Source organism: Bubalus bubalis, chromosome 15 (genome assembly GCF_019923935.1).
Source record: "Bubalus bubalis isolate 160015118507 breed Murrah chromosome 15, NDDB_SH_1, whole genome shotgun sequence".
Lineage (NCBI taxonomy): Eukaryota > Metazoa > Chordata > Mammalia > Artiodactyla > Bovidae > Bubalus > Bubalus bubalis.
This window is the reverse complement of record NC_059171.1, coordinates 44,444,260-44,511,341: the sequence shown is the minus strand read 5'-3', so window position 1 is coordinate 44,511,341 and position 67,082 is coordinate 44,444,260. Positions and strand designations below refer to the sequence as shown.

Here is a 67,082-nt window from a genome sequence, read left to right as displayed (position 1 = left end):
AACATAGATACAACTAGAGATTATCATACTAAGTCAGAGAAAGCCAGATACCATATGATATCATGTATATGTGGAATCTAAAATATGTCTACCAAACAGAAACAGACTCATAGAGAATAGACTTATGGCTGTCAAGGGAAAGATGATGTAGGGGAGAGGATGGTTTGGGAATTTGGGATTGGTAGGAGCAAACTCAACAACAAGGTCCTAATGTATAGCATAGGGAAATATATTCAATATCCTGAGATAAACCATAATGGAAAAGAACATGAAAAAATAATGTATAGGTTTGTGTAACTGACTCATTTTGTAGTTTAGAAGAGATTGGCACAACACTGTAAATCAACTATACTTCAATAAAAATAAAAATAAAAAAGTCTGCTTTAGAACTTAACAAAATTGAAAATCAGATTTTTATGGGTTCTTAAAAAAGAATCAAAAAGCTCTCTGTGTATTTATATGGAAAAACCCCCAAGATCTATTAAGTGGGTAAAAGCAATATACAGAATAATGTATGTAACCTGTTGAATTTTTCTGCACTTGTATCTATGTAAAAAGCTGTAGGGGAGGATGGGCAGGGGGAGAACCCTCTAAAGATACAAATCAAACTAAAGGGGATGGGAATGGCCATGCTCATTAAAGAATATTTTCATTTGTTTTTATCTTGCACCTTGAAATTGTGCTACCTGTTAATAACTACATTGAAATGTCAATCAACATTTTTGCATGTTACTGTTTTAAAAAATCAATCCTTCATATGTTATTGAACATAACTTCCCATTGGCATATGAAATAGTAACCTATATACAGCAGTGAGTGGACCTGATAAACCTAGAAAGAAGAAAGAAAGATAGTGCTAAGTTGTGTCTGACTCTTGGGATCCCATGAGCTGAAGCCTGCCAGGCTCCTCTACCCATGGGATTCTCCAGGCAAGAATACTGGAGTGGGTTGCCATTTCCTTCTCCAGGGGAACTTCCTGACCCAGGAATTGAACTCAGGTCTCCCACATTGCAGGCAGATTCTTTACCAGCTGAGTTACATGGGGACCTGATAAACTTATGGACTCTCTAAAACTTAGTCTCCCAGATGGTAAAAGACTGCGTGATCCAGATGGCTGGAGCAATTTCTGACTCGCCAACTGATGGAATGATTCATAGCTTCTCTGTGTGAGTGTGACAGAGTGGACATTTAGAGACTTCCAACTGTATACTGTATTTCAACTGTATACTGAAAACTAAGATCATGGCATCCAGTCCCATCACTTCATGGCAAATAGATGGGGAAACAATGGAAACTGTGAGAGATTTTATTCTGGGGGTGCTTCAGAATCACTGTGGATGGTGACTGCAGCCATGAAATTAAAAGACGCTTGCTCCTTAGAAGAAAAGCTATGACCGCCCTAGAAAGCATATTAAAAAGCAGAGACATTACTTTGCCAACAAACATCCGTCTAGTCAAAGCTATGGTTTTTCCAGTAGTCATGTATGGATGTGAGAGTTGGACTATAAAGAAAGCTGAGCACCAAAGAATTGATGCTTTTGAACTGTGGTGTTGGAGAAGACCCTTGAGAGTCCTTTGGACAGCATGGAGATCCAACTAGTCCATCCTAAAGGAAATCAGTCCTGAATATTCATTGGAAGGACTGATGGTGAAGCTGAAGCTCTGAAACTTTGGCCACCTGATGTGAAGAACTGACTCATTTGAAAAGACCCTGATGCTGGGAAAGATTGAAGGCAGGAGGAGAACGGGACGACAGAGGATGAGATGGTTGGATGGCATCACCGACTCGATGGACATGAGTTTGAATAAGCTCTGGGAGTTGGTGATGGACAGGGAAACCTGGCGTGCTGCAGTCCATGGGGTTGCAAAGAGTTGGACAGGACTGAGCGACTGAACTGAACTGGATGCTGTTGCATTAGTCCCGGCATGGTTGCTGAGCTGAACGGGTTGCTGCTTCTGTAAAGAAGTATGCACCACCATTTCCTTCCTGAATGTTACAGTCCACGCTAAATTATGCCTCATTTCCACCTCTGATCCATACTAAATATTCCTTCAGTACAGATACTTCATTAAAGTGCAGGTAAGAGTCCCTTGGCAAGCATTTTCATTGCTTGTCCAGACTCCACTTTTCCCTGGCAAAATCTCCTGAAGAGGCTTAGTCACATACATTCTGAGAGCATCCCCTGCATCCTAATGTATTTCTGATGAAGAATCATGTCTATAGGACAATTTTCCAAACTCCCTTGATGTCAATCATCAGGGGGTACTTGTTAAATAAACATGCCCAGGTCTCTCCCTTGGTGAATTCTGCTTCAGTGGGTTTGAGCTCAAATCTGTGATTTTAGTAAATACTCTGAGTCTTCAGGGAAACATTACTGTAGGGTCATGTAGCCTCATGTAGGCTACCTTAGATTCCATAGACTGATTAAGTGAATTCAAAGTTTCCTGATACTAGTGATCCTAATATTAGTTTCTCATATGAATTCTTCCTCAAAGTGCTTTGATAATTGTAAACAATATCCTCTACATTGTTTAAAAGGCAAAATTTAAAAGTCCTATGTAAGTGAGTGGTTGCTAAGAGTAAGTGTACAATAGACAGTGAATAATTATCAGTAAAAGAAGTCATTAATGAGGTGACTTTGAAACCCAGAACTTAACAAAAATCTGATAATTCTAAACCAAATCAGTTGATGGACTTGTGAAGTCTCCATTCCTTTCCCAGTGACTTTAGAGTATAATCCCTTATTGGTCATATCATTTGTAATTATTTTCTTCTATTCAGTAGGTTGTCCTTTTGTTTTAGCAATGATTTTCTTTGCTGTGCAGAAGCTTTTTAGTTTTATTAGCCCCCATTTGTTTATTTTTGCTTTTATTTACTTTAGGAGACAGGTCCAAAGAATTACTGCTGTGATTTATATCAAAGAATGTTCTGCCTGTGTTTTCTTTAAGGAATTTTATAGTGTCTACTCTTATATTTAAGTCTTTAATCTTTTTTGAGTTTATTTTTGTATGTGGTATTAATGTTCTCGTTTCATTCTTTTATATGTATCTGTTCCAGTTATCCCAACATCATTTGCTGAAGAGATTTTCTTTTCTTCATTGTATATTCCTTTCTCTTTTGCCATAGAATAATGGACCATACGTGTGTGGGTTTATTTCTGGGCTGTCTGTTCTGTTGCATTGATCTATGTTTCTGGTTTTTTGCCAGTTCCATGCTGTTTTGATTACTGAATCTTTGTAGTATCGTCTGAAGTCAGGGAACATGATGCCTCCAGCTCTGTTCTTTTTTCTCAAGATTACTTTGGCAATTTGACATTTTTGTGGTTCCATGTACATTTTAGGATTATTTACAGTAAAGTGACATGTTAGCTAGGCTCTGAAGGATGAGGAGGAGATGGCCTGGAAAGTAAGCAGGAGATCAGCTGGAGAAGAGGAAACAACTCTGAGGTAGAAAGAGCTTGGCACACTGAAGTAACTGAAGACAGGACAGTATGTTTGGACTCACTGAGCAAGGGAGAAAGAAGATCTTGGTAAGAGATGTTGGTGGAGAGGGAAGCAGCCACCAGGGCCTTGTTGTGATCAAAGAGCTTTTAAGAAAGGATGACTGTCTAGCCATTTCCCCCATAGCTCGGGGTAGGGCAGAGAAAGGAAACGAGAAAGAAGGGTAGTATTGGAAAGAAAATATGAAAAAGGTATTAAAACCAGCCCCTCCTTACTGATTCCGTGAAGCAAAATGTGACACCCCCCCACCCCCTGCTACAGAACAGTGTTTTTCAAACTTAAGAAATGCATCAACAGTTTTTGAAGAAAAGCAAAAATTTATCCAGACCTCTTGCCCATGGTGGTTTCAATAATTTTGTACGTATTTATATATTCATTATATACATGTACTTAAATACATAAACCATCAGGTAAGGTATACCTCTGTCTGCTTAGAATTTATTTAAAACATAAAACTAACATAAATTAAGAACAAGTAATTTTGAAATTAGCAACCTGAATTTAATGTGACAGATGATGTTTTGATGAAATAAGATTACTGCTTGCATTAAAAAAATTTTTTTATAGCCTTTCCCAAGGAGTCACAGTTTCTCCTGATTCAGTAAAGGCATCCTGCCAGATGCTGTTGAGGACTCATCTATAGGATTTCTTAGGAAGTCTTTCTTTGTACAGAGTACTGGCACACCATTTGGCTATTAGTTGATGGATATACGTCATTTACATATTAGGTGTGCCTCTCTACTCACTGCTGCTGCTAAGTCGCTTCAGTCGTGTCTGACTCTGCGACCCCATAGACAGCAGCCCACCAGGCTCCGCCATCCCTGGGATTCTTCAGGCAAGAACACTGGAGTGGGTTGCCATTTCCTTCTCCAATGCATGAAAGTGAAAAGTGAAAGTGAAGTCGCTCAGTCATGTCCGACTCTTTGTGACCCCATGGACTGCAGCCTACCAGGCTCCTCTGTGCATGGGATTTTCCAGGCAAGAGTACTGGAGTGGGGTGCCATTGCCTTCTCCGCTCTACTCACTAGTCAGAAACAATTAAAGTAGAAAGACTCAATGGCAATGTCTGCCTGAACATAAACACAAGCTTAACCACCAAAACCAAGTGATAGTCCAAAGAGATGAAAAATCTAGAGAAAATTACCAGACCCCTTAGAATACATGGGTGAACTCCCATAGGTGTGTGGACTTTTGTTTGGAAAACAGTTTCAAATATGAGAGCCAATTATCCTCAGAGACTTCCTAGAGGAGGGGAAAATAAAAGGACACTATTCGTCCCCACATAGAGCCATGGAGACAGAATAAATTGTTCCTTCCAACTTTCTAAAAAGGGATCAGTGGAATCCAAGGTTTGGTAGGGTCAAGAGGGATCATTAAGATTTGAGTGTAAGGAGAGACCAACCTGGGTGTGGTCACAAGTCCCTGTGGTTCCTACTATGGTACTCAGGACAGACAAGATTAAAAAGAGGCGTCGGAGACGCCTCTGCCTCCTGGCCAGTTGGCTGAAAAAGGCTTACAGAATTAGCCTCCCAAGTCAGGTGCACAAACCTATCCAATGGGGTGTGGGAAGAAATTATTAAGAGCTCTGGGAGACCTAAGTCCCAATCTCTGAGCCTCTCTTTACCAAAATCTGTGTAAAATAAATCAGGTTTTTCTGTTGGAACTAGAGAAAGCAGTCCAGCCTCCGGGAAATGAAAATATCCCAATGTTTAGGAAGGCAGACTTGGCTGAGATGCATCATTCTAGTTCTCATGGTCCATCACTGGGTTTCTGGATCTCGTGTGCAAACATTAATTACACCAAGTAGAAGAAAGGTTTCCTTGCCAAGCTGGTTCTTAGAACTTGAAACAACAGCTTCCAGTTGGCAACGCTGTTGTAGCACTACAGCCCTTTGTGTAGAAGACAGTGGGAGGCGCAGCGTGTCAAAGGAAACACCGATGTGTTACTATCGCATTGCAATCTGGGGATAGTTAAGACTGGGGTTTTTTTTGTTTATTTTATAGAAGTGTGTAAAAATATTCAAAGTTGAAAAATTGCATTTGAAGTTATGATCGTTTCATGTATTCATATTACCAAAACGATTGTACTGAAAGTGGTTTCTTTCTGTGTTATAAAGTTTTAATTTTACATAAGTCAGTTACTCAAAGTAAATTTTAACCCTTAGAAAAAAAGGTGGGGTGCTCAGTTGCTTTAGTTGTGCTTGACTGTTTGCAACCCTATAAACTGTAGCCTGCCAGGCTCCTCTGTCCATGGGATTCTCCAGGTAAGAATACTGGAGTGGTTGCCATGCCCTCCTCCAGGGGATCTTCCCAACCCAGGGATCCAACCCATGTCTGCTGCATTGCAGGCAGATTTTTTACCCACTGAGCCACCTGGGAAGCCCCCCAAAGGTGGAAATGTATACAGTTATTAACAATGCCATGGAAGTATTTCCCTTCTCTTAAGGAAAAGTAAATTTCTTATCAGAATATCTAGTTGGCCCTGTAATTAGATAAAATTTTGGAGAAACGGACAAAAAAAAAAAGAGTAGCTCTAAAAGAAATTTGAGTAGGGGCTCTGTAAAGCTGAGAGCTCTCAACAATTTGTGTAATTTACCAAATGCAAAGAGTAACCAGTAAAAGAAATGTGTATTTTCTGATAAGGTAGAAAATCATGTAGTGTATCACTGTAAGTTGATTAGGTTAATATATATGAAACTTCAACCAAGGTTTTACTGTTCCAGGGTGTTAAATTCTTTCACCTATCAATAATATCCATTACTTCAGAGAGAGGGGTGGGCATGGTACAAAGAACTAAACTTGAAACTCAGCTTGAAATCAAATTTTAACTTTAAGAAAAAGATGCCAAGTCTAATATGTGTACTATTCAGGCTTTGCTGAGAAAAAGAAGTCATTTGTGGGATTCCCCAAAGTTATCCATTGGAGACTTGAACACAAGGTGTTTTCTGTTTTTTTTTTTTTAATCTAAAATGAGATTTATTGCATTTCATGCAGTTTGAAGTCCATGCAGCAAAGGAGACTAGCACAATTTTTAATGCATTTAAAAATAAAATAAAGTTGAAAACGGGGGGAAGGGGAGTTATGCACAAAGTTTTAGTCTCCTTGGGTCCCTGGAAGAGAAGGGTTTGGGAATGAAACCATCCATGGTAAACTTATCTCCATGGCAAATGAGTCTTGTAAACGCAGGGAATATTCCCACGGCCTCTGGAGGAAAATCCACAGAGCTCTGGGGCAGGAGCAGGGCCCAGGGAGAAGAGCACTAGTGGAAAGGAAGCTACACATGTCGCCTAATTTCACCTGAGGGCAGAAGAAGGTGGCGAATCCTGGGGCAGCGGCTGTTCTGAGAGTTGGGAGACTACACACACCCCTGGGGAGATCTGCTCCTAAAAGAAATGGTGGTAAGAACCCAAAAAAGTAAAACAAAAGAAATATTTCTTAAGCGCAGTCTTTGAGAAAATGCCATAAATATGTTATTTAATATTTTCATTTCATAGCATTGGACACACAGCTCAACATATTGAAATATTGATTCCTTGGAGAAAAAAAAATGAGAAAAAAGGAAATAAAAAATATTGCATCTTTCTGTTGGAGAGAGGATGTAGGCTATATCACCCTCCCTGGTGGCTCAGATGGTAAGGAATCTGCCTGCAGTTTAGGAGATCCAGGTTTGATCCCTGGGGTGGGAAGATCTCCTGCAGAAGGAAATGGCAACCCACTCCAGTATTCTTGCCTGGAGAATTCCATGGATAGAGGAGTTTGGCAGGCTACAGTTCATGGAGTCGCAAAGAGTTGGACATGACTAACACTTACACTTTCAGGCCATGATATCAGAGCAGTTTGGAGAAGTCTGGGAGAGGATGAATGGGAATGAAAATTCCAAGACATATTCCCAGATATACAGAGACTCTGAGGTGGAAGGGTTGCATATTCTACTTCTTTCCTGGATGTCTGGGGAGAAGGGTGGCAGCACCTCATCAGAGAGTTGGAAGAAACGCTGGACAGTAATTTAGGACAGAAGCATGTTAGACATGATTGGACACTGATGTGGGTCAGGTACTTGTTCCCCAGCTGCTGTGAATCCTGGCAGCTGAAGCCTCACATCTGAGTCCTTCTCCAAGCATTGTTGTTGTTTAGTTGCTAAACTGTGTCTGCTCTTTTGTGACCCCATGAACTATAGCCCGCCAGTCTCCTCTGTCCCTGGGATTTCCAAGGCAAGAATACTGAAGTGGGTTGCCATTTCCTTCTCCAGGAGATCTTCCCGACCCAGGGTTCAAACCCACATCTCCTGCATTGGCAGGCATATTTACTACTACTGAGCCACCAGGGAAGCCTTCTTCACGCACTGCCCTTAGCCAAAGAAGGCCCCTTAGCCCAAGGTCAGGTGAACTCACTGAGCAGCACATATCCAATGATTAGTCCACTGTGGGGGATGTAAAGCCCTAGACCCCATGTCTCAATTGGAACAACTATTAGATTCCCTCCCAGCTCAGAGATGCCAGCAAAATCAGTTTCTTTGCAAGTCCCTGGCAATCCTCACTTCTCTCTCTGCTCAAGCCAGCTTCCCACACTCTCTTACAAGTGTTGTTTTGGAGAACATTTGCCAATAAACCTTCTCTGGGCAAATCTCAAAGTCTGTTTCCTGGAGAACCTTAACTACAACAGGTCTCTTAGGTCTCTAGCTCTGCTGCTTGGGGGTTGAAATATGGAGGAAGCCACAGATGAGTTCCCCTGCCTCAATGCTGGTAAGAATTATGAGCAAGTGGACTGCTCGTGGGTTTCCTTGGTATGGTGAGAGGTAAGGTTTTAGGTGGATGTCACAAAGGCAGGGACTGGATGGAAGATATGGTTGAATTTGAGAGGATCAGTTAGAGGCAAGACAGAGTCAGCATTGTGAGGGAGGGCTGGGGTGGCCACACACTGCCCAGACCTGACCATGCTGGAAGAACTGGCCAGTTATGAACCCTTCAGCACATGCAGCAAGGCCAGAGGTCAAGTCTCAAAGATCCAGCTGCACAAGACACCTTGTGAGAGACCAGTGAGGACCAGGGGATTGTTTTCAAACCAAATGTCTGTCTCTTGAGGTCAGGTGAAGTGTACACCAGCTGAAAATTAGAGCCATTCCCCACTCTCCCTACCACTACCAGAGGGAGAGGGAAGAGTGACTGAATATTTCTCCAGAGAGATCTGTATTCTATGAGAGGGACTGAGTTACACCAAAAGGAACAAAATTAAGAGTATTTTCCACTATTGGTGGTAATGAGTCTTCAGAGCTGTTAAATGGTCCTAGAGAAATAAAACAGTTCCATTTTTACATATCTGAGGTGTGATGGTCCAGAAATATGCAACTAGAAGGAAGGAAGAAAGACCAAAATCATATTAGGGCAAAAAAGCCATAATTGTGATATGTGTATGTATATAAGTGAAAGTGAAAGTGTTAGTTGCTCAGTTGTCTGACTCTTTGCGATCCCGTAGACTAGTAGCCCGCCAAGCTCCTCTGTCCATGGAATTCTCCATATATATATACATGTGTGTCTGTATGTGTGTGTTAGTCGCTTAGATCTGTGTCTGACTCTTTGTGACCCCATGGACTGTAGCCAGCCAAGCTCCTCTGTCCATGGAGTTTTCCAAAAAAGAATACTGGAGTGGGTGGCCATTTCCTTCTCCAGGGGATCTTCCTGACCCAGTGATGGAACCCAGGTCTCCAGCTTTGCATGCAGATTCTTTACCATCTGAGCTACAAGGAATGTACGTGTCACTTTCTTAAGAAGAAGAACCAGGCCTTGTAAGGGCTTTTACTGAACTACTCCTATAATTTATGGACATTTCAGGTGAAAATTAGCTGAGCTGCCAGCTGATAGTGCACTTTAGATTCTACCCTGGATGTTGGAGAGGCATTTCACAGGGAGACAGCCAGAAACCTCCCAGTCTGGAGCACAATTGCATACTGTGATTTTGAGAGTGAACAGACAGTTTGAAGACCAGCTACAGTTGAGCCAAAGGAAACGTGCTAGAGAGAGGTTAAATTTCCCTGCCAGTAAATGACAGCACAGCTCCTGTCCTCGGGCTTTTAGTTTTTCTAACTGTTTTTACATATGTATTTTTCTCCTATTTAATTCTCACCACAGCTCTAGGAGGCGATTACTGCTATCATCCTAATTTTACAGAGGAAGTGGAGGCTTAACGAGGTCCCACAGCAGCCAGCCAGGGCTCAAACCCAGGCAGCTGGCTCCAGGGCCCACGCACCTACCTCTGCAACCCACTACCTCCCCTAGAATGTTCTGCTGCCTTGTATGTGACAGAGTGGAATTGCAGCAGGGCACATGAATCCGAAGAGTCATTTTAGCAAAGCCAGAGATAGAACTGTTGCCAAGGGCAGACGATGGATCAGCCAGGTGAGCCCAAACACAGAGTGATCACGAGTTACAGTGGAAGATTTGACCCATCGGTAATGAATAGGGGTCAGTGGTAAAGACAGACTCCCTCTCATTTGGTGCATCGTGCAACACATGCGGTAATTAGTTATTTATGTACCTAAGTTCTTCATTTAGAAAGTCTGTATATAGTTACTTTCTAGGAGCCCTGTCACCTGTGCCCTGCACCATTGTATCCTTAATAGGAGTTTCTGTGGCTTGTCAATTAGTCCCTTTCACGTCACAAAAGAGGAGTGGCTTAGTAAGCAAGAGTCTGAGGCAAGCAGAAAGCTTCAAGTGTTCTGGTAACATGTGGACACTCCCAAGACTCAACAGTGGAAAATTCAACATTTGCCAAATCTCCAAGCCATGTTTATCAGCCAGATCATCTCCCCACCACCTTTATTCATGTTTTCTTTCCTTAGCAAAGTTACCATCAGTAGCAGCTTATGGTAACAATGGGATGCTAATAGTACCCGTTTAAAATACAGAACGGCAGAACTTATAACTTTTCATGCCGTAAAGCAAATAGGTTCAGGAATACTTCAGAACTTCTCGTTTTAACTTTCCTCCTGATAGAATCTATTTGTATCCCTGCTTTTAGCCTCGCAGACTTGGAGGGAGTGGTGAAAGATGAACGGGCTCAGCCACAAGGGGAGAAGAACGTCACCCAGCCCCTAGAATAGCAACAGCAATAAATATGGTCATGTCGCTCTTCTGCTGAGGCCAAAACGACAGACGGGATCACATTTGCGGCACCCAGCGCCTGCTGGCTCTGTGGAGCTGGCTCAGGGCTTTGGAGGAAACATGCACAGAAGTTGATGCTGACCAAGCGGCTTGATTTTGGAGCTGTGACTTAGCGTACAAAGAAGACGGGTGGGTGGCGGGGTGTACAGAGCCCACCGCAGAGCTAGGGGGACTCAGCACCCTTCTGGTCACAGGGAGGTTCGTTCTAAATCGGCTTTCCGGACAGCTGGCTCAGGGCTCTGGAGAACTGAGCCCAGAACTTCCCCGCATGTCTGCTTGAGAACTCGCTGTTATCTGCAGCTGCCGTGGCCGTCAAGGCACATGCGTAACGAGGAAGGTGAATAAGAGGGCTCTCGTTGGTCATCAGTTATTTAAAGCGCGCCCATCGGATTTCAGCCACTTCATTGTACAGAATCAGCACCTTTGCCCCTGCAGGTCTTGGAGGAAGCAGCATATCCTTGCCTTCAAACCTCCCTGGTCTCCCTTTGCAGACTGAGCACTGGTTTTTCACCATTTTTGCAACTCCAAGTGCTACATCTTCCCATGTCCCTTTTCATGTGTACTTCAGTTTCATATAATATATGGCCACGTCTCTGGGTGATTGTGGTTTTTCCATCTTTACATTCTTTGGCCACGTAGATTTGGTCAAATTGGGCTTTTCCATTTTTTTTTAACTTGTGTAGGGCAATAGTTTTTTTTTAGGCTGAAGACAGTTTAAGCTAATATATGGTCCTGACTTTTTTCCATGTGTTTTAAAAACTAAACCATCACCTGAATTTGATGAGTTTTCCTTTTTCCCTTAAACTTTCTTGCTCTAAAAGGATTTCATTTCTTATATAAAGCCCAGCTCCTTCTCTCTGGTTTTTCATTTGGTCTCTCCAACCAGTCCCGAATGTCATGCAATAAGTCATTGGAAACAGGTTCACAGTGGTCATGTGTCTCCTGTCTCCCTTGTGTAGCTTTTTCTTTTAATGTTTAATTTTAATTTATTTATTTGGCTGTTCAGGTCTTAGCTGTGGCATGCAGGATCTTCAGTTGTGGCCTGCGAACTCTTAGTTGCAGTGTGTGGGATCTAGTTCCGTGCATGCTCAGCCACTCAGTTATGTCTCGTTCTTTTCAAGTCCACGGACTGTAGCCCGCCAGGCTCCTCTGTCCATGGGATTTTTCCAGGCCAAAATACTGGAGTGGCTTGCCATCTCCTCCTCCAGGGGATCTTCCCAACCCAAGGACTGAACCTGAGTCTCATGCATTTCCTGCACGGGCGGGTGGATTCTTTACCACTGAGCCATCAAACCTGGGCCCCCAGCATTGGGAGCACAGAGACTTAGCCACTGGACCACCAGGGAAGTCCCTCTTCATGTCACTTTATAAACACAGATTTGGTTCCATGCTTTCATCTGTTTCAGTTACTGTACATGCTTAGGATTTAAATGAATCTTTCTCCATGGATCACAATATTGCTTTTATTCAGAAAATGCAGTATGTAAAAAATGAAATATTGCTTTAGACTTTGGTATTGGAATGTAAGCTTCAGCACTGTTTTATTGTCACTATTATCTCATGCTTCTTTAGGATCTTACTAAGACTAAAGAGATAAGTGAAGTAGCTTTTATAGCACTAGCAGTCATGTTTGTTCTCTCAACGTCCCTGGTGACGTTGGGTGGTTAAGAAAAAAGAACCACGCTAGTGTGTTGAAGTCGGTGCCAAAGGAACAGAGATGACGATTTGGTGCCTGGGATCTGCTGCTGCCCAGAACCTTATCTGGTCCTATTTATACATTCACAAAGCAAAATCTGACTTAGAGCAATCCTTGTAACATTAGCTTTTCTTTCTTCAAAGCTCATGTCTCTGAGCTTTAATGCCATTTTCCTCATGTGGCCAGGGACCATGCGGGCATAAATTAACTTCTCTGCTTATTATTTAGTGACTAAAGGAACACAAAAGCAAGGACACTGGAAAAATAAATTCCAATGTATTATTAAATATTCTAATTTGAATTACCAGGATAAATGCCAAATGATCATAAATGCCTGGAAAGAGTCCTGTAAATGTACAAAGAAAGTGACAGAAGAAGGTGTCCTGGAAGATGACTTGAATTATTTATTGAGAAACAGGAAGAAAAGTATCTTCCACTGTGTGTGTGCTTAGTCGCTTAGTCATGTCTGATTCTTTGTGACCCCATGGACTGTAGCCTGACAGTCTCCTCTGTCCATGGGATTCTCCAGGCAAGAATACTGGAGTGGGTTGCCATGCCCTCCTCCACGGGATCTTCCCAACCCAGGGATCAAACCCAGATCTCCTGCATTGCAGGCAGATTCTTTACCATCTGATCCACCAGGGATGCCTGTCTTCCATTGAGAGGAAGGCAATTGGTTAGGATGAAAGGATGATCAATACCTAAGCACACTGTCAATTAGTAAGAAAACATTAACTTCAGGAAACATAGCTAATCAAAATGCAATTTCATACATAAGCAGTAAGTATCCTCTATGGAATATGCTTGTTTTTTCACATCTAAATATCCTTGAGGCTTTCATCACTGCAAACATTTATGAATAGATCTCTCTATTATTGTAACATTAATGAAAGAAATGTTGGTGATACTATTCAAATACCAGTAGAGCAAGCTGCTAAGTGACTCCTTTTTTTTTCTCTTTGATTTCTTTACCCTCATACGTGATAGTCACTAATACTAACATAATCACCAAAGTACTTTTTTAGTGACGTACTCCAGTGAGCACAATGTGAAGTCCAGAAATGAACATGGCAGGGTGGGGAGGCTAAGTTGCAATTTTGGCACTTACTTATTTGTGTGAGTTTGAAAAGTTTCTTGACTTCTCTGTGCCTCAATATCCTCATTTAAAATACAGGGAGGATATCTCCCCTGCTCTAAGGGAGTTTGCAAGTGTTACAATAGAGTCCACATACAAAGTCTTTGACATAGGTCCTGATGTTGCTGCTGCTAAGTTGCATCAGTCGTGTCGGACTCTGTGTGACCCCATAGACGGCAGCCGACCAGGCTCCCCTGTCCCTGGGATTCTCCAGGCAAGAACACTGGAGTGGGTTGCCATTTCCTTCTCCAGTGCATGAAAGTGAAAAGTGAAAGGCAAGTCGCTCAGTGGTGGGTCCTGGTGCACAATAAACATGTCAAAAATTACTAGCAACCATATAGTGCAAATGCATCTTTGTTTTAACTGTATGTGTGCGTGCTCAGTTGCTTCATTCGAGTCCAACTCCTTGGGACCCTATGGACTGTAGCCCACCAGGCTCCTCTGTCTGTGGGGATTCTCTAGGCAAGAATATTGGAGTGGGTTACTGTGCCCTCCTCCAGGGGATCTTCCTGATGCAGGGATCGAACCATCGTCTCTTGTGTCTCCTGCATTGGCAGACAGGTTCTTTACCATCTGGGAAGCCCTTTAACTGTATGCTGGTCCATGTTCATGTACATTTATTCTGAAATGTACAGCATTCATCACAATAGAGATGGGTGAGATAGGGTGGACAGATCTGTCCAATACTTTCCATGAGAATTATGGCTCAAAACAAATTTTCTACTAAAAAATAAAGAATTTAATGCATTGTTAACATTAGTAGTGTTTCTTTGAGAAACTAGGAAACTAATGAAATATAAATTTACAGTAGCCTCATGGTGAGATCCTCCTGAATTAGTAAGTTGCACTTGGTATTAATTATGACTCTTTGCTCTGGGATGCAAAGAGAGCCAGAGGAAGCATTTTGGAGTTTCAGAAGATGGTCTGGTCTATTCTAAGTTCATTGAGGCGTTCGTCTAGAAGCCCACAGTGGGTAATCTACATTTCTGGAGGGGAAAGCAAGGGAGTCTTGACATCTTGGCCTTGTAAACTCTAACTGGTGGCTTGGCTTCCTGGGATTTTACCAGGCTGTTTTGTAGGAGTGGTTCCAAATTATTTTTTTCTTCTAGATACCATAAGACAGCCTTTGACATACAGGCACTATTCGGCTCTACAAATTTTACCAATGGGGCAAATTGGAGGTTGAGAACTAAGATGGCTCATCAGTTAAACATTAAACTGGTAGTTCTCAGACTTAACATGCATCAGAAGAGCCTGGAGGGCCTTTAAAAACATTCTGGGTTCCACCTTCAGAGTAGAAAGTGCAGTTCTAACAAGTTTCCAGTTGATACTGATCTGCTTGTCAAGGGACCACACTTTAAGAAGCACAATAAGTATAGGAGCTGATTAGAGCTTCGTCGGTAAACTAGTTGGAACCATTGCAATTATATGATAAAATCAGTGTATTTTTGAGGAGCCAATCTTTTATCTCATTCAATTAGATAATTAGTTTTGTAGATGCTTGAGAATATCAGTTAACAGGAATTGTTCACATTTGAGATAAAAATTCTTGAAAATAATTTCTAAATAAGGACCTCTACTCCTTTTTCTTATTGTAATTGTAATATATCAATTACAAATCCTATGCTATTCACATGGGTCAGAAAACTGGCAGGGGTCAGACAGGGCAGGCATAATAGATTGTGGGTGCTTAGTAGCTATTATCAGGAGAAAGTGGAGATATTCTATTTTTTACATATGTATAAAAGATTTTTTCCCCTAATTTTGGAAAATTTCATTTTGAATTAGATAGCTTAATTAGTCATATATATTCTCTGAAGAATATCGCCATTTCAGTTTTCTTATTTGTCAAGAAAAAAAAAAAAACAATGGCAAGGGATTGATTATTCTTAAAAAGATAGAGACCTCTTGTGGTCATTCATAGAAGTACTTTAAAAAACAAACCTGGAGTATTTCAGTTTGTCAGAAGGTTTCAAGATCTCTGGCTTAGTTGACATACATTAAAAAATGTTTACAAATATGTATGAATTACCTAATACCTGTCAAAATAGGTAATGTCAGTAATAGAACTTTACATAATGACAACTGCATAAATATATATACATCATTCAGCTATAATAGTTCTATATGATAATTTTAAAATTGACTGAAGCATAAGACATAAAGGAAAGTGCACAAATCATTAATTGTTTAGCTCAAGGAATTTTTCCAAACTGAATATATCTGTGTATGCAGCATATCTGGTAGATTTTCATCATAATTATAGGTAAGGTGACTCAGGTTCAGAGAGAGCATGTGATCTGTTATTTCATAGTACCAATCAAATCCATTTTAACTTCAATCACTCAGAAATATTTAAATGAATAACAAATTTCAATAAATATTAACATAGGACTTCCCTGGTATTCCAGTGGTTAAGAATCTGCCAGCCAATGCAGGGTATGTGGTTCGATACCTGGTCTGGGAAGATTCCACACGCTGAGGGGGAACTAAGCCTGTGCGCCACAACAACTGAGCCCATGCACTGCGATTCCTGAAGCCCCTGCACCTAGAGCCTATGCCTCATAGCGAGAGAAGCCACCACCATGAGAAGCCCTCACACTGCAACGAAGAGTAGCTCCTGCTTGTTGCAAATAGAGAAGCCTCTCATGCAGCAATGAAGACCCTGTGTAGCCAAGAATAAATCAGTAAAATTTTAAAAGTTGACATAAAAAAGAGTCAATTTACTGAGCCATGATCCACAGTCCAGATTTGTAAGTACTGAATTTTGTCGAATGAAATTACCTTTACACAGAATTTTTAGAGCAGTAGATAGGCTATACTTTACTATTGTTGTTGTTTGTCATTGTTTACTGCTGCTATCGGTGATGGTGGTTAGCTACTCTCTTGCTCAATTAATAAGCAGTTTGGGAGCATCTTTTATGTACAAAGCACTATTTTGGATTCTTGGGGATACTAAAATGAATAATACTGAGTCTTTGACCTTCTGAGGCTCAAAGTCTAATGCACAAGAAAGACATGTGAGCAGTAGTTTGATATGGTAGTTTGTGTTCTAATAGACTTGAATATCTATATATCTATGTAGACTACTTTTCAAGAAAGTGGCTATATTTTCCCTAATGTCTACTCCAGCTGTGTAAAGCTTGAAAGTCTACAACTTTCTTTCTTTGGTGTAAAGCTAGCCTGGTGGTGTAGAAAGCAGTACTTGACTAGTAGTCAAAAAGTCATGTTTGAATTGTAGCTCTTTCACTTACTAGTGAAAACATTTTGAGGCCTAAAGCGAGAAAAGCAAGTGTGATGTCTTCTTAACATCATGAAGGGGCTTCTCCACAAATTCTTTTTGCAGCAACTGCTGTTTTGCAGGCAACATGCTAAGTGCTTTTGAAATGGAGCAGGATTCTATGGTCCTTGCCCCCCATGTCCTCTGCCTGCCTTTTGTCTGTGAAATAATTTGAGCCAAAGAATAACTTTAATCTGAGAAGTGAGAACATGTAGAAACAAAGGAAAACAGTCAAAGGAAACCAAATAATAGTTTAGCCATTAAGCATAGTCAAGGACCTTTAGTTCTTGCTCAAGGGCTATAGATAATATTCTGAGCCATATCCTGGGAGCTGTCTTATACATACTGAAATTCCTACCGGGTGGAAGGAGTTAACTACATGATGACCAGACTATAACCATGACATAAGCTGCCACAACTCTGAGAACTGGTCAAGGAAATGGGAACAAACTGACCCTGAAACTGAAGATTAACTGTACTTAAAACCATCAAGATGATGTTGGTCAGACCACTGCATGACCAATTTCAAGATGACTATCAGAGATGACTGTGCATGTAGCCACCCCTCCCCACCCCTGCCCTTCTGTCTATAAAAGCTCTTGCCCCCTAAAAGGTCTTGCCCCTTGATAGTCCGGGGTGGGAGGTGGGGAGGAAGTTGGCCTTTGGACAGGTGGGCCCCTGTTTCCCACTCCCCCAACTGTTGCAAGCATCCAAAATAAAACTAACTTTCCTTCCCACCAACCTGGCCTCTTTATTGGCTTTTGAGTGGCTGGACCCCACTTTTGGTTACTCTTTATACACAGTCTCTCAGTGAATGCCATGGCACTCACATATTTTTAGATGCTCATATTTTGCACATGATGAAGTGAAGGCTCAGGAGAGCTCAGGGTAAGAGTGGAGCTGGAGTTTAAACCCCACTCTGAATGATGTCACAATTTTGCTTTTTATTCTGCTCTGAAGTGTGAATGGATAAAGAACAAATTTGGTAAGGATCACTTTTGCTGTAGCAGTTGAATTCACTTAAGAGTATAAAGGGGCTTCCCTGGTGGCTCAGATGGTAAAGAATCTGCCTGCAGTGTGGGAGACCTGGGTTCAATCCCTGGGTTGGGAAGATCCCCTGGAGAAGAGAACAGCTATCCACTACAGTATTCTGGCCTGGAGAATTCCATGGACAGAGGAGCCTGGCAGGCTACAGAGTGACTTTCACTATAAAAAGGGGCTTCCTAGGTGGTGCTAGTGGTAAAGAACCTGCCTGCCAACAAGAGATATAAGAGACTTGAGTTGGATCCTGGGTTGGGGATCCCCCTGGAGGAGGAAATGACAACCCATTCCAGTATTCTTGCCTGGAGAATCCCCATGGATAGAGGAGCCTGGCAGACTACAGTCCATAGGGTCCCAAAGAGCTGGACATGACTGAAGCAACTTAGCATGCATGCAAGGGTATAAAGAGATACTATAACAATCTTTAAACAATAATTACAAAGAACAACAAATAAAGTGTTATAAAGGAGAGGAAGGACCTCGTGAGATTTCTGTCTCTTCTAGGGGCCTTTTTTAGACCTTTCATTTCTCTTAGTACTTGTGTTTCCTCTTAAACTGATAGTTCTCATCTCCACTGTGGTCATCTGTTCTGTTGTCCCTGCCACCAGACTTCTATCTTGGGTGCCATTTCCAGTGCCCAGTACAATGCTTGGAACACAGTAGATACTCAATAAATATTTGCTGGATGAATTATAACAAGCATTCATTTCACGGTCATATTAATACATATTCACTAAAAGAGAAATTCTGCTGATTTACTATTGTGCTGAATTTTGAGAAGTGTATAATAATGACTAGATTATCATAAAATCATGATTTTGACCATGGTTATAAAGAGAATGTTTATAAGGCAACTGAAATTGTACATAATATTTAGTGTCTACAACATGCTAGCCTGTTCTGGGTGTTTAACATTGTATTTAATTCTCACAAAAACTTTGGGGAAAATAAAATTATCTGTACTTCAAAAATTGGGAAAATTGAAAAACTAGGAAACAAACCCAAGTAATTCTGCTCTAAAAATTCTGTGTTAATTAGCAGGTGCAAACTATTGTATATAGAAGGGGTAGACAGCAAGATCCTATTGCATCGCACAGGGAACTATATTTGATCCTGTAATAAACCATAATGGAAAGAAATATGAACAAGAATACACACACACACACACACACACACACGACTGAATCACTTTGCTGTGCAGCAGAAACACACACAACATTGTAAACCAACAATACTTAAATAAAATGAATTTAATTTTTAAATGAACAAAAAATTTCTGTATTTAACAACTAGACTTTTCATTCGCATTGTTAAGGAGATTTATTGTTGTTGTTACATGACCTCATAGTAGCATCTTCGAATGAAAACTCATAAATCTTTTGTCTATCAACCTTCCACCAAAGGCACAGCCTCTCCATGAGGAATCCTAAGTATCTTGGGAAACTGATGCTTTTGTACCTGAGCCATCTCTACTCCATCTACAAAACCCATGAGTAATTTGCAATTAATACGTTTCATTACTCATCTTAAATAATCAGGAACTCATATTTTAGATCATTTCCTTTACAAAACGTCCAATTGCACCTCCCAAGCTACTTCCGTGCGCAGAGACCCCGCCCCGAGTCTTTGCGGACTCGCCCCGCAGCTTTCTCGCCGGCGAAACTACACTTCCCAGTGATCTGTTCGTCCATCCGCGCGAACGCAACTTTCCCGGCTCCGGGTGGCACCCGGAAAAGCTAAACGGCTCTTTGCAGGGCAGTGTGGCTGGAGGAAGTAAAGGACGGACCGGCGAGGCCCTCCCGCGCTCGCGCACCCCGAAATGGCTCGGAGGCAGGACGAGCAGAGAGGGGGAGCGCCCTTGATGGGGGAAGGCAAGTCGGACGCAGAGGTTAAGCTCATTCTGTATCACTGGACGCATTCCTTCAGCTCTCAAAAGGTAAAGGCCTCGGCCGGGCGGGCGGCGCGGATCGGGTTTCAGCACCTGGACAGCTCCCTCTGGGTGCCGCCCGGGAAAGCCCGCCCACCGAGACCTCCAACTCAACCCCTGCGGGCGGGCGCGCCCTGTGGGGCAGGGGTGCGCCTTATTATGGAGGAGGAGGGAAAATCAGTCTGAGATGGAAAGGCCATGACTCAGGCACCGCCACTCATGAAATGCGACAGAAAACATCACTTTCGGCGTTGGGGCGGGAGGCCTCGTCTCCGGGGCCTTTGGAGAGTGAGGCAGAGGGAAGCGCCTTCCGGCAACCGTCGCATCCAGGGTTCCTTCTTTTACTCTTGGTTGATTCACTCTTTTCAACAGGTCTAGTGTATCTGTTTCAGGTTCTTACTATGGGGAGACGCATCATAAGGTTTAGGACACAAAGAAAAGTAGTAGTGATGAAGAGGGTGACCGTGGACTGAATATTGCCAGAATCATTCTCATTACGTATCTTTTCTAACTTACAAGATTGAGGTGCGAGAATATGTCTCACTTGTTAATTCCAGGAATAGAGTTGAAAGGGGTGTTGAAAATATTAATAACTCAGGGAAGCACAAAAAGGCTGCTGGCTGGTATCCAGGGATGTCATTTAATTAAAAGCCTACCTGCGTTGTGGTAACCAATGTGAACTCTTCCAGGTGCGCTTGGTAATTGCTGAAAAGGCATTGAAGTGCGAGGAACATGATGTAAGTCTGCCCCTGAGTGAGCACAATGAGCCTTGGTTTATGCGTTTGAACTCAACTGGAGAAGTGCCCGTCCTTATCCACGGGGAAAACATTATTTGTGAGGCCACTCAGATCATTGATTATCTTGAACAGACTTTCCTGGATGGTAATGTTAAGGCTATTTGTGATTTCTTGGATTTACTTTCAACACAAATATCTGTCTTCCCTCCTTCCTCCCTTCCGTCCCTCCTCCCCTCCTTCTCTTCTTCCCTGCTTCCTATTTCCTCCCTTCCTCCCCTCCTTCTCCCTTCCTTTTGGTTTCATGATGGTGGTTTAGTGCTAACAACCTTTTCCATTTCCATAAGCACACAAATAAAAATGGGTCAATAGCATAATTTGTATAAGCCATTGTGACTCCATTGAAACGATTTCATATAAACTACCAATTTTAATGTTGGAATTTCCCTTTTAAATTCATTGCAAGAAACCCTGCAGGTGTATGATTTGTGGTGGTAATTTATTAGCCTTAAAGTCAGATTCATATTATTGACAGCCTATTCTATGTCCGACATTTTGTAATTTCTGTTCTAGTCAGTCTTCAAAAAAAAAAAAAAAAAAACACAAAACACCTGAGATAAGCATGGTAGATTAATTATTCCTATTTTGTACACGAGGAAAGAGAAACAGGTTGCCTAAGGTAACATAGCTGTTTTATAGCAGAATGGGCTGGAATGTAAGCCTTTCAAATCCAAAGCTTCCTATCACATGGACTGTCGCTCATAGTCATTGGCACTTACACATTGTCCTTGCTTATTCCCTAATAACAAGCCTTTCAGGTAAACTGTAGCTTTAATATTTGCCCAAGATTATGCAGCTGATCAACGACAGAACTGAGAACAGAACAGAGGGCTCTTAGCTTTCAGGCTAACAACTCGTCTGAAAAAGGAACTGCATGATAAGATCCAATTACTCTTCATCTGCTACCAGTTATGTGAATGTTAATTAGGCAGGATAAAACCAGACTATAACCTCAAATTACTGGAAGCTGAGAAAGGAAATTTTAAGGCAAAAAAAAAAAAAAAAAGTCTGAGGTACTTAGAAGAAAGATAGGTATAGGACCTAAATAGGGGTGGGGTTTGCCACAGGGAATTAGATTAGCAATGGCCTACCCTTATTCTTAATCTAAGTGTTTAGTTCCCTAGGATTTTGATAGGAGTTGGCCATCTATCTAAACCAAGGAGTTTAACTTGGTGTAATGAACTTTTCCATCCATCATTATTTGCTAGCCCTTATAAGTCTAAATTCTGGGGACTGTACAGAAAATGGGGGCTAATTGATTTAAGACAAATTTTCTCAATCTTGAGCTTTTTGGAAATGGAGAAGTCTGTTAAATAATAATTTGTATTTCTTGGGAGAAGTGATTATAGTAATGTGAATAAGACAAAATAATTGCATAAGAATTCTACTATAAGTCATCAAAACTTTAAAAAGATACAGCAAACGAAAATCATATTTAAATATTTTGTTTAGCATCCCTTGAACTACTATCAGTAGCCTTTTCCCGCCTCCTCTTCCTTACATTGTTTCTACTCTCAGATGTTCAGTAATGTACAATGGTACTTCACAGTATAGTCATGTTAATGATGATTAGGCTTTATTAAATTTTTCTTTAGGCTTTTCTTTTTCTTTGACTATTTCATAGCAAAACTGGAATGCATTCTGAGTCCTGCTCAAGGTGAATACTAAGTTCTTACTACAATTTGTTGAATCAGAGGAGAAAGCATTGTGGGCTAAACATTAAGATGAAAATATGGAAACTAAGAACTTACTTCTGGTTGTACTGATAGAGTAAACAGACAATGAAGAATCCTAGCTCTTAGTCTGGAACTTGATTTTTCTTTTTGTTCTCTTGGGAACTAGGTGTCATAGTTTTATCAGTTGCAGAGATAAAGTAATCCAAACAACTCTTATTTCACTCTTTGCTGTTTCCCAAGGAGAAGAGTCATTCAGTTGGGAAGGGTTAAATAAAGGTTAAGATTAAGGGAACTAAAACCTATAGTAGATATGAAGGCAGTAAGAAAACAATTACTTTATATAAATGAAGGCTACTGTAGTTTCTAGATGAAGTTTATCTAAAATAAACATGTAAGCATTATCACAATGATCATTAACATAATTTATATTTATTATTAAGAATTCATGGAGGTTAGGAAAAGTGCCAGACAAGAGAGAGAAAATGTTATTCATTGATAACATGTTATTTAACATGTATTCCATTGACCAGCTTCCTTGATGGCTCAGAGGGTAAAGCGTCTGCCTGCAATGCAAGAGACCCAGGTTCCATCCCTGGGTAGAGAAAATCCCCTGGAGAAGGAAATGGCAACCCACTCCAGTATCCTTGCCTGGAGAATCCCATGGACAGAGGAGCCTGGTGGGCTACAGTCCACGGGGTCTCAAAGAGTCGGACACAACTGAGCAACTTCACTTTCACTTTCTTTCTTTCCATTGACCAGCAGCATTGGTATCACCTCGGAGAAGGCAATGGCACCCCACTCCAGTACTCTTGCCTGGAAAATCCCATGGATGGAGGAGCCTGGTAGGCTGCAGTCCATGGGGTCACTGAGTCGGGCACGACTAAACGACTTCACTTTCACTTTTCACTTTCATGCATTGGAGAAGGAAATGGCAACCCACTCCAGTATTCTTGCCTGGAGAATCCCAAGGACGGAGGTGCCTGGTGGGCTGCCGTCTATGGGGTCGCACAGAGTCGGACACGACTGAAGCGACTTGGCAGCAGCAGCAGCAGGAGTCTATTAGAAAGGCAGAATTCTAGACCCTACTGCAAGTCTATTGAATCGGAATCTATATTTTAATAAGATTCCAAAGTGACTCATACATACATAGAAGTTTGAGAAGCAGAACTACAAATTATTTTGCATTAAGTAATTGCTTAAGCTTTAAGCAGTGCTGTAAAACACTTCTTTACGTATGGCAGAGTTCTAGAATGTGTTGTCAAAAATTAAAAATAATATTTTTGAGTATCTTGATTAAAAGGATCCAGCATAAGTTTTACAGTACTGGAGAATGTCTCTAACACTTTAAAAAGTGGATCTGTTGTGTGCTGGGCATAGTTCTTGGTATAGTGTTTCTTGATTTAAGTAGAGCATTTGAGATTGTGTCATATGATAGCCCTGTGGAATGAAGGAGCATGTATGGCTAGATAAGAATAATGCATATATTCTGATGAATAAACCACCATTCTGAAAAATATTCATTTATAAATTTCTTATACCATGTTGCTTATTTAGCTATATTCTCTTATTTCACTTATCCTATGATAATTCTATCACACCTTAATTATTTCATTTACTGGCAGACCCAGAATGCACTGTGAAGTCAGAGACAGTGTCTGTTTCACTAACAACTAAATTTCCAGTGCCTCGTATGGTTAATGTTCTCTAATGGGAGCTTAATAAATATTTTTGAATGATTAAAATGAATGAAATATTGAAAATAGATATCAACTTGGATAGGGATCTCTGCTGGTGTTCTTTTAGGCTTCTGTTCTCTGATTTGAGTCTAACAGTTCCATAAATGATTTGAATAAAGGCATGGAAGAAATACTGCTACACTTGTGGATGTGTAAACTGCAGTAGTTAAAATGATGAGTAGCTTATGAAATGCTTTGCATGGAACAATAACTAAGATAAAGTTTAACAAGGCTAAAAGTAGTATATGAATTTTGTTTGGAAAAATCAGCTTTGTTAATGAAGGATGGGAGCCCTGGCTTGCTAATAAGTTACCAACAACAGCCAACAATGAAATAAAAGACAAGTGTGATCTTGAGTTGTTTCAGAAGTGTAGGTTCTATCCAGAGCATGGCTAATTGTGAGCTGCTACATTTGAACTTGATGGAACATGCAGCATTTTGGTCAATTATGGATGGAACTTTGAGGAAAGCTGACAAATTAGAATGAATAACACTTGAATGAATTTCATGAGGTGTGTAGTTGCCCCTGGTTCAAATGAGAGGCTTTAAGTGCATCCATTCATCTCCAGAACAGAGTGTAGTCGTCAACAGGCATCACTTTTGCTGTTATTTGTTGGTATCTTTCATTAGTCTACCAAATGAGACTGTACTAAAAATGATGGCTTGCTGGCCTGTACACTTTTCTCAACCTTTCTGTGTAATCAGTATTGACATATTTACATCCTTATGCTTTTGGTGTATCGTAATCTCTTTTAGTGAACTTTAACATGGCCACTAGATAATAAAAAAAAGAAAAGGTGAGCATTAAATAACTACAAAATACTAGAATATATACTATTTATTATTGTCAAATAACTCATTGGTAACCTGGAATCAAGGGCGTCGTATGGTAAATATTGAATTTTGGTAACTTAATATGTTATATAACAGTTCTCTGAAGATTATGTCCCATATCTTACGTCCATATATGTCATTTTGAATATTCTTAGGAAAAGAATTTGGTTTGGAAAGAATCCAAGTATCCTGGTAGATTAAAGGATCACATATTAAGTCCAATTAGGAAATGTAAATTTATTTTATAAATACAGTTTTATCAATAGAAAATTAATTCAGATTTAAAAAATAATATTAATTCTGAAATTACTGTTACTTTAAATAATATAGTTATTTATGTAAAGGAATTTCCAATTATTGTTAAGGTCATAGAATAAATAATTTTATGTCTGTTAGTAAAAGGCTCTCATATATAATTGAGTAACACATCTACTGAAATTGCAAATTAGCTCAAAGTGTGTAACTGAATGCAGAGAAAATATGGTATATGGTAAGGAAAAGAAAAGGAGTCTTTAAAACTCCTGATTATGCCAATAAACGTGGTTTTAAAAAGTAATTAAAAAAACTTTCTGTGATTTGTTCAATTTTAGTGGATGCTAGGCCCCTCTGTCCATGGGATTCTCCAGGCAAGAATACTGGAGTAGGTTCCGTGCTCTCCTACAGGGAACCTTCCCCACCCAGGGATCAAACTTGCATCGCCTATGTATGTCTCCTGCGTTGGCAGGCAGGTTCTTTACCACTAGTGCCACCTGGGAAGCTAAACTCTTTTTATTGTTTGCTCTTGGGGAAACAATGTAATTTTTTAAAAAAATTGCTCAGGGCCATTCTTAGTCTACTTAGCAACACAGGAACTTGAGGATATATGGAGCTGATGTCCTCATTAAATGGATTGCAATATGATTTTATCCTTTCTTTCTGATTTCAAATTTTGTGCTTTTGTTTTCTCTCCTTGTTTATCCTATCTTTCTGCTTTGTGTCTATCCGCTTGTTTCTGATTTGCTGCCTAAATTTAGTCTTGCCTTTGTCCCTACTCAGTGCTTCTACAAAGTCAGGTCTTATGCCAATGTATTTGTTTGTTCTTCCAGCTTAGTCACTAATCCTGGCTTCCACTATGGTAATGCTCCTCCCCAGTGCTGGAAACTTCTTTTATTGCTTTTTCTTTAAAATCCTCTGACTGTCTCTCCTGCCCCTGTAACCCTTCTGTTGTTTTCTCACTCCTGACCAAGATAGACCCAGAAATGATTTTCTAAGTATCATAACAAAAGTGCTTTATGAAAGGACTGGAAAGTAAAAGAAGATGAGAATGAGAGGGAAGATTTTCTGTATCACTCAAAGGAAATTCCCAATTGTGTTTTGAAAAAAACTCTTTTTCCAGAGGCAGCTGTCTGTTGCTAATTTGTTGCTGGTGTCAGGAAGATGCTGGTGGTACATCCTCATGTGGACAGGGTGTCCTTGAAGAGAGAAAGTGAGCTTGGAAAAGAACATGGGTTCAGCGTGTATCTGAGCCTCTGTCTGACAAAGTTCTCTTAGGAGATAGTTTTATAGTTCATGGCGCACTGAGTAGATTATTTTCAGGAGTTCAAACATTTGGATGCAGGCTTGGCCAGATGGACCTTTCCCAGAAAGCAATTAGACATTATTTTTCCTGCTCTCATTCTCTTTCCAGGAAGGAAGTGGTATGCTCTTCTGAAGTCAAGACCCCAGCCTGGCCCCACAAAGCAGCCAGAGCCAGTAGCCGTAAATTTAACAACCTGGGAAGCATTTTAAAATGCTGCATCATTTATGGTTATTAACCTGTGGTTCTTGAACCCCCCAGAGCAGTGGTTCTTAAACTTTTAGGTTTCAAGGCCCCTTTGTTTTAGAAGTTAATGAGGACATTTGAGAGAGCTTTTGTTTATATGGGCTATCTATCAATACTTATCAAATTAGAAATTAAAATTGAGAAAAGTTTAAAATACAAGAACATACAAGGCTCATATCCCGTTAACTATCAGAACGATGGAGTTTTTACACATTGTATAACCTCTGGAAAATACGATTGTAAACTCAAGAGAGGTTAAGAATGAAAAAGCAATGAACATCTTAATATTACTATAAAAACAGCTTTGATTTGTAGACCCTCTGAGGGTGTCTTCAGGAAGCCCAGGGATTTTCCGACCATACTTTGTGAACTGTTACCCCTAGTGGTCTGTGAACAAAATCCAGGAGATTTACTATCTTAGAGGGGAAAAAAATTACATCTTTGTTTTTCACTAATTTCCAAAAGAAATGGATCATTTCCTTCATTTCCAGTGTAGGCAGAATTCAAAGCAGTATCAGAAGTGCCTATGACTTTGTTCGTATGTTCACATGATGGTGATGTGTTAATGGCATTATTGTTATTGCAGATGTCTTAAATATCACTTATGCCCCTCACTACATTGAAATTATTGTAGTTATTAGATCTGCTGTTAGATCTTGTTAATGTGTTAATAAAAGACACCCATATTACTATTTTATCATTTAAATTTACTCTGATAACATACTTTAATCAATTTTCTTTGCAATGCTATGTATTTTATGCATTTAAGAACATTATTTTGGAGGTCAGTGGCAAACAAAAAGTTAAGAACTCTTCAGAATTTCAAGCACCTTAGAAAGCTGCCAGTCTGTTATTCTCATGGGAATGTCTACTGTGCATTATTGGGGGTACTGGTGACATTCTGAGATCCTGAAAGGTCCATAAGGAAGTGTGATCTAGTTGGGCAAACCCACAGTTGATGAGCAGTTTGCAGCTGACATGTGAGCCTTGGTCATTCTAATGTAGACTTCAGAATTGGAGTCACTAGCAGGGAATTAGACACTTGCCCACTGAGGAGTAATCCATCTTCTGTTTTTCTTAGAGTCAGAAATAGCCTATTCACTTAAAAGCTTGTTCTTCTTAGTCTGGCATGATGAGATCTTGCCTGAAATGCTTTGCAACCAATTGTGAATTGTCAGTGCTTATGAATGAGTGTAGGATGCTCAAAAGGATTCTAAATTAAATAAATAACCCAAACTAAATAAGTGAATAAGCAAAAAGAAATGTATAGAGTAGAGGCTGTTCTTTTTAACCATTGGATTAATAAGCTTTTTGGCACTTTTTTAGAGGCAGTTTGAGAGTTAAAAGTGGGAACTGGTTCTGCAGGAACTTATTCCTGGCCTCTGGATCACGTGGTTTATCTTTATTTTTCTTGGATAGTCTCTGAAAAGTATACCCTTCGAAGATGTTATGATGATGTAATGCAGCAGAGCACTGCATTAGGAGTTCATGACTTTGGTTCTTGTTTTGCCTCTACTTAGCTGTGGGCTCTTAGGAGAATGTCTCAGCCTCTATATGTCAGCGTCGTCATTAACTGCTCCAGAGCTTCTCCAGCTCAAATATTCCTATAGCTAGCGATTTGGGGACATATTCATTGATTAATTGAAATTTATTGAACACCTGCTATCAGCCAAACATTATATTAGGCAACTGGGGATTCAACAAAGAATAGTACATGATCCCTACCTTTAGGAGTCTATAGTCTAGAGTTTAACCAACAAAAGAAGATTTATGTGAAACCCAGTTTCCAGAGATAAAATACCAAAATTTCTTGGTGAATTCCATGAAGACTAGCCATTCACATTCACATAGCATCAACAGGATCACTCTTTTTTTTTTTTTTTTTTTAATATTTTTAATTGGAGGATAATTGCTTTACACTATTGTGTTGGTTTCTGCCATATACATCAACAGGATCACTCTTGGTATGTACTGGAACCTTGGAAGGTGTGGTCCCTGATCATCTTTCCATAATGAGCCTTGATTCACTTAACCAACATTTACCAATGGCCTAAAATGAGACCTCAGTTCAAATCCTGGGTTGGGAAGTTCCTCTGGAGAAGGGATATCCTACCCACTGCAGTATTCTTGGGCTTCCCTGGTGGCTCAGACAGTAAAGAATCTACCTGCAATGCAGAAAACCTGGGTTTGATCCCTGGGTTGGGAAGATTCCCTGGAGAAGGAAATGGCTACCCACTCCAGTATTCTAGCCTGGAAAATCCTCATGGACAGAGTAGCCTGGCGGATTACAGTCCATGGGGTCGCAAAGAGTTGGACAGGACTGAGCGACTAAGCACACATGAAGTGAATGAGACATGATGCTGGGCTCGGGATCGTATGTTCTCTGACCTGAAGGAGTTCATAGGGCAAAGAGATACAATAACTAATTAAGGTGATAAGGGTTATAAAGGAGTTTGTACCAAGTATTTTTTGTGTACAGAGGAAGGCACACTTGATCTAGTCAGATGTTGGTAGTTGTGGGAGGTTGGAGAAGATTTCACAGAGGAGTTGGCATGAAAATCTGGACCTTGAGAATAGTGATTTGTGAGTTGGAGAAGTCTGATCATGGTTTGGAATCTAGTCTAGGACATGAGTTCAATTCAAGTTTTGACTGTTGAGGCTGGGAAAATGTCATCCTTTACCTCCCTTCATATAATATTGAAAATATTAATGATGAGGGGGCTGGTATTTTTCTTTTTTGCTTTTGGTTGTAACATCTCATTTGTAACTTTTTCTTCAATGTTTGTGTATGTGTTTGTATGTATATTTTAGAAAAAACACCCAGATTAATGCCCGATAAAGGAAGCATGTATTACCCACGGGTGCAGCATTATCGAGAACTACTTGACTCCTTGCCCATGGATGCTTATACACACGGCTGCATTTTACATCCTGAGCTAACTGTGGACTCCATGATCCCAGCTTATGCAACAACAAGGATTCGCAGTATGTAGAGGTCTTAAAGGCCTGCAATTCTGCCTCACATTTCTCTTCATTCATTTTTGACACCCAGCACATCTCAGGAAGACCTGGGGGTGGGATTGTTGAGTTTGCTTCAGGGACATACACCTTACACATCGATCCATGTACCAGGCAGATGAATCTGTGTTTCATCTGTTTTGCTGGACATTTATTGTCTTTAGGATCTGATTTTCCAACTCTTGGCCTTGAGGACCAAGCATAGATAAAACTCAGAATAGTGGCCTGTGGAAGAGTAAAGAATGTAACATGTTTACAGGGACAGACAGACTAGAATCAGAACAGCTGGGGTCTGCAGGCACTTATGGGTGATGGAGTTCACATTTCTGGTCCTTTAGGTTTGTTTCATTATGTGAAGGCTGTGTCATCATTACTCTGCCTCTAGGTTCAGTGACTGGCGATCCACTGAGGTTGAGCTGTGACCGCTAGCTCTCTCCTTCCTCCTGTCCTGAGCATAGGGATGGGTCAGTGTATGGGATGAGGAGCAGGAGGTGTGCTTCATGGCCCAGCAGTGGGAAGGGAAGGGGCCATGGTCAGACTGAGGAGTGGCCAGGAACACTCACACTCAGATCTCCAATTCCGCCAAGCACGTTCTTCCCATGACATCATGCCTCGTTTTTAGGGTTCTCTTACTTGCGTTGTTTTCATTTCTTTCTGATGCCCTCCTGCTCACTCCTCTCCCGTTCCCCGCTCTCCCTCTCTCCATCTTCCTCGTCTCTCTCCTGGCCTCTCACCTTCCTCGTGTTCCTCCTCCTCCTCATAAATACCCATCTTATGGTTTGAAGCAAATATTCTGACCATAGTTCTATCATCCAGAATAAATATTTCTCTAAATAATGCTTTTTCCTTCCCTTCACAAAAAAAGTTTATTACAGAAGACTTGAAAGGTACTGAAAGGTAGGACAACTATTCTGCACTTAGCACTCACGGTGTGCTGGACTTTGCTCTAAGCACTTTCCAAGGTGCCTCTTATTTCATCCTCAACCTGCGTGGCAGATAGTCTCATAGCTGCAATTTAAAGGTGAGGAAGCCGAGGCACAGAGAGGGGGGAGTCTGGGGCAGAGAGGGCATGACCCCCCAGCGCGTATGCTCTTACCATCAGGTTTCCCTACTTCTCCTTGCTTCTTATATGGAAGGAAGGAAATAATTTTCTGTTTCAAAACTGATTTCATCATCAGGCCAAATTGGTAACACGGAGTCTGAACTGAAAAAACTTGCTGAAGAAAACCCAGATTTACAAGAGGCATACATTGCAAAACAGAAGCGGCTTAAAGTAAGTAAACCAGGCTGTCCTCAAGTGACATCTGCTATTTGTGTTAAATGGTCCACTTTTTGTAAAGTATTGCTATTTCTTAGAATATCTTCTATTAAATATCACAAATCATCAGTGCACATGTTACCTTTGGCTCATGTTCTGCTTTTAGAAAGAATTTTTCTTTATTAGATTTGATATTCAGACCTAACGACAATTGCTTGAAGAGCAGATATTGCTCATCCTGGTTGCCAAGGCAAGTTATAAAATGTAAAAGCAGGTTAATAAAATATCATAGGAATCTGTCATTTCAGGTGTTTTGCACTTTGAGTCAGCTGGACCTCTGTTTATGACTTTTTTATACCAATAAAGCAGTCAGCGGATTTTTTTTTTTTAATACTGTATATCTTCCCCTCACACCTTTCATTTTTTGCCTTTTTACGTTTTGATCACCTTTACCCATTTCTCCTACCTCTTACCTCCTGCCTCTGGCAATCACTAGTCTATTCTCTGCATCTATGAGCTTAGTTCCCTAGTGGCTCAGAGGTTAAAGCATCTGCCTGGAATGTAGGAGACCTGGGTTTGATCCCTGGGTCGGGAAGATCCCCTGGAGAAGGAAATGGCAACCCACTCCAGTACTCTTGCCTGGAGAATCCCATGGAGGGAGGAGCCTAGTAGGTTACAGTCCATGGGGTCACAAAGAGTTGGACACGACTGAGCGACTTCACTTTCACGAGCTTAGTTATTTGTTTGTTTTTAGATTCCACAAATAAGAGAGATCATATGGTTTTTGACTTTCTCTGTCTGATTTATTTAACTTAGCAAAATTCTCTCAAGGTTTAACTACATTGTTGTAAATGGCAAAGTTTTTATTCTTTTTTTGTAGCTGGAAAATATTCCATTCTATATATACACATCACAATTTTTTAAAATCCATTAATCTGTTGATGAACACTTAAGTTGTTTTGCCTATTGTAAATAATACTGCAAGGAACATAGGACTGCAGGTATCTTTCAGATTAATTTAAAAAATTATTTTTAATTGGAGGATAAGCTTTACAATGTTGTGTTGGTTTCTGCCGTACAACAACGTGAGTCAACCATAAGTGTACACATATCCCCTCCATCCTGAACCTTCCTCCCACCCCCTACCCCATTCCATCATCTAGGTTGTTACGGAGCACTGGGTTGAGCTCCCTGTGTTATGCAGCAGCTTCCCATTAACTGTCTATTTTACATATGATAATGTATATGTTTCAATGCTACTCTCTCAATTCATCCACCCTCTCCTCACCTGCTGTGTCCACAAACCTGTTCTCTGTGTCTGTATCTTGATTCCTGCCCTGGAAATAGGTTCATCAGTACCATTTTCTAGAATCCAGATATATGCATTATTAAGAATTTATGTTTTTGTTTTTCTTTGGCTAAATACCCAGAAGTAGAATTGCTGGATTGTATATTAGTTCTATTTTTAATTTTTTGAGGAACCTCTACACTATTTTCTATCATGGCTGTACCAGTTTACATTCCCACCAATAGAACACAAAGATTCCCTTTTTTCCACATCCTTGTCAACACTTACAGTTTTTGTCTTTTTGATAATAGCCATCCTAACAGATGAGGTAGTATCTTACTGTGGCTTTGAAGTGTTTTCCCTGATGATCATAAATGTTGAGCATCTTTTCATGTACCTATTGGCCTTTGCATATCTTTGGGAAAATGTCTATCTAGATCTTAGGCCCATTTTTAAATTGAATTGTTTACTTGCTATTTAGTTATGTGTGTGTGTGCGTGCGCTCAGTCATGGCCAGCTCTTTGCAACCCCATGGATTGTAACCCACCAGGCTTCTCTGTCTGTGGGATTTCCCAGGGAAGGATAAGGGAGTGGGTTGCCATTTCCTACTCCAGGGGATCTTCCCATCCCAGGGATCAAACCTGGGTCTCCTGCATTGTAGGCAGATTCTTTACCAACTGAGCCACCAGGGAAGTCACACATCTCTGACCCCTCAGTTATTCATTCATTGAAGACTGCTGAATTTCCATTCTTAAACTTCCTTTGTGGTCCAGTGGTTGACTCTGTGCTCCCAATGTACGGGACATGGGTTCAATCCCTGGTTGGGGAAGATCCCATGTGCCACATGACATGGCCAACGAAGCAAAACAAAATCAACACAACCATCTTCAGGACTTCTCTGGCTCTTCAGTGACTGAGACTCTGCATTGCCAATGTAGAGGTTGGGAGCTCCATCCCTGGTTGGGGAACTAAGATCCCACATGTTACTAGGTGTGGTCAAAAGATTAAAAAAAAAAAACAAACAACTTAAAAAATTCCATTCTTGAATTGGGCATGAAAGGAATCTCTCTTTTTTTAAACTTTTTATTTTGTATTGGGGTAAAGCTGATTAACAAACAGTGTCGTGATAGTTTCGGGTGAACAGCAGAGGGACTCAGCCATACATATGCATGCATCAGTTCTCCCCTAAACTCCCTTCCCAGTGACAGGAGTCTCTTTGTGCCCCTCATATTCTTTGTCCTCTCTAATCCTTCGGTCCCACAGGAGTTGCCAGTGGACAGTGAGTCTGGCCCCTGGGATAATTTCACAGCCAGGGCCTTTCCCCTCAGGTTTGCTTTTGCTTTGGTTATTCTGTTTCTTCTCATTGTCTAGAATAAACAGACTCCCACTGTATAAAAATTTATATCTTCTCTGCTCTACACTGATTATTTTTACAGGCATAAATAACCTACTTAGTTATTTTTGTTAATTAGTCAAAGCTCCTTGACCATGACAATGTCAAATATTTGAAGAAAATTCTTGATGAATTGGAGAAAGTCTTGGATCAGGTTGAAACTGAGTTGCAAAGAAGAAATGAAGAAACCCCAGGTAGGTTCTCATTTGTGTTCTTTTTGTCTTTTTCTGTATACCAGGGGTATTTATGGGAACATTCTTAGATTTCACCCAAAACATTCTGTAAACTATTTTTAACTGTTAGTACTCACGGACAGTTTGACTTTATGATAGCAACAATAATACTGAATTCAACAAAACCCAGGTGTCTAGTGTAACTCTGCATTTATATGAAATACAGCCAGTGAAGAATTTTTTTTTGCACAACTTAAGTTATGGTTGGTAGATTCCTACCTGGCCTGTTTCACAAGTTTTAATTACAGTGGTTAGTTTGGGAGTGTTCTACTTGCTAGAACATTCCCTCTAGTTTTTTCCTTAGGTGGGAGAAAAATTGCAAATTGAAGTAAAGTATAACATGGGTGGGCTTCCCAGGTGGCGCTAGTGGTAAAGAACCCACCTGCCAATACTGAACACATGAGACATGGGTTCAATCCCTGGGTCAGGAAGATCCCTTGGGGGAGGAAATGGCAACCCACTCCAGTATTGTTGCATGGAGAATCCCATGGACAGAGGAGCCTGGGGCAGGGAGAGGTGGGGGCTACACTCCATAGCGTTGCGAAGAGTCGGACACAACTGAAGTAACTTAGCATAACATGGGAGTCAGCCTGTGTGTATGTGCAGGCTGGCTGGTGAGCACCCGTCTTCTGTACCTGTGAAAATGAATGAATGATGAAGCCCAAGTGCAGACACGTGGACTGTTTGCACTATTCTGACTGACCACAAAGTTGAAGACCATGTTACCTGCAACTTGCTTCACAATAGGGATTATCTTCTGTTTTAAATAAGTAACAGTTAACAAAAGCAGCAACTACTGAGTGAGGTTTAAATCCTCAAGTACATGTGTCATTTTTTTAACCCATGAGGAAATATCTGTTAACTCTGTTGGCTTGGAGGCATGATAGACGGGCTTCGAGCTTAAGTAGCCCTAGTGACACCTAGGGACCCAGGTGCCTGTCAGGTGTCAACCAAGTGTCCCTTAGCTTTGGGATGGATTATTTTGATGTGGACCATTTTTAAAGTCTTTATTGAATTTGTTACAATATCGCTTCTGATTTATGTTATGATTTTTTTTTTTTTTTTGGCTGAGAGGCATGTAGGATCACATATTCCCCACCAGGGATTGAACCTGCACTCCCTGCATTGGAAGGTGAAGTCCCGTAGCTTGGGATACATTTGCATGCCGCCCTCCTTTTTTTTAAGCATAGAATTACTCACTGAGTGTGATTGTCAACAAAATGTACCATAGCCTTCATCTTTTGCTATACTCACCGTTGCCCTCAACACTAAGAGCAGAGATGCCAACCAGAGTCTGTCTGTACAATGCGTGCACGTGTGCTCAGTAACTCAGTCATGTCTGACTCTCTGTGACCCCATGGACTGTAGCTCACCAGGCTCCTTGTCCATGGGATTCTCCAGGCAAGAATACTGGACTGGGTTGCCGTGCCCTCCTCCAGGGCATCTTCCCAATCCAGGGACTGAACTCGTGTCTCTTATGTCTCCTGCATGGGGAGGCGGGTTCTTTCCCACTAGCGCCACCTGGAAAGCCCTGTCTGTCGGTACAGTGCTTGCCCTTAACCCACCGTGTCCCTTTCTCCAATTAGAAGAAGGCCGCCAGCCGTGGCTCTGCGGGGAATCCTTCACCCTGGCAGACGTATCGCTTGCTGTTACACTGCATCGACTGAAGTTCCTGGGGTTTGCGAGGAGAAACTGGGGAAATGGAAAGCGACCCAACTTGGAAACCTATTACGAGCGTGTCTTGAAGAGGAAAACATTTAACAAGGTTTTGGGACATGTCAACAATATATTAATCTCTGCAGTGCTGCCAACTGCATTCCGAGTGGCCAAGAAAAGGGCCCCAAAGGTTCTTGGCACCACCCTTGTGGTTGGTTTGCTTGCCGGAATGGGATATTTTGCTTTTATGCTTTTCAGAAAGAGACTTGGCAGCATGATATTAGCGCTTAGACCCAGACCAAATTACTTCTAGGTGGGTGGGATCTAGTGGTGGCCATTCATCCAGCCATTCAGCTAGACCCCTCTCCACTCTTCCAGGTCCGGGGAAGAATGACCCTGGGCAACTAGTAAAAAGCATAATTGACTTTACTCTTTGGCTAGCTTATGTGAGAAAAGGAGGTAATAAATGTGTTTTTGTGCGCTGGTAACTCTGACAGGACTTATTTGCAAACCTCTTCTAATTCATCCTTAAAACATGCACAAAGTCAAGATAGGTGAATACCGACAGGTAGAGGAGAGACCTTTAACTCAAAATTCCAGTTCAAGTTCTGGGTTATTTGGGGGAGAACATTATTATTATGAGCAGACAGTAATGATAACCTATGATTGCCCATAACTCTTCATCTGAGACTATCTGGGTGTATTGAGTGGTAAATAGTTCACAGTATTTTCTCCTAGAATTCAGAAATCATCTTTGTTACTCAGCCCAGGTGTTCAGACAGCAGAAGGGCACAGCAGTGCTTCATACTCTCACTGTTAGCTTTAGGCTGAAATAAGGGAGGCAAAGGGACAAAGGAGGGGGAAAGGGAGGATGAAGCTATATAATGAAGGCAATGGAAAGCAACCTCCATGTGCCTTCAATGCCATTCACGGCTGCCTGTCCCCTTAGTAAACATTACATTTGACTGCTTGTGGCTACAGCCCATGCATCCTCATGTAACTGAGGACCTTGGAAAAAGAGGACTGGAGAGTCACTGGGGGGAGTTGGCTGGAGAAAACTCTGGGCTTTAAACTTGCAGCACCTCACTTTAGTGTTAATTTTAAATGCACATAAATCACAGTCATTACTGTAATAAAATTAACTGCTTGTCTATTTGGGCAAGAGATACCTACTGGAACATGTCTTGATTAACATTTACATGAAAATCTTAAATGACACTAAAATTTCTTCTTGGTTCTGCAATTTGAAGGTACCTATGAGATGTCACTCCCATGGACTGTTGCAAACAGTCACTGGAAGCCTTGGCCTCTCCAGCCCTTTTGTCCACACAAGTGGCATTTAGGTGAATGTCCCAGGTAGTCACTGACATGGCATGTGGCTGGGGAGGGGATAGTTTGATGATCTGGGAGTGATAAGTAGGCTTATTCTTCATTTGGAGAGGCTGGTGGTATGTTAACACAAAAACTGTTGTCTAAGCCTTGCATCTATTTATTGTCTTCAACAGAGCCTTAAAAGGTTACAGGGAGGGAGAAAGTCTAGTTTTGGTCCTTGGCAATGAAATACAGGGAGATGAAATAAGTCAATGGATAGTGATTCCACCTACATTCATTCATGTATGTCTTGGCACTGTGGGGGGCACCTCAGTCCATCTAGAAGGGATAATTCCAGTATATCCCGTCAACAACAATGGGGTTTGTGCTCAGGAAAAATCTTCCCTGGTGATGGGAAGGTGCAGTTTCTCTGGAGTTGGCCAGAAAGACATGGGGAGCAGTGTTGGGTCTGATGGGAAGTATGCATAGTGAACAGAGCTAAGGTTCCAGCAAACAGCAAAAGCTTGCTTGGACCGCCTCAGATCGACTGTGCAAATGGTTAAAGAATGTACTGATTTTTTTTTTACTAATAGGAAACAGTCCTACTTACTAAACAATGACTTTGATGGTAAAGTGATTCTATAATTCATGAATCATTTGTTTTAGAAAATCTTGATGAACTTGATATTCCCTGTTGACAAGAAATTAATAAAATGTCCAGTGTAAACTCCATCCAACAAGAATTAACAGACTGGCAGCTTTTATAATGTCTTGATTTTGAGCCTTAGTTCACTGTTGTATAGAGTGTTTAATTTTGTTGCTGGGACATTCCAATCCATGTATTCATAAAAGAGCCACAAAGCCGATCATTCAGTAGTTCAGAGTGTTTCAGAGTTCTTTGTGTCATCCTACAATAAGCAAGAACTCAGACATGAAGAAATAAAAACTGGATTTTTATAAAAAATCTACAAAGGCAAAGGGTTGTTGATTAAACATTTTAAGGTCAATTCTGGCTTTTCCTTACAATTTATATTATTACTGATCAATAGAAAAGATAATGAAAGTATTTGTGATTTTCAGATTCAGTTTCATTGGAAATAGGCTTCTGTCAAATTTAAGGGGGATGCATTTGTGGCGATTTCTTCATGGATACCCTTGTTTATACTTTTAAGATATTTGTTTAGGAGTATAATGACCACTAGGTGTCGCTGTTCCTCCAGTAGTTTGAGATTGGGCTTTCTCTAGGTTCAGCAAGCCTTCTGAATGTTTCAAGGGAAGGTAAACATTAATGACCTTAGTTTCTGAGATGAGGGCATCTTCATCAGATCATTCATCTGTAAAAGAGCTTGAGGCACATGTAGTATTGATCTGTAATGCTTGGAAGGGATAACTGTACCACACAATGTCAAGCTAAAGAGCTGAACATATCCTATTAGCAAAATAGGCACTTTTACATATTTTGTCTTTCATGATCATTAGTAGACTGGCCCGTGTGCTCAATTTAATTTCCAAAATTTGTGTAAATACCACAGTTAGAAAAATGCCTGAGGTACTACATTTACGTTGGCTATTTATGTCTTAACACAAATACTATTTTATTGTTATTGCTGTTATATGCCTTTTGGATCTGCTTTCCTTAATCGCAGATAGTTGTAAATTGCTTGCTCAATTTTTAGTAATTATTGATATTGACACCAGAGCTGTAGATTTTTTGGTGTTGTTGAATGTAATAGAGATCAAGATACTACTCTGCCTGTAAGATCAATAAAATTAATTGGAAAATAAACATGTATACTGAAAGTACTAATTTTGTAATCTTTTTAAGAAATCAGATTGTGTTTTTCATTTAATGTCAAAGCATAATCTCATAATTAAAGTAAGAAAAGTAAGCAAAAGTCAGTTATTCAAAATATTTAGCTATAGGATGTTATATTTTATTTGTAACATAAAAATTACTGACTTGATTTACTTAAATATAGATAATTTTCTGGTTAAAATGAATGGTGGCTTAAAGAATAACATATTTGATACTGATTATTAAAGGAATTTTTGCAGACAGCCACCTGACATGGTATGAAGCATGAAAATGAAAAACGCAATATTTTTTTTTTTCAAAACAGTTTTGTTACATGTTTGTGTGCCTGTTCAGTCGCTTAGTCATGTCCTATTCTTCCCTACCCTGTGGACTGCAGCCCACCAGGCTCCTCTGTCCATGGAATTTTCCAGGCAAGAATACTGGAATGGTTTGCCATTGCCTTTTCTAGGGAGTCTTCCTGACCCATGGATCAAACCCGCATCTCTTGTGTCTCCTGTATTGGCAGGTGAAGTCTTTATACCTGGGAAGTCACGTGTTTACTGTCTTTCAAATATAACTCTTTTCATGATATTTATGTATTCCTTTTATTGAATCATGGATTATGAATAATTCAAATTACTATCCATATTTCTAATCTTGTTGAGCTTAGCCATTATTCTAATCATTAAATAGAAGTTGAGTGCTACTTTTGTTTTACATTGAACAAAACCAACTGAATAAGAATCAAATTGACCTCATTTTCCCCAAGTTTGCAAACAAAAGGCAACAATCTTGAATGTCATGGAATGTCAGATGCATATACCACTCTATAGTCTGCTCAGAAAAGAAAAAAACACTATAAGGGCAGAAAAATCAAATTAATACAATGAATAAATTAGTATTTAGACATAATCTTCATCTTGTTTGTGCTAAATATTTGGCCTGTTTATACTGTTGTTTTCTACTTAGTCCTACCAGAATGTCTTGATTTTCTAATTTTCCAGAATACTAGCGATTTGCTCAGTAGGGTGCGTGCATGCATATCTGCATGCTAAGTCATTTCAGTCATGTCCAACTCTTTGTGACCCTGTGGAGTATAACCCTCCAGGCTCCTCTGTCAATACGATTCTTCAGGCAAGAATACTGTAGTGGGTTGCTAGGTAGGATCAGTTCAGTTCAGTCGATCAGTCGTGTCCGACTCTTTGCGACCCCATGAATCGCAGCACACCAGGCCTCCCTGTCCATCACCAACTCCCGGAGTTCACTCAGACTCACGTCCATCGAGTCAGTGATGCCATCCAGCCATCTCATCCTCTGTCGTCCCCTTCTCCTCCTGCCCCCAATCCCTCCCAGCATCAGAGTCTTTTCCAATGAGTCAACTCTTCGCATGAGGTGGCCAAAGTACTGGAGTTTCAGCTTTAACATCATTCCTTCCAAAGAAATCCCAGGGCTGATCTCCTTCAGAATGGACTGGTTGGATCTCCTTGCAGTGCAAGGGACTCTCAAGAGTCTTCTCCAACACCACAGTTCAAAAGCATCAATTCTTTGGCCCTCAGCCTTCTTCACAGTCCAACTCTTGCATCCATACATGACCACAGGAAAAACCATAGCCTTGACTAGATGGACCTTTGTTGGCAAAGTAATGTCTCTGCTTTTGAATATGCTATCTAGGTTGGTCATAACTTTCCTTCCAAGGAGTAAGCGTCTTTTAATTTCATGGCTGCAGTCACCATCTGCAGTGATTTTGCAGATTCCAAATCAAGTGATGAAGTATAATTTCTAAGAGGGGATAATAGTTTTGTTTTAAATCATGTATTACATTATGAAAATGAAGAGAGGGAGAGAGGAGAACTCATGTTATGGGTTAGGAAGGCAGTACACTGGTGAAAACAGTATACTGTATTACTTGTGCCTGAGTTGAGCCCTCAATTTTGTTTTGGAAGATTGGCATATGTGTCAGGAGGCCATGGGGTACAGCAGGCTATGAGGTACAAGACAACCCTACCATGTAGAGTTTGAGACATCTCATGCCCACCATGGACCTTAATATACTCTGATTCAAGTAAGATGGCATATCTCATCCATGGTACCTTGTCATAAAACTCCTTTGGGAAGGATTGACATTTTTTTGTCTTAAGCCTTTACTTTGAAAAGTGAAAGTGAAAGTACCTCAGTCGTGTCTGACTCTTTGCAACCCAGTGGACTATGCAGTCCATGGACTTCTCCAGGCCAGAATGCTGGAGTGGGTAGCCTTTTCCTTCTCCAGGGGATCTTCCCAATGCAGGGATCAAACCCAGGTCTCCTGCATTGCAGGTGGATTCTTCACCAGCTGAGCCACAAGGGAAGCCCAAGAATACTGGAGTGGGTAACCTATCCTTTCTCCAGCAAATCGTCCCAACCCAGGACTCAAACCAGGGTCTCCTGCATTGCAGGCAGATTCTTTACCAACTGAGCTATCAGGGAAGCCCAAAGCCTTTACTTTATTCATTATTTATATATTGGCTATTTAATTACAAAGTACTGTCTTTGAACTCCCTTACTAAGAGAAACCAATAATATGGGTAAAAATATAGAGATGTTAATGCAATGTAGTTCAAAGGGTCAGATAATTTTTCAAGCATATGGGCAGCACGTATAAGTCTTTGTATTATGAGATTAAGCTGTCCTTTGAATATAAGTTTCTGATATTCAATAAAGTCACACAAACACATCATCAAATATGCATCCTATTAAAAATATAATGAAGATATAATTTCAGAAAATCTGTATTTATTAAGTTCAATGCTCAAAAGAAAGTAAAGGTTTGCATTTAGAAAATTAAATGAACTAAAATTTATTAGCACTAAGAGCAGAGGTAGCTATGCTGTAGAAATAGTCACAAATTCTTCTCATTTCTCCACTCATTTCCTTTCAGTCTTCCCTTCAAAAATAGCATCTGCAGAGCATGACTATTAACATAGCTTACCAGAGAGTAACCTACCAGAAATGTTAGATGTCAAGTAGTGAATAGTCACTGGAGGTCCATTCCAGGCAGAGTGGAAGGTCTCCTGAACACCTCGTTACCAGGCAGACCATGCCCTAGTGAAAGCCCTGAGGCTTTTCAGTCTTGGCACTATTGATGTTGCAGGATGGGTCATTCTTGTGTAGACCTGTTTCACGTGTTGTAGGCTGTTTAGCACTATCCCTGAGCTCTATCCCCTAAATGCCGGTAACTCCCCTTTGCTCCCTTGCTGTGTCAACCAAAACTGTCTTCAGATATTTCTGTGTTTCATCTGGGGGGAAAGTCACCTCCGGACAAAGGCCACTGCTCTATACCCACCCTGTGTGCGTGTGTGCTAAATCACTTCAGTCATGTCTCTGTGGTCCGTAGCCCCCTAGGTTCCTCTGGAGTCCATGGGATTCTCCAAGCAAGACTACTGGAGTGGGATTCCCTGCCCTCCTCCAGGGGATCTTTTTGACACAGGGATCAAACCCACGTCTCCTGCAGCTCCTGCATTGCAGGCAGATTCTTTTCCGCTGAGCCACTGGGGAAGCCCCACACCCACCCTGACAAAGTCCAAAACCAAGCCTTGACAAGACCTGCAGGGAAGACAGATTTTGGAGGTTGAGTCCTGTCAAGTTAGAGGTGCTTGGGGAACATCATGGGTTTCCACTTATCCACTATAACAGGTTCCCAACCCCCTGGGCCGTGGGTGGACTGGTACTGGTCCGTGACCTGTTATCAACTGGCCCGCAATGCGGGAGATGAGTGGCTGGTGAGCAAGCCAAGTGAAGCTTCCTCTCTATAAAGCTGCTCCCTCTCGCTTGCATTACTGCCTGAGCCCCGCCTCTTGGCAGATCAGCAGCGGGATTAGATTCTCATAGGAGCACAAACCCTACTGTGAACTGCACATGCGAGGGATCCAGGTTATGTGCTCCTTATGAGAATCATCCTAAAACCATACACACCCTCCTACCAGCGCCCTGTCCATGGAAGAGTTGTCTTCCATGAAACTGGATCCTGGTGCCTTAAAAGGCTGGGGACTGCTGCCCTATAACAAAGCATAAAAACTGAGCCTATACAACATAAAGGTTATTAGCCAGTAAATGAACTGCCTACTAGAACAAGTCAAAGTCCTTTAAAGGAAATATAACAGAAAAGATCCAGAGTCTATACTGTATCACTAACAATGTCCAGTGCACAGAAAAAAAAAAAACAAAAAAACAAACAAAAAAAAACAGACATGCAAAAATCAGGAAAATAAGGCCTATATAGTCAACCAAAAAAAAGTAATTGTAAATAGAAACAGAATGTGATGTGACTCAAATGTTAGATTTAGCAAATATTTTAAAGCAGCTAAAGACCAATAAATGTTTAATTATTTTAATGGAATTAAAGGAGAATGATGGCTCAGTGGTAAAGAATCTGCCTGTAATGCAGGAGATGCAAGTTTGATCCCTGGATTGGGAAAATCCCCTGGAGGATGGCATGGCAACCCATTCCAGGATTCTTGCCTGGAGAATCCCATGGAATGAGGATTTTGGTGGGCTATAGTCCATAGGGTCTCAAAGAATTGGACATGACTGAAGTGACTGAGCAGACATGTACATAGTCTGTTTGAGTCAATAGATAAGGAATCATAGTAGAGAAATAAAAAACATAAAAAGTACCAAATGGAAATTCTAAAATAGAAAAGTGCTGTAACTTAAGTGAAAAAATTCACTGGATAAGCTTCACAAGCAAATAGGCGATTGTAAAGGAAAGACAAAGGAACAGAATTTCAGGGACAGATGGATAATATCAGCTGGTCTAATATGTGTGTTATTCAAGTACTAGAAAGAGAGGAAGGTAAGGATGAGGCAGGAAAAATATATAATTAAAATGATGCTAAATTTCCCCAAATTTAATGGAAAACATCAAATGACAAATCTAAGTAAACAGAATGCTATGAAAGATAAATACCAAGAAACCTGCACCTGGACACATCATAGTGGACTGCTGAAAACTAAACATAAAAATAAAATCTTGAAAGCAGTCAGAGGGGAAAAAGGACATATAATATACAAATGAACAACAATAAGAATGTCTGCCTAGTTTTTATCAGAAACTCTGGAAGTCAGAAGAGAGTAGAAATGTCCTTAACGTGCAAAATAGGGAGAAAAACTTCAGAATTCTATACCCAGAGAAAACATCCTTAAAAAATTGAGCGAAATAAAGACACTTTCAGATAAATGGAAGCTGAGGGAATTGGATCTAGTAGGCATGCAAAACAAAGATTTTAAAGGAATTCTTGAGACTGATGAGGAAATGACATCAGAATGAAAATCTAAATCTACACAAAGGAGGAAAAATATGTGCCAGAAACAGCGATATATGGGTGATATAAAAGATCATTTTTATTACTTCCTAATTTCCTTAAGAGGTAACATCCAAAAATGACAACATCCTAAGATGGATTTTACAGTATCAGTTCAGTTCAGTTCAGTGGCTCAGTTGTGTACAACTCTTTGCAACCCCATGAATCGCAGCACGCCAGGCCTTCCTGTCTATCACCAACTCCCAGAGTTCAGCCAAACTCATGTCCATTCAGTTGGTGATGCTATCCAGCCATCTCATTCTCTGTCGTCCCCTTCTCCTCCTGCCCCCAATCCCTCCCAGCATCAGAGTCTTTTCCAATGAGTCAACTCTTCGCATGAGGTAGCCAAAGTACTGGAGTTTCAGCTTTAGCATCAGTCCTTACAAAGAACACCCAGGACTGATCTCCTTTAGGATGGACTGATTGGATCTCCTTGCAGTCCAAGGGACTCACAAGAGTCTTCTCCAACACCACAGTTCAAAAGCATCAATTCTTTGGCGCTCAGCTTTCTTCACAGTCCATCTCTCACATCCATACATGACCACTGGAAAAACCATAGCCTTGACTAGATGGATGTTTTTTGGCCAAGTGCTTTTGAATATGCTATCTAGATTGGTCATAACTTTCCTTCCAAGGAGTAAGCGCCTTTGAATTTCATGGCTGCAATCACCATCTGCAGTGATTTTGAAAGTCTGACACTGTTTCCACTGTTTCCCCATCTATTTCCCATGAAGTGATGGGACCAGATGCCATGATCTTAGTTTTCTGAATGTTGAGCTTTAAGCCAACTTTTTCACTCTCCACTTTCACTTTCATCAAGAGGCTTTTTAGTTCCTCTTCACTTTCTGCCATAAGGGTGGTGTCATCTGCATATCTGAGGTTATTGATATTTGTCCTGGCAATCTTGATTCCAGCTTGTGTTTCTTCCAGTCCAGCGTTTCTCATGATGTACTCTGCATATAAGTTAAAGAAACAGGGTGACGATATACAGCCTTGACGCATTCCTTTTCCTATTTGGAAACAGAATGTTGTTCCATGTCCAATTCTAACTGTTGCTTCCTGACCTGCATATAGGTTTCTCAAGAGGTAGGTCAGGTGGCCTGGTATTCCCATCTCTTTCAGAATTTTCCAGTTTATTGTGATCCACACAGTCAAAGGCTTTGGCATAGTCAATAAAGCAGAAATAGATGTTTTTCTGGAACTCTCTTGCTTTTTCCACGATCCAGCAGATGTTGGCAATTTGATCTCTGGTTCCTCTGCCTTTTCTAAAATCAGCTTCATCTGGAGGTTCATGGTTCATGTATTGCTGAAGCCTGGCTTGGAGAATTTTGAGCATTACTTTACTAGCATGTGAGATGAGTGCAATTGTGTGGTAGTTTGAGCATTCTTTGGCATTGCCTTTCTTTGGGATTGGAATGAAAACTGACCTTTTCCAGTGTTGTGGCCACTGCTGAGTTTTCCAAATTTGCTGGCATATTGAGTGCAGCATTTTCACAGCATCATCTTCCAGGATTTGAAATAGCTCAACCGGAGTTCCATCACCTCCACCAGCTTTGTTCATAGTGACGCTTTCTAAGGCCCACTTGACTTCACATTCCAGAATGTCTGGCTCTAGGTGAGTGATTACACCATCATGATTATCTGGGTCGTGATTAACTGTATTTTGTACAGTTCTTCTGTGTATTCTTGCCACCTCTTCTTAATATCTTCTGCTTCTGTTAGGTCCATACCATTTCTGTCCTTTATTGAGCCCATCTTTGCATGAAATGTTCCCTTGGTATCTCTAATTTTCTTGAAGAGATCTCTAGTCTTTCCCATTCTATTGTTTTCCTCTATTTCTTTGCATTGATCACTGAGGAAGGCTTTCTTATCTCTCCTTGCTATCCTTTGGAACTCTGCATTCAGATGGGTATATCTTTCCTTTTCTCCTTTGCTTTTCATTTCTCTTCTTTTCACAGCTATTTGTAAAGCCTCCCCAGAGAGCCATTTTGCTTTTTTGCATTTCTTTTCTATGGGGATGGTCTTGATCCCTGTCTCCTGTACAATGTCATGAACTTCCGCCCATAGTTCATCAGGCGCTCTATCAGATCGAGTCCCTTAAATCTATTTCTCACTTCCACTGTACAATCATAAGGGATTTGATTTATATCATACCAGAATGGTCTAGTGGTTTCCCCCACTTTCTTCAATTTAAGTCTGAATTTGGCAATAAGGATTTCATGATCTGAGCCACAGTCAGCTCCCGGTCTTGTTTTTGCTGATTGTATAGAGCTTCTCCATCTTTGGCTGCAAAGAATATAATCAATATGATTTCGGTGTTGACCATCTGGTGATGTCCATATGTAGAGTCTTCTTTTGTGTTGTTGGAAGAGGGTGTTTGCTATGACCAGTGTGTTCTCTTGGCAAAACTCTATTAGCCTTTGCCCTCCTTCATTCCGTACCCCAGGGCCAAATTTGCCTGTTACTCCAGGTGTTTCTTGACTTCCTACTTTTGCATTCCAGTCCCCTATAATGAAAAGGACATCTTTTTTGGGTGTTAGTCCTGAAAGGTCTTGTAGTTCTTCATAGAATCATTCAGCTTCTTCAGTGTTACTGGTTGGGGCATAGGCTTGGATTACTGTGATATTGAATGGTTTGCCTTGGAAACAAAGAGATGATTCTGTCGTTTTCCATGATGGAAAGGTCTGACAGAATGTGGTCCACTGGAGAGGGGAATGGCAAACCACTTCAGTATTCTTGCCTTGAGAACCCCATGAACAGTATGAAAAGGCAAAATGATAGGATACTGAAAGAGGAACTCCCCAGGTCAGTAGGTGCCCAATATGCTACTGGAGATCAGTGTAGAAATAACTCCCAAAAGAATGAAGGGATGGAGCCAAAGCAAAAACCCATACACAGTTGTGGATGTGACTGGTGATAGAAACAAGATCCGATGCTGTAAAGAGCAATATTTCATAGGAACCTGGAATGTTAGGTCCATGAATCAAGGCAAATTGGAAGTGGTCAAACAGGAGATGGCAAGAGTGAACGTTGACATTCTAGGAATCAGCGAACTAAAATGGACTGGACTCTCTGATATACATCACAGCAGGATCCTCTATGACCCACCTCCCAGAATATTGGAAATAAAAGAAAAAATAAACAAATGGGACCTAATTAAACTTAAAGCTTCTGCACAAGAAAGGAAACTATAAGCAAGGTGAAAAGACAGCCTTCAGAATAGGAGAAAATAATAGCAAATGAAGCAACTGACAAACAACTAATCTCAAAAATATACAAGCAACTCCTACAGCTCAACTCCAGAAAAATAAATGACCCAATCAAAAAATGGGCCAAAGAACTAAATAGACATTTCTCCAAAGAAGACATACAGATGGCTAACAAACACATGAAAAGATGCTCAACATCACTCATTATCAGAGAAATGCAAATCAAAACCACTATGAGGTACCATTTCACGCCAGTCAGAATGGCTGCGATCCAAAAGTCTACAAGCAATAAATGCTGGAGAGGGTGTGGAGAAAAGGGAACCCTCTTACACTGTTGGTGGGAATGCAAACTAGTACAGCCACTATGGAGAACAGTGTGGAGATTCCTTAAAAAACTGGAAATAGAACTGCCTTATGATCCAGCAATCCCACTGCTGGGCATACACACTGAGGAAACCAGAAGGGAAAGAGACACATGTACCCCAATGTTCATCGCAGCACTGTTTATAACATCCAGGACATGGAAGCAACCTAGATGTCCATCAGCAGATGAATGGATAAGAAAGCAGTGGTACATATACACAATGGAGTATTACTCAGCCATTAAAAAGAATACATTTGAATCAGTTCTAATGAGGTGGATGAAACTGGAGCCTATTATACAGAGTGAAGTAAGCCAGAAAGAAAAACACCAATACAGTATACTAACGCATATATACGGAATTTAGATGGTAACAATAACCCTGTATACGAGACAGCAAAAGAGACACTGATGTATAGAACAGTCTTTTGGACTCTGTGGGAGAGGGAGAGGGTGGGATGATTTGGGAGAATGGCATTGAAATATGTATAATATCATGCATGAAACGAGTTGCCAGTCCAGGTTCGATGCATGATACTGGATGCTTGGGGCTGGTGCACTGGGATGACCCAGAGGGATGGTAGGGGGAGGGAGGAGGGAGGGGGGTTCAGGATGGGGAACATGTGTATGCCTGTGGCGGATTCATTTCGATATATGGCAGAACCAATACAATATTGTAAAGTTTAAAAATAAAATAAAATTAAAAAAAAATAAATAAAATGGACTGGAATGGGTGAATTTAACTCAGATGACCATTATATCTACTACTGCAGGCAGGAATCCCTCAGAAGAAATGGAGTAGCCATCATGGTCAACAAAAGAGTCTGAAATGCAGTACTTTACAGTATAGGTAGAAGAAAATATATGACAAAAAAGCAAAAAATGTTGGAGTGATGGATAAATGGAATTATATCATTGTAAGGCTATTAGATCTGTGGAGTGTGAAGTATGAATTGTGAAAAGGGATGTGTAAAGTGTCAAGGAACAAGTGAGAAGTGTGAAGAAGGAAGTGCTGTCAAGTGTAATGGGTGAAATTATACAATTTTGACTTTAACCAGACTCTATTAGAATGCATTGTTAGCCGTGAAAGAATACTAAAAATTCGTAAGAAGGGCTAAGAAACCAATAGCAGGAATAGAAACAAAATATCAATGAAATGAGAAACAAAATGAAAAAACAAAAGAGAGAAATAGAAAATAAATAGCAAGGTGTAGACTTAAACACTGGAGCAGGAAATGGCATCTCACTCCTTTATTCTTGCCTGGGAAATCCTATGGATAGAGGATCCTGGTGGGCTACAGTCCGTAGGGTCACAATAGAATCAGACATAACTGAGTGACTGAGCACAGCACAGCACAAACTTAAATGCACTGTAGCAATAATTATATTAAATGTAAATATAGTGTTGCTGCTGCTGCTGCTAAGTCGCTTCAGTCGTGTCCAACTCTGTGCAACCCCATAGATGGCAGCTCACCAGGCTCCACCGTCCCTGGGATTCTCCAGGCAGGAACGTGGAGTGGGTTGCCATTTCCTTCTCCAATGCATGAAAGTGAAAAGTGGAAGTGGAGTCGCTCAGTTGTGTCCAACAAATGTAATTTCCACTGAAGGTCAAAGACTGTCAGATTAGATAAGAATGAAAGACACAAGTATATGCATCTATTAAATATACATTTTGCATTTAAAGATATATATAACTTGAACATAAAAACACAAAAAGCAATATGCCAACCAAATGGCATAAGAAAGGTGGTACAGCTATGTTAATTTTAGAAAGAGTAGACTTTAAGACAAAGTCTTTTACAAGAGATAAAAGAGACATTCACAAATCAAAAGAGGACCAATTCATTCGGAAGACATAATCATAAATGTATACATCTATTTAAAAAGCTTCAAAATTCATGAAGCAAAAATTTGACAGAACAAATGGAAAATCATGGGAGTGTGGAACACCACTTTCTCAGTGATTAGTAAACAAGTAGACAAAAATTAGTTAGATATAGAAGATTTGAGCACAGTATCTTGAGCAAATTGACATTTACAAAACATTTTACTGAACTGTGGAATAAACATTCAAGTGCATGTGGAACGTTCATCAAAGTAGACATATACTAGATCATAAAAGAAATCTCAATACATTTCCAAAGATTTGTGTATTACAGATTGTATTCTGTGATCATAATAGAATTGTATCAGAAATCAATAATTAAAATATTTAGAAAATGTCCAAACATATGGTCATTAAATAGTACATGTCTAAATAACCGATGTCTCAAAGATGAAATCACATGAGAGTAATAAAATATTTTGAGTTGAATGATAGTCAAAATAAAATATCAAAATTTGTGGGATACAGGGTATGTAGTGCTTTAGAGGGAAATAGCTTTATAGTTTTTATATTTATAAAATTTATATTTTTATAAATTTTAAAATTTTATAAATTTATATAAAATTTTATATTTATAAAATTTATATTTATAAAATATGTATATTTATAAAATTCCCTTTATATTTAGAGGGAAATATCTTTATAGCTTTAAAAATTTATAATGGAAGAGAGGAAAAAATTTTAAAAATTGACATAAGTTTCCATTTTAAAGGGTAAAGAAAAAATAAATTAAACCTAAAATAAGTAGAAGGAAAAAATAATCGAGTCAGCACAGAACTCTATGATTTAGAAACAGAAAAATTTATATAGCTCAAATTTCATTTTTTGAAAGATTAATAAAATCAGTAAGCCCCAACAGGACAAACCAAGAATTACCAATATTACAAATAAAAGAAGAAATACTATTACAAACCTTAATGATTTTGATAGGAAAATAAAAGATTAGGAACAAATGGAGCCAACAGATTTGGCAAGTAGATGAAATAAATAAGTTTTTTGAAAAGCAAATCTTTTCAAAAGTGACTCAAAAAGAAGTGGACAACTGGAATAGCCATATAACTATTCAATACATTGAATTTATAATAGTAATAAAAGAACTTTTCACAAAACTCAAGGCCAGATAGTTTCACTGTTAAATTACATAATGCACAAAGTAAGAAATAATAATTATGTATAAACTCTCCTTCAGAATGTAGAGAGAGGAATGCTTCCCAAGTCATTTTACATGATCAGTATAATCCTGATACCACGATCGGACAAAGGTTTATAAGAGAAGAAACCAGAGACTGTAATGGATAGACTGTCCTTCTCCATTCCCTGTTCAGATTCATATGTTGAAGCATTATACCCCTGATGTGACGGTACTAGAAGGTGGCCTTTGGGAGGTAATTAGGAGGAAAGGGGTCAGAGTTTGCATAATGTCTGCTTTCCACCACATGAGGATACAATGAGAAGTTGGCACTCTGCAAATGTAAGAGGGCTCTTGCCAGAATGCAGCCATCTGACATCTTGACCTTGACCTTTCAGCCTCCAGAACTGTGAGAAGTAAATTTCTGTTGTATACAAGCCACTAGTCTATGGTCTGTTACAGCACCCTGAATTGAATAAGAGACAAGTATCCTTCATGGAAAAAGATTAAAAAATCCTCAACCAAGTATTAGCAAATAAACCCAGTTCAGTTCAGTTGCTCAGTTGTGTCTGATTCTTTGCAATGCCATGAACCGCAGAATGCCAGGCCTCTCTGTCCATCACCAACTCCCGGAGTCCACCCAAATCCATGTCCATTGTGTCCGTGATGCCATCCCACCATCTAATCCTCTGTCATCCCCTTCTCCTCCTGCCCTCAATCTTTCCCAGCATCAGGGTCTTTTCAAATAAGTCAGCTCTCTGCATCAGGTGGCCAAAGTATTTGAGTTTCAGCTTCAGCATCAGTCCTTCCAATGAACACCCAGGACTGATCTCCTTTAGGATGGATTGGTTGGATCTCCTTGCAGTCCAAGGGAGTCTCAAGAGTCTTCTCCAACACCACAGTTCAAAAGCATAAATAAACCCATTATATACACAAAGGATGCATCTACATTATAGCCAAGTAGGGTTTCAGGAATGCAAGCTTGTTTTAATGTTTGAAAATCACCCAACATAGCTAATTGCATTAACTGAATAAAGATGAAACATTATATGGTCATCTCAGCAAATATGGAAAAAGATTTTGGTAAAATTCAATACATATTCAAGATAAAAACATTCAGCCTAGTAGAAAGAGAAGGAAACTTTCTCAACCTGAAAAAGGCATCTACTAAGAATCCAAGTTAATACCATTTGGTGGTGAAAAATTGATATTTTCTCTCTTAGATCAGAAATAGAAATAAAGTAAAGATGTCACTGCCATCATTTCTATTCATTATCCTACTGGAATAATAGCCAGTGCAATAAGGCAACTTCTAAATGAAATAAAAGGGATAAAATTGGAAGGGAAGGAAAAAAATACTTGCTTCTGTTTGTAATGGATATGATTGTCTATATAGAAATTCCTAAGGAATTTTCTAAAAAAATTAAAAATATTAAGTGACGTTATCAAGGTCACAGATTAATATGAAAGATTAATATGAAAAACTCAGTTTTATTCATATGTACTATACATTTGAAAATGGAATAAAAATTCCTGTTATAATATGTCTAAAAGATAAAATACTTAGGTTTAACAGAAGATGTGCAAACAGCTACACTGAAAGCCTCAAATATTTGATAAGAGAAGTTATGAAGCTCTCATTCAATACTGTTAAGAAGTCCATTCTTCCTAGATTTGTCTATAGGTTCAATGGAGTACCAGCTGACATCCCAGTAACCTTTCTCCCCTGTTAAAAAGGAATTGATAATCTTACTCTAAAATTTGTACAAAAATGTAAAGGACCCAGAAGAAACAAAACAATTTTGAGACAGAACAAAGTTGGAGGGAGAACTTACATGATCTTTTTCACAAATAATGAGAAAAGTACAGCTTCAGCTTAGTGTGGTGTTGGCATAAAGGTAGAAATACAGATCAGTGACACAGTGTAGAGAATCCAGAAGATACTTTCATGTATGGCCAACTTTTTTTTTTTTTTTTTAAAGCATAGGAGCCAACACTTTTAAATGGAAAAACAGTCTCTTCAAAAATGATGCTGGACTATCTAGATAAATATATAAAATATATACCTCAACACTAATCTCAAGCAGTACACAAAAATTACTTTGCAATATATCACAGACCTAAATATAGAAGCTACAAACTATGAATCTTCTAGAGAAGGATACAAGAGAAAACTTTTGCTACTTTGGGATGGGCAAAGACTCATGAGAGAGAGAGGACACAGAACACTCATCATAAGAAGTGACACATTAGACTTCATCAAAGCTAAAACTGCCTGCTTCCAAAAGATACCGTTAACAAAAAAAAAGGCAAACTACAAAATGGAAGAAAATATTCACAATATTTGTATCTAAGAAAAGACTTAAAGCAAGAATATATGAAGAATTCTTACAATGCAATAGCAGCAAATAGTTCAATTTGAAAATAATTGAAAAAATGCTTCATAAAAAATACATGAATGGTCAATAAGCACATGAAAAGATGCTCAACATAACTTCATCAAATCCAATGAGAGAGTTGGATTCAATTGGAAATAAAATAAGCCAATTATTATACCAATTATGCCATTATACTAATATATAGAAACTATTAACATTTTACAATCTAAGCCAAATCTAAATTAAAATTACAAGGAGGTACTACTTCATATCCTAGAAGGACCAAAATTAAGAAGACTGATGATACTGATTCTTGGCAAGGATATGGAACAACTTTTATAAATTATAATTTGGAGGTAAATTTTACATCCACTTTGGAAAACAGTTTCATAGTATCTTATATATTAAACGTGCACTTTACATACCTAACAATTTCTTTCTTAGGTATTTATCCCAATGAAATGACAACCAATATCCACATTTATGTAGGGGATCCCAGGTGGCTCAGTGGTAAAGAATCTACCTGCCAATGCAGGAGATGCAAGTTTGATCCCTGAGTTGGGAAGATCTCTTGGAGGAGGAAATAGCAACCCACTTCAGTATTCTTGCCTGAGAATCCCATGGACAGAGGAGCCTGGTGGGCCACAGTCCATAGGGTCACAAAGAGTCAGACATGACTGAAGCCACTAAGCATGCACACATGCACACATCCAGATTTATGGACAAGGCCTACACACAAATGTTTATAGCAGCTTTGATAATCCTAGCCAATTATGGGAAACCATTGAAATAGATGTCATAGATGGATAAACTGTGCTATATTCACACACTAGAATATAATTCATTAATAAAAAGAATGAACTGATACATACACTAACATAGATGATCTCAAAATCACATTATGTGAAAGAAGGCATGGGCTCACACTTGTGACTTAACCAAAGAGTAACCATCACCGGCCAAGAGCCCTGAACTTGTCCTGCGTCTGACGTGAGCGAGAGTCACCTCCAGTCAGTATGTCAATACTATTCTGGTGACCCGACCTCAAGTGATCCTGTGGAAGAAGAACTGTACTGGTCAGTGGGGATCACTGGCCTTGTAGCCCCTCTCCTAGAACTGGGATCAGACCTGGAAAGTCTCATAGATCTGGACTATGGGGCTTCTCAGGGCATCTAGTTGTCCTACATGTAGAGTAGGTGGTTGGAGAGTGTCCTGAAACAGGAGAAAGAGGGATATAAGTCCAGCTCCAAGCAGGAGGTTCTGCACCTGTATGAAACTACTGGCCATGGCCAGTTACAGGCACTTGAGGAGAACTCAAGAAAATCTGAAGAAACTGCTCTAAAGTGCAGGTTGTCCCAGGGCTGTACCCTGGAGGTACCCAGACTGCTTGCTTGTGTTTAAGGGCAATGCTGATAAGACGTTTGAGAATTTCAGGAGTGGCTATCCTTGACTGATCAGGCTTTACAGTATTTTGAAGATACTGCCATCAAACTATCACAGTGTCCTCAAATTAGTATCAATTCCAAAGGATTCTGAACTAACAGAGGCTCAGTTCAGTTCAGTTCAGTCGCTCAGTCATGTCCGACTCTTCGCGACCCCATGAATCGCAGCACACCAGGCCTCCCTGTCCATCACCAACTCCCAGAGTTCACTCAAACTCACGTCCATCCAGTCGGTGGTGCCATCCAGCCATCTCATCCTCTATCGTCCCCTTTTCCTCCTGCCCCCAATCCCTCTCAGCATGAGTCTTTTCCAATGAGTCAACTCTTTTTATGAGGTGGCCAAAGTACTGGAGTTTCAGCTTTAGCATCATTCCTTCCAAAGAACACCCAGGGCTGATCTCCTTCAGAATGGACTGGCTGGATCTCCTTGCAGTCCAAGGGACTCTCAAGAGTCTTTTCCAACACCACAGTTCAAAAGCATCAATTCTTCGGCGCTCAGCTTTCTTCACAGTCCAACCCTCACATCCATACACGACCACTGGAAAAACCATAGCCTTGACTAGACGGACCTTTGTTGGTAGCATTTAACCAATGGAGGAAAAGGCATACATAATTACCAAAATGGGGAGCAATTTGGAATCACAGCTGTTGACCCACAAGGATCTGTTGTGTAGCGAATAGACCATGTGTTCCCAGAGGATGCTCTAAGGGAAGCCCACTAGGGGGTCACTTTGCTTGTATAACTAGAAAAAATTGAGAGCTGGTGAAAGTCTAACAGTTATTGTAGTGGAAAATCATGGCCTTTCACTTAGATTCCATAGCTAAAGAAATTCTCAGAATCAGAGTTTGTATCTGAAGGAGATGCTATGGTCCTTTAAGAAAGAAATTTGCAGTTCACCGTAAGAGTACATGATAAATATTTTGGGACCTGCGGCCAGGCCTACTTCTTTCCTTACAAAAATGGTACAGAAATATAGGTGGTGCTAGTGGTAAAGAGGCGATGGCACCCCACTCCAGTACTCTTGCCTGGAAAATCCCATGGATGGAGGAGCCTGGTAGGCTGCAGTCCACGGGGTCGCTAAGAGTTGGACACGACTGAGCAACTTCACTTTCACTTTTCACTTTCATGCATTGGAGAAGGAAATGGCAACCCACTCCAGTATTCTTGCCTGGAGAATCCCAAGGACGGAGGTGCCTGGTGGGCTGCTGTCTATGGGGTCGCACAGAGTCGGACACGACTGAAGCAACTTAGCAGCAGCAGCAGCAGTGGTAAAGAATTCGCCTAGCAATGAAGAAGACATGTGAGGGTGGGTTCAATTTCTGGTTTGGGAAGATCCCCTGCAGGAGAGCATGGCAACCCACTTCAGTATTCTTGCCTGGAGAACCCCATGGACAGAGGAGCCTGGTGGGCTACAGTCTGTAGGGTGGCAAAGAGTTGGACACGGCTGGAGCAACTTAGCACACTCACACACAAATAGTATACAGCAAGTATGCAAATGGTAGCTGTTGGGTCATGGTCCATCCTTCTTATAAAGTGTTTAAGTACTTCAATTTATTACAGTTTACTTCCTTTTTTGGTATTCAAAGCTTAAAGTCATTTGACATTGTTCGAAAGATAAAATAAGAACAAGAACCTACTATATAGCACAGGGAACTCTGCTCAATATTCTGTAATAACCTAAATGGGAAAAGAATTTGAAAAAGCATACTTGTATATGTATAACTGAATCATTTTGCTATACAGCTGAAACTAACACAACATTGTGAATCACTATGCCCCGGTATAATTAAAAAATTAAAAAATAAGGTCTTGATTTATGATTTCATATAATCAAGATAAAATATATAGCACAATTTTTCTATTCTAAGTATTGTATTTGTTTCCTAAATTTGAATGTCTTTTTCTTCTTAAGGTTTTCTTTTAACAGGTGCTACAGACTAATGGTCTGTATCCCTCCCTAAGTTCATACATTGAAATCCTAACCCTAGTGTGGTGGTAGTAGGAGGCGGGGCATTGAGGAGGTGATTTGGTCATGAGGGCAGAGTCCTCATGAGTGGGATTAGTGCTCTTATAAAAAGGCCTGAGCAAGCTTCCTTGTCCCTTCTACCTTGTGAGGCTACAATGAGAAGATAGTCTTCAGTGAAGAAATGGACTCTCATTAGTCATTGAGTATGTTAGTGCCTTGATCTTGGACTTCCCAGCTTCCCAAACTATAAGAAATAAATTTCTGTTGTTCACAAGCCACCCAAGCTACCATGTTTTGTTATAGCAGCCTGAATGGATTAAGGCAGAAACTGGTGCTGAGAAGTTGAGGTGTTGCTGTAACAAATACCTAAAAATGTGGAAGAGGCTTTGAACCTGGATAATGGATAGAGGTTGAAAGAGTTTTGAGGTACATAGTAGGAAAAGCCTTTATTGCTGTGAACAGACTGTAGAGGGCAATTTTAATGAGAGCCCAGAAATAGTAGAGGAAGCCTGTAGACAGTCTTAGAGAATACCTAAGTAATCGTAACAGGTTTTTTTTGTAGGCATATGGACAGTGAAGACCACTGCAATGAGGTCCAGGTGGAAATGTGCTAAGGTGCTAAATCACTTAAGTCATGTCTGACTCTTTGCGACCCCAGCCTGCCAGACTCCTCTGCCCATGGGATTCTCCAGGCAAGAATACTGGAGTGGGTTGACATTTCTTTCTCCAAGGTGGAAATGAGGGGTGCCTTATTGGACAGTGGAGGAAAGGCCATCCTTGTTATAAAGCAGCCAAGAACCCGGCTGGATTATGCTTGGGTTCTCATAGTTTTTAGAAGGTGGAACTTGTGAGCAATGAAATTGGTTATTTGCATGAGGAAATTTCTAGGCCCAGTGTTGAAGGTGTGTCTTGGCTTCTCTTGACTGCTTACAGTAAAGTGAGAGAAGAGAGAAAGGACCTAAAGATGTAATTGTTAATCAGAAAGGAAACAGACTTTAAACACTTGGGAAATTCTCAGCCTGTTCATAATAAAAGGAATGAAAAAGACTGGGAGAGAACTCAGAGAATGTGTGCAAAAACCCATCTGAGACAATGGGTTTATGTCAACTACATCTGATGTAATTACTTTAAATAATTGCCAATTAGAATCTCTTAATTTTCCACTGTTTTTCTCAGCAAATGCATCACAGACTTGAGAATGCAACATGACATTTCCTCACCCACAAACATATGTAGCCAGTTGATTTTTGATAAACATTCAGAAGTAATTCAGTGGCAATGTAGTCTTTCAACAAGTGATGCTGGAATAGTGGATATCTATGTGCAAAAAAAGCACTTTGCTCCAAACCTCATACATATAAAAAAATCACCTTGAAATAGTTTATAGTCCTGAACATACAAGCTAAAACTATACAACTGCTAGAAGAAAACATAACAGAAAATCCTTGTGACATTGTATTTGGCAAAGATTTCTTAGTATTAATAACTATCCAAAGCACAATCTGTAACAGAAAAGTTGATAAATTAGACTTCATCCAAATCAAGAACTGCTTTAAAAAAAATATTTTTAGAGACTTCCCTGGTGGTCCACTGGCTAAGGTGCTGCACTCCCAATTTAGGTTCTATCCCTGGTCAAGGAACTAGATTCCACATGCAACAACTAAGAGTTCATAAGTGAAGTGAAGCCGCTCAGTTGAGCCCGACTCTTTGCGACCCCATGGACAGTAGCCTGAACCAAGCTCCTCCATCCATGGGATTTTCTAGGCAAGAGTACTGGCGTGGGTTGCCATTTCCTTCTCCAGGGAATCTTCCCGACCCAGGGATCGAACCCAGGTCTCCTGCGTTGTAGACAGACACTTTACCATCTGAGCCACCAGGGAATCTCATACTGCAATGAAGATGGAAGATCTCAAATGCTGCAGCTAAGACCCAGTGTAGTCAAATACATAAATATTTTAAAATGTTTAAAAATTTTAAAATATTTATATCAGAATGGAAAAATAAGACCCAAACTGGGAAAATATTTGCAACTCTCATATCTTGTAAAGGATTTCTATCCTAAATATTCAAAGTTTTAAATGAAAAAACAGTCCAACAAAAATAAGAAAAAGATTTTAACTGACATTTTATTAAAGAAGATATATGGATGATAAATAACTACACAAAAAGGTGTTCAATGTCATTAGTCTTTAAGGAAATGCAAAGTAAAGCCACAATAAGACACTTTTACGCAACTACTGGAATGTCTAAAATTAAAAAGACTGATAATACCAAATGGTGGTGAGGGTGTGGAGCAACCGGAATTTTCATATACTCCTGGTGAAAATATAGAGTAAACGCTGTTTGACAGTTTCTTAAAACATATGGTAGGTATGTATCAACTGTTTGATTCCTACGTATTTAACCAGAAGAAATTAAAGTATATTCTTTACAGTTTTCATGTACCAAGACTTGTACATGAATGTTTATAGCAGCTTTATATGTAATAATAGCTCCAAACCAGAAAAGATCTAAATGTTCATCAGTAGATGAATGGATAAACAAATTGTGATGTGTGGATACAATACAATACTACTCAGTAATACAAAGGAACAAATTATCAATGCATGCAGCAACATGGATGCATATAAAATATTTAAGCTGAGTAAAAGCCACCATAGAAAAAGTTTGCTTCTTTTATGATTCCATTTATATAAAATTCTAGAAAACTCAGACTAATCTATAGCATGACCAAGATGGCCTTAATGTTTCCTCTCAGTATGATGAAACTTTTAGATTTCTTCCTGACAATAGGCTCCTGACCTTCCTTTTTCTGGAGAAGATAATGAAGGACAGGGAAGCCTGGCGTGCTGCAGTCGATGGGGTTGCAGAGAGCTGGACACAACTGAGTAACTGAACAACATACTGTAGAAAACTTGTAATTAAAGAAAATTTTTCCCCCCTTTGGGATATAAATCTTCTCCTAGCCTCTCATCACTTTTACAATCCAGGACTAACTATCTCTCAAAGACCTGGGTGCCACCTCTTTGAAATATAATCATCAAGGAAGACAGGACTGAGGGGCGTCTTTTAATCTTGTTTATGGTTTCCTTTACTGTGCAACAGCTTTTAAGTTTAATTAGGTCCCATTTGTTTTTGTTTTTATTTAAGAGGTGAGTCCAAGAGGATCTTGTGATTTATGTCAAAGAGTGTACTGCCTATGTTTTCCTCTAAGAGCTTTATAGTTTCTGACCTTACACTGAAGTCTTTAATCCATTTTATTTTTGTGTATGGAGTTAGGAAGTATTCTAGTTTCATTCTTTTACATATAGCTGTCCAATTTTCCCAGCACCACTTATTGAAGAGGTTGTCTTTTCTCCATTGTATATCTTGGCCTCGTTTGTCAACGATAAGATGCCCATAGATGCACTGGTTTGATAATTGCAAATGAAACAACTGAGGAAGGATTAGGCTTCCAAATGTATTAGCAGAGCATATAGCTCAATATCAGAAAAACAAACAGCCCAATCAAAAAATGGGCAGAAAATGTACGCAGACATTTCTCCAAAGAAGATATACAGATGGCCAAGAGGCACATGAAAAGACGTTCAGCATCATTAATTACTAGAGAAATGCAAATTAAAACTACAATGAAGTATCACTTCATACCAGTCAGAATGGCCATCATCAAAAAATCTACAGACAATAAATGCTGTAGGGAATGTGGAGAAAAGGGAACCCTCCTGCACTATTGGTGGGAATATAATCTGATAACAGCCATTACGGGAAACAGTATTGAGTTAAACTACCCTATGACCCAGCAATCCCACTACTGGGCATATACCCTGAGAAAACCACAATTCTAAAAGACACATGTACCCCAATGTTTACTGTAGCAGTATTTATGATAGCTAGCATATGGAAGCTATTTACAACAGCCATTTACAGATGAATGGACAAAGAAGATGTAGTATATACATACAATGAAATATTAGCCATAAAAGGAACAAATTTGAGTTAGTGGTAGTGAGGTGAATGAAGCTAGAGCTTGTTATACAGAGTGAAGTAAGTTAGAAAGAGAAAAACAAATATTGTATATTAACACATATATATGGAATTTAGAGAAATGGTATTGACGTACCTATTTGCAGGGAAGGAATGGAGACTCAGATGTAGAGAATGGACTTGTGGACCCAGTGGAGGAAGAAGAGGGTGGGATGAATGGAAAAGTAACATTGATCATGGAAAGGGGTGGGACTGCCGGAGTGGAGGGAGGCTTAAGAGGGAGGAGATATATATACATATATTTATGCTGATTCACATTGTTGTGTGGTAGAAACCAACACAACATTGTAAAACAATCTTCCAGTTAAAAAAAAAAAAAAAGACAGGGCTTTATCTCTCAGTCCTTTTAGGAGGGTAGAAGCCTGGATTGGGTAAGCACCACTTAAACACAGACACACTAATCATATTAACCAGCCTCCCCTGATCTTCCTTTAGTATTTTTCTACAACTTACACCAATGCTTAAAAAAATATCCTGCCTTTTTCAGTGGGGTTGTGTTTAATCTCTTTTCACTACTGAAATAATTCTTACCTCTATTGCAATACTCTTGAATAAATCCTTCCTAGCTTGTTTAACTCAGTCTGATGCAATTTCATTTGACAAGTGACAGAAAGCAGATAGTGACTGCTTGGGGACTGGGGAAGGCATGAAAGAAAGGGATTACCAAGGGGCATGAGAAACATGGGGGTGATGGATACATTTTGCATGTGTTTGTGGGTATTGATGACTTCATAAGGGTATTCTTATGTCAAAAATTATTAAACTGTATATTTATTTATATTAATTATATCCAAAAAAGGCTATTAAAAGGCTATTGCATGTAGCATCTAACCCAATTATTTGACTTTTAAGAGTCCATTTTATTAAAACAATTGCATATGAATACAGAGATGTAAGAATAAGGGTTTGCATCATAGCAGAGTTTGATGTCTTTAAACAGTCTTTAAAAGGACTGAAAACAATCTTGATTATCAATAAGAGAATTAGTAAACAAATTATGGCACATCTGTAATAGTATGAGTGGAAGAATACTCAAGAGTAAACTGAAGATTAGTATATGTATATTATCATGTGTGATTCCATTTATGTACAGAAGTATGTAAGCACATATGAAAAAATTTATACTAAAGCTCTTAATAGTGATTGAATCTGCAGAGGTAATTGGAATTGTGAAAGGGTATGTAAGGGAGATGAAGAAGGAAATGGCAAATTACTCCAGTATCCTTGCCTGGAAAATCCCATGGACCAAGGAGCCTGGTGGGCTGCAGCCCATGGGGTCGCAAAGAGTCGGGCATGACTGAGAGACTAACTGACAGATGTGAGGGAGAGGACTTAAACTTTTTACTTTACCTTCTGTATTTTATATCAGTAGCTTGCTTATCTTTGAGATCTCTATTCTCTGCTTGTCCCTTCATGTTCTAATATTGGCTACCATGCTGGAGTGCACATTAACAACTAAAAGCTTGGTTCTCAATTATTTTCCAGTTTTCAAAATAGTGGATTTGTTTCCTAGTATTCTCCAAAGATGAACAATGAAGGATTTGGGTAATATTATCAACCTGTCCATTCTGAAGGAGATCAGCCTTGGGTGTTCTTTGGAAGGAATGATGCTAAAGCTGAAACTCCAGTACTTTGGCCACCTCATGTGAAGAGTTGACTCATTGGCAAAGACTCTGATGCTGGGAGGGATTGGGGGCAGGAGGAGAAGGGGACGACAGAGGATGAGATGGCTGGATGGCATCACTGACTCGATGGACGTGAGTCTGAATGAACTCCGGGAGTTGGTGATGGACAGGGAGGCCTGGCGTGCTGCGATTCATGGGGTCACAAAGAGTCGGACACGACTGAGCGACTGATCTGATCTGATGTAGGTGTTTAAACCTATTACCTGCATTTTAATTCATTGCCTTTATTATCTTACTAATGCTCATATTGTTCTGTTATTGGCCACTGTAAATCTATTCAAGTTGGCTTCTGAGTTCTTATGTATATAGTATAATTTGATAGTTCCCTTGATTTGTGACATGATAAAATGCTTCAAGTATATGTTTTATATATCCTGCCCCAGATATGGAATCAGCCTTTTTTTTTTTTTTTTAAACAGCCATAGATCCTGTTAATAAGAAATTTATGTGAGAGTTGGTTATTGCCATTGGATTGATATTTTTTTCTAGATCCTTTCAGTGGACAGAACTTGATATGTTCTAGGTATGAAGTCCAGTTAGGATCTGGTATCTTGCTAACATCTTGTTAGATATCTTGAGTACTTCAAAAATGTCTTCAGTAAGCTTACAGTTTAATAGGAGTTTACTTATTATGCCTAAGAATTAAAAAATGTTGAATAACATGCTTTGTATTAATCCCAATTCCAGTTGAGCTATTTCAAATCCTGAAAGATGATGCTGTGAAAATGCTGCACTCAATATGCCACCAATTTGGAAAACTCAGCAGTGGCCACAGGACTGGAAAAGGTCAGTTTTCATTGCAATCCCAAAGAAAGGCAATGCCCAAGAAAGCTCAAACTACCGCACAATTGCACTCATCTCACATGCTAGCAAAGTAATGCTCAAAATTCTCCAAGCCAGGCTTCAGCAAACGTGAACTGTGAATTTCCAGATGTTTAAGCTGGTTTTAGAAAAGGCGGAGGAACGAGAGATCAAATTGCCAACATCTGCTGGATCATCAAAAAAGCAAGAGAGTTCCAGAAAAACATCTATTTCTCCTTTATTGACTATGCCAAAGCCTTGGACTGTGTGGATCACAATAAACTGTGGAAAATTCTGAAAGAGATGGGAATACCAGGCCACCTGACCTACCTCTTGAGAAACCTATATGCAGGTCAGGAAGCAACAGTTAGAACTGGACATGGAACAACAGACTGGTTCCAAATAGGAAAAGGAGTACGTCAAGGCTGTATATTGTCACCCTGCTTATTTAACTTCTATGCAGAGTACATCATGAGAAACGCTGGGCTGGAAGAAGCACAAGCTGGAATCAAGATTGCCGGGAGAAATATCAATAATCTCAGATATGCAGATGACACCACCCTTATGGCAGAAAGTGAAGAGGAACTAAAAAGCCTCTTGATGAAAGTGAAAGAGGAGAGTGAAAAGTTGGCTTGATCATGGCATCTGGTCCCATCACTTCATGGGAAATAGATGGTGAAACAGTGGAAACAGTGGCTGATTTTATTTTTATGGGTTCCAAAATCACTGCAGATGGTGATTGCAGCCATGAAATTAAAAGATGCTTACTCCTTGGAAGGAAAGTTATGACCAACCTAGATAGTATATTAAAAAGCAGAGACATTACTTTGCCAACAAAGGTCTGTCTAGTCAAGGCTATGGTTTTACCAGTGGTCATGTATGGATGTGAGAGTTGGACTATAAAGAAAGCTGAGTGCTGAAGAATTGATGCTTTTGAACTGTGGTGTTGGAGAAGACTCTTGAGAGTCCCTTGGACTGCAAGGAGATCCAACCAGTCCATCCTAAAGGAGATCAGTCCTGGGTGTTCATTGGAAGGACTGATGCTGAGGCTGAAACTCCAATACGTTGGCCACCTCATGCGAAGAGTTGACTCATTGGAAAAGACCTGATGCTGGGAGGGATTTGGGGCAGGAGGAGAAGGGGACGACAGAGGATGAGATGGCTGGATGGCATCACTGACTGAATTGACATGAGTTTGAGTGAACTCCAGGAGTTGGTGATGGACAGGGAGGCCTGGCACGCTGCGATTCATGGGGTTGCAAAGAGTCAGACATGACTGAGAGACTGAACTGAATTGACTGATCCTTTTTTTTTTATAGATGAATATAGCTTTTGAGTTCTCTTTATCAGTGCTGGGTTCAGATAGTTATAATAATGATTTAGTTAGAGAAATAATTAATGAGGGGAAAATGACAGGTTGGATTTTTGTTATCAATAATCTAGATAAATTGTAACAAATATTTTCTGTTTCAGTTCAGTTCAGTTCAGTCACTCAGTCGTGTCTGACTCTTTGTGACCCCATGAATTGCAGCATGCCAGGCCTCCCTGTCCATCACCAACTCCTGGAGTTCACCCAGACTCACATCCATCGAGTCGGTGATGCCACCCAGCCATCTCATCCTCTGTCGTCCCCTTCTCCTCCTGCCCCCGATCCCTCCCAGCGTCAGAGTCTTTTCCAATGAGTCAACTCTTCGCATGAGGTGGCCAAAGTACTAGAGTTTCAGCTTTAGCATCATTCCTTCCAAAGAAAACCCAGGACTGATCTCCTGTAGAATGTTCTGTTTAGAGTTCTATTATTTTCTTCTATGTATGTATCTGCTTGGGAATTGAATTATCCAAGTGGAGAATTTTTAAATTATTAATCTGGCTTACTTTTTATTTGAATTATTCTCTGTTTGTAATCTCTTCTTTCCAGCAGTTCTAAGCTTTTCACTCCCAGTTACTGAATTAACAACTTGGAATTTATGGAATCTGACTTACATTTAAACTTAAAAACAAAACAAAAATAGGCTTCTTCCTCAATTTACTTAAAAATCAATCAGCTCACAAAATGTAAAACCTGCCTTTTACAAACCTGGATTAAGCCTGGGTCTTTTCAGGATATGGCTTTCAAATAAAGCAAAGTTTCACAAAACAGGACAGTTTGTTTCCCTGGGTATTTGCATACAAACTTATTCAAACAATCCCAAATCCACAAAAAAACATTTAATACTTTGGCTGGTCCCTCCAAAACTGGGTCAGGGGAAATCTAAAAAATCAATTCAAATTAGCTTATTTTGTTAAATTTCACCTGTTTGCAGGTTTCTGATGGCTTTCATATCTGCCTTTAACACAGTCCAGCTTTATTTGAAAGCCAAATGCACTACCTTTAGAATTGACCTGAGCTTGTTCCAAATGGATCTCACTCAAATTGCAGCCCAGGTAAGTCCAAAATGTATCTCTAGAAATCTCTCTCTCTCTTTTTTTTTCCTCTTGGGAGACAAGAATCTGATTGTATCTTCAGGAGTAGAACTGATTTCAGAAATTTTAGATTTAATAGCCCATTTTTGAATTTTTGGAGTTTCCCTCATAGCTCATTCGGTAGAGAATCTGCCTGCAATGCAGGAGACTGGGGTTCACTTCCTGGGTTGGGAAGATACCCTGGAGAAGGAGATGGCAACCCACTCCAGTATTCCTGCCTGGAGAAGCCCATGGACAGAGAAGCCTTTTTAACATCTATTTCCATTCTTAATTTAAAAATCTGTTTTGCTGGCAAAAGACAACTCAGAACACAGTAGTGTATAAGCCATGACAGAAGTCTTCTCATTTCTGTCTCTTTCTCTTTCCCAGGCGGGGGAGGTTAATCAACCCTTTAACTATGTCCTCTGACATTCATGATCCGTACCTCATTTCCACACTCTTTGCATATAATTGGAAGAAGTTATTTTTTTTCTCTTAGTTTTCCAGTTTACCAGTTTTTTTTCAGCTATACCTCTTAAAAATTCACTTCTTCCATGCAGCTTTCCAATCAAAATCTATAAAAAGCCAAAAGAAAAAGCATAAGCTCACAAATATAAGTTTTCTTCAACCATGTGAATCAACCCAGATCATGGTAGTAGTTGTTGTCTGAGCAAGAAGGTTGTAAGGTTCATATTATCACATAGCATACACAAATTCAACCCTTAACACAAAGTAGCAGATTTCCTGTCTTTAAAATGATGAGAATAATTATTTCATTTATTTACCTCCCAGGAATTTATTATTTGGAATACAACCAGCTGAATTCAGACAATGCACTGATAACTGTTTGCTTTTCAAAACATTCTGCTTATTTTAAAAGCAACTTGTTAAATTTTGTCTATTAATATATGACTTATATTAACATTTTCTTGCTCAAGATTATGTGTGTCAACACCTCTTATAGCTTCTGGGAATTCATTTCAGTAGTGAGCATAACAACCAGTGGTAACATACTGTATTACACAATTTCTTTAAATTCCTTTCAAGCAACCTCTTTTCAACCACGATGTTTTGTTCCAGAGCCCATGCATGAACAGTTTTTATATTTTCCAAAGTAAAAGTTGTTTTCTCCAGGTCTTTCCGCTAGGAAGTCATGATTTCCCTGTGAATAGATGGAACTTAAAGCCCAATTGTTCAATTCAAAATTCAAAAGCCACAGAATTTGGCCTAAAGTAAACAAAGTGCATTTATTCTCTTGTTCCTAATTCCTTGAAATTTTATCCAGGTTTTCTAAAAGCTGATTGAGTCTTACCAACATTTTCTATGAACCACACATGGATTTGGAGTTTATAGAAAAACCCAAACCTTTAGAAACCAAACCCCGCATCAAGAAAATTTCATTTGGTTTCAAGTTTCAGTACAAAAATCTAATATAACTGTATTAAAAAAAGCACTAAGCAATACTAGATGAAGTGATCTGTTTCCAGCAAAATGCCATGCTTACATATCATTGCATACTGGTACTAATTTATGTCTTTAAGTCTTGAATGAAGTCCTCTCTATGTTTTGAAGTAAATGCAACTATGCACATTTTATTTGTAGATAAAATTCAAATATTGACTTTACATCTTGAAATTACACAAAACAGAGTACTAAAGAACAGCATTATATGGATGTGGATCTATTCTAAACCATAGTTGAATGATTAGATCTAGAAAGACAAGTGATACAGATGCTAATTTTTGTTGTTTAGTTGCTCAGTCATGTCTGAAGTCGGCCAGGCTCCTCTGTCTATGGGATTTTTCAGACAAGAATACTAGAGTGAGTTGCTGTTTCCTTCTCCAAGGGATCTTCCTGATTCAGGGATTAAACATGTT

General features: G+C 39.9%; 1 protein-coding gene across 7 annotated transcripts; it reads left to right on the top strand.

The window, feature by feature from the left end:
- The first annotated feature begins 19,510 nt into the window (after nt 1-19,510).
- Nucleotides 19,511-38,537, top strand: GDAP1 (ganglioside induced differentiation associated protein 1). Of its 7 annotated transcripts, none has more exons than XM_006054204.3 (6): nt 19,511-19,745; nt 20,426-20,618; nt 29,389-29,562; nt 30,774-30,868; nt 33,614-33,728; nt 35,354-38,537. In XM_006054204.3, exons 1-6 carry the CDS (start codon nt 19,629-19,631, stop codon nt 35,734-35,736), a joined length of 1,077 nt encoding a protein of 358 aa, XP_006054266.1. In that variant the 5' UTR covers nt 19,511-19,628; the 3' UTR covers nt 35,737-38,537. The 7 variants fall into 7 exon arrangements, with proteins under 7 accessions (XP_006054266.1, XP_025121013.1, XP_025121010.1 ...); XM_025265225.2 differs by having other exon boundaries at nt 19,655-19,745; nt 20,426-20,473; XM_044928673.1 differs by lacking the exon at nt 19,511-19,745 and adding an exon at nt 19,803-20,108 and having other exon boundaries at nt 35,357-38,537.
- Nucleotides 38,538-67,082: the final 28,545 nt, after the last annotated feature.

Coding starts and splice junctions, on each gene's coding strand:
- GDAP1 (XM_044928672.1), top strand. CDS start 19,935: ATGACTCAGGCACCGCCACTCATGAAATGCGACAGAAAACATCACTTT. Junction 20,109..20,425: donor TGATTCACTCTTTTCAACAG/GTCTAGTGTATC, acceptor GAACTCTTCCAG/GTGCGCTTGGTAATTGCTGA. Junction 30,869..33,613: donor CAAAACAGAAGCGGCTTAAA/GTAAGTAAACCA, acceptor TTTGTTAATTAG/TCAAAGCTCCTTGACCATGA.